Source organism: Lissotriton helveticus, chromosome 12, assembly GCF_964261635.1.
Source record: "Lissotriton helveticus chromosome 12, aLisHel1.1, whole genome shotgun sequence".
NCBI classification, from domain to species: domain Eukaryota; kingdom Metazoa; phylum Chordata; class Amphibia; order Caudata; family Salamandridae; genus Lissotriton; species Lissotriton helveticus.
In genome coordinates this window covers 315,773,957-315,846,045 of record NC_136073.1, presented here as the reverse complement: position 1 = coordinate 315,846,045, position 72,089 = coordinate 315,773,957, and positions in this window count along the sequence as shown.

The following is a 72,089-nucleotide window of genomic DNA, read 5'->3' as shown; positions in this document are numbered from 1 at the left end:
CAGCCTCATCAACAAGTATGAGACAACACTCCTTTTGTAACTAGCTATGACTGACTGTTAAAGCAGGGACGGAGAAGTGCACAGGAAAGAAGATGGTTTGCCCTGAATTCCCATTCACTGGAATTCAGGGCAAACATGAGCTCTCCCCCTGAACTACTGTCTGCTGTACTGATTCTGGCTGTCACCATTCACAAAGTGCAAGTTGTCCCCATTAAACAACTTTCATTTTGCAAATGTATATTCACCCTTTTTAGGTGCTGAGAGCACATCAATGGTTTGCTCCTGCAAATGTGGTGGCAATTCAATGATACACTGCATACAGGAGAGGAGATGCCATTTACATTATACCCTTCCTTTGCAAATTGTTATGGACCTCAATGTGTACTTTGTTAATTGCAAAGACATTTTCAACTTGCTAAGTACACTATCTATATCATGGGTACTCACAAACTTTCTCTCGGGGGCCAAATTTACAGTGTGGTTTGTGTCCGAGGGCCGCACCGGTGGGGGCGGGGTCAGTGGGGGAGGGGGCGTGCTAGATCAACAAAAGAACTATGACCATGAGGTTGATCACAGGTCCCTGCAGCAGATGCCTTTATCCACTGAGCCACCAGACGCGACATACACACATCTCTCTCCCTCTCTCCCTCCCACGCTCCCTCTCTCGCTCTCTCTCCCTCCCTCTGTCCCCCTCCCTCCCACTCTCCCCCTCCCTCCCTCCCTCTCTCCCTCCCTCTCTCGCCCCCTCTCTCCCTCCCTCTCTCCCTCCCTCTCTCGCTCCCTCGCTCCCTGTCTCGCTCCCTCTCTCTCCCCCTCTCTCTCCCTCGCACCCACCCTCCCTTGCTCCCTCCCTCCCGCTCCCACCCTCCCTCGCTCCCTCCCTCTCTCTCTCTCACTCCCTCTCTCACTCCCTCTCTCTCTCTCGCTCCCTCTCTCTCTCCCTCCCTCTCTCCCTCCCTCACCCTCCCTCCCTCCCTTGTTCCTCTCTCCCTCCATCTCTCCCTCTCTCACTCCCTCTCACTCTCTCTCTCCCTCCCTCTCTCTCCTTCCCTCTCCCTCTCTCTCACTCCCTCCCTTGTTCTCTCCCTCCCTCTCTCACTCCCTTGTTCTCTCCTCCCTCTCTCCCTCCCTCGCTCTCTCCTTCACTCCCTCGCTCCTTCCCTCTCCCTCCCTCTGTCTGTCTCTCTCACTCCCTCTCTCTTTCACTCCTCTCTCTCTCTCACTCCCTCTCTCTCTCTCTCCCTTGCTCCCTCTCTCCCTCTCTCACTCCCTCTCCCTCTCTCTCTCACTCCCTTTCTTGCTTCCTCTCTTGCTCCCTCTCCTGTTCCCTCTCCCGCTCCCCTCTCGCTCTCTCTCCCTCTCTCGCTCCCTCTCCCTCTCTCCCTCCCTCTCGCTCCTGCTCCCTCCCTCTCTCGCTCCCTCTCCCTCCCTCTCTCGCTCCCTCTCCATCTCTCGCTCCCTCTCCCTCGCTCCCTCTCTCCATCCCTCCCTCTCTCCATCCCTCCCTCTGTCTGTCTCTCGCTGTCTCCTTCCATCTGTCTGTCTCTCTCTCACTCCCTCACTCCCTCCCTCCCTCACTCACTCCCTCCTCTCTCGCTCCCTCCCTCTCTTGCCCCCTCCCTCTCTTGCTCCCTCTCCCGCTCCCTCTTCCTCTCTCCCTCCCTCTCCATCCCTCCCTCTCTGTCTGTCTCCCTCTGTCTCCTTCCCTCTGTCTGTCTCTCTCTCACCCCCTCCCTCTCTCACTCCCCCCTCCCTTTCTCACTCCCCCTCCCTCTCTCACTCCCCGTCTCCTTCTCTTCCTCGCTCTCCCCTCCCTCACTCCCTCGCTCTCCCCCTCCCTCACTCCCTCTCTCCCTCCCTCCCTCTCTCTACCTCCCTCTGTCATCTCACCCTTCCTGCGTGTCAGCTGGGGCTGAGACGGCTTCCAGGTGCACACACACACCCACACACACAGCCCCACCCAAGCACTTCACAGGTCGTTAAAGGCCATTTGCATGCTAATGAGGCTTTGTTGTATTTCACCTCATCTTAGGCCCCTGCAGCTCCACTCTGGCTATGTGAGAATCGCCCGACCCCCACAGAGCAGCAGAGACTCTCAGAGTCGCGCTGCAGCAGACACTCTTTAAAAAAAAATAATAATAATGCATGGGTAAGATGTTTGCAAGGTCCGCGGGCCGCCGAGGAAGACTTACCGGGCTGCCCTGGCCCGCGGGCCATACTATGAGTACCCATGATCTATATTGTAACACAATTTTATGCACAATTTTATTTAGTCGCTATACCTGTTATTTTGCGAATTGCATATTTTGCAATTGCAAAATAACTGTGTGCATCTTGCCCTTTATTGCGTAACACAGATTTAAGCTCTCGTAATAGCTGGTTGTTGCTGAGACCATAGGTAGGACGATGTTTTGAGAGGTTAAAGGGGTTGCCCTGGTAATTATTGCATTTTTGGAGTGGTGCCTAGATTTCAAGTTGTATTCATGGGAGCTTCCATTTGTCTGTCAAAATAGTATGTAGTGTTAATGTAGAAGGAACGATGGCATGTAATGGTACACAGGCAAATTGGTATAGGAAGTGTATTATTAGGTACACTTACATTGCCTTAAAATAGGAGGTCTCCAACCTTTTCTGTAATAAGAGCTACTTATGTTCAATAAATATCATCCTGTGATACTGGTATTACTATTGTGTTAGGGAGCATATCAGATAAGATTGCATTAGTGAATTCACTATGCAAGATTACCAGCAGTGATCACCCAAGTGCCACAGACAGGGTTGCCACCAGTAATGTAAAAAAAGTATCAGCTTGAATGCCTAGACATGGTTGATACATACCAGCCAAAGCTGTAAAAGGCATGGTACCAAGGTAATAAATATGAGTCATAGGTCGCCCCCCATGCTGCATGATTTATCACTCATTAATTGTCTTTAAATATATGTTTCAATGTCTATCATTTTTCTCAAAACATCTGCTTATGAGCTGTGAAAATATACACTTTTTTTAATATTTACTAATCTCGAAAACACACGTTTCTATTTTTGTATGCACAGATATAATCAATTCAACCCGTCAGCAAAGTGTTCAGAAAAGCTGTGCGCTCTTGCTGCTGGCGCAGATGTAGGGGATTTACCACTCTCCCCAAAACGGATGTGCATACGAAAGAATGACACTGAACTCCTGGGGGCTTCAATTACCAAAATATTGAATGACAAGCACCGTCCTCATCCAAACCATCATCGACGTGTTTAGGCTAAATAAGTCTTGTTCACGGTGGAAAAGTTCTCTCTGTTCTTTGGCCGATTTATACTTTCATCCTTAGGACGCATTAAGGGAGTTGGAGTCCAATGTACATTTAAACATACAGGCACCAACTCGGCACATATAATACTTGGCGGACGATGTAACATGACCAATTATTAGTTGAATATTAGTGCGGGTGTGGTTGCAATTCAAACTCAAAGGATTGTATAAGTAGTAATAATAATGTTTCCCTCATATTAACGTTGAACATCCACTCAGTGCTATTATTTCGAATAGTTAAATTTTACTGAACTTCTGCAATCGACGTTTGGTCTTTCTCATTGCACTCTCTGAGCCATCAATTAATATCCCATTAATTACTGTCCCGCACCAAATATTGCATTTAATAGTAGTTAGACTGCCAACAATTGCTCACTGGTCTCTACAGTTTGAAAGTCTGTAAAATCCCAATGTTTACTGACTTGTTTCTTCAGTGCGACTTCCTTTCATTTCTTTCAATAAAATGGCGCGGCTCCCCGGCCCTCAGTGTTAGGGCAGCATCGACCCAAATGGTGCGTTTACAAGGACATATGCTCACCGTTTAAATAGACTGTCCTCGATATCTCACAGTCAGAGATTACCAAATGGCGCAACGGAAGTTCACATGCATCCAGATTATATGTGGCCTTCAAGTGTTAAGTACACACATCAATTCAACCTAATTTATTATGCTGGGCTGCACAGGAGAATTACCAGTAGCTCTCCAGCTTAGATGCACAGATCGAAACAAATATAAAATCTGACCAACAAACTGGTCATCTCTGGTGGTATGATGTGATGATTAATGAGGTTTGGACTAGAGTAGCGACATAAAAGAGGAACATTTAGTACCAAATATCAATTATAACATGATCTGATAAAGAGAGTACAAACAGAAGTCATAAATTACATGCCATGCTTTCAAATACTGTCATTAGGAAAAGTTCCCTAAATAGTTTTGAGGATGATAAAGGTTTCAGGCCTAAGAGTGAACGGTATATAGTACTTACCAAGAGGGATCTTAAGTGGAAATCATGGGGGGAAATGGACTATTTCATCCAGGGAAGGGGAAGTGCACTTTTTTGGTAGATATTAAAGATAGGCTTATTTAGACACTCTGCAGTCCAAGATTTGGGGAAGAAAGGTGTCTGTTTTTTTAGGTGTGGGGGGGTTGTATGAATTGTGAAGTGATAGTTTCGTTATCAATATGCAGATATTCACTTTGCATTCCATAGGAACGCATTCATCCACCTAGTAGTGTCAAAGTCCTTCAACTAATATTCAACATGTATAGAACACTATACACGCATCATGTGGGTAAATAACCCACATTTATATAGGGATGTCCTTGGTTTTAGAGTGAAAGATCAGTAAACTGTCATCCACTAAGCATGCAGGTATGGAGATGATATTTGCCCCTGTTCCCATAATCATCTCCCACCAGTCTCCTTATACAGGGATGCCACATTGGTGACCCATTGGCAGACAATGCACGAGGTCTTGATGGTTATTGTCCACTAAAATTATTGATTGTACAAATGAGCACACAGGGCTGTGATACCATCTGTAACTCAAACGGTATGTTAATGCAAGGTCAATATTTTAATGCTCAGCACCTGGTTTGTTGTTTGAAATGTTTGTAACACTGTTTGTAAATGTCAATAATAAAAAAACAACAACAAAAACGTTCTCCCTATAGCCTAGGATAAGGGGGAAGAATCCATCCTTGTCTATGGGTGCAAGTACACTTTCAATGGCTCATCTGACGAATACTGCTGTATATTCTGCAAAGGACAATCATCAAAATGGGGGAGCACCTCCAACGGACTCACAGTGAATATATCAATCGGTCAAAAAACATTTCAGAAAAAGTAAAAGCAGTAGAGAGCACATATTTCCCAGCCATTACCACCCTATAGCATATCTATCAGTGGACGTTCCTTGCCCCTCATCTTCACGTATACTAATCAACCCTTCTGATGATTCCTCCATTTTGTAGGGTGTTCAGAATGCTTTGGCCTTGTTTGCACAGTCTGTACTCTATTCAAGCATTCTCAAAAATATTGTTCTATTTCTAGTAGATAAGAAGAGCACTCTTGCTACTTGATCTGCCACTCCCATCCTTCCCATCTCTGTGCTTGCTGCAGTGGATCATCCAACTCAGGCAGCCGTTGTCATTGCTCCATGGTAGGGAGGTAATGTGGAAGAACATGCAGCGGCATTATCCAGAAGTTTCCTGTAAGAAATCAGGCAATTGGTTAAGGGGGTGGAAGCCTCACCAAGACACCAACCACATTTCTTGTCAGGGTGAACCACAAAGTCACTAACTTTACCTGTTCTTAACCCTCTGGTAGTTTGGCACAAAAGCAGGCACGTGTACTTTAGAGACACTGTGTTATTGAAAATAACACACAAGAAAGATCCCAAACTAATTTAGAAACATAGAGTACATTTTATTGACTACAGTGAAATCAAAATAATAAAAATCCTATCAGTAGAATAAGAGATATGCAATGTGAAAAGTTTAGATAGGTATAACGCCTAAAAGCATAAAGTGCCAGTCACAGTCAACTGGTTATACTAAGCCGGGGCAAAGTAACAAGTGCAGTCCGACTCTAGTGGAGCATGGGCCAGATACAGGAACCAGGTTAGTTCCACAGAAAAAGTTACCTTCTCACAGTCTGGCACAAAGAATCCAGAACTTCAGGATTTCTCCTTTTCTTGTAGAGGAGTGCACTCTGGAGCTTACAGTGTCCTTTTAGCTCAGAACAGGAAGTCAGTCAACTGTCCCTTGGAGTCACCCAGATTAACCTGGGATGAAGGGAGCAGATCCAGGCTTACTTCTCAAAGAGTACGGCAGGCCTCAAGCAGCAGGGCCACCCTCTGAAAAACAAGGCAGCCCTCAAGCAGCAGGGCAGTCCTATTGAGGACAAGGCAGTCATTCTATTTAGGCCTGGGCGGAGTGCACTGAATTCTGCTACAAGTGACAAAAAAACGTTGCGCCATTCGCGTGGATTTTTAGCACCGGGTGTTTGTCCCGCATTGTAAAATCAGCGCACACAGCACCACGCTCAGCGCAAGAGGGACCTTCTCCCTCCTACCACTCAAGTAGAAGTTGTACTTGAGCAGCAGCGTCCTCATCGTGAACAGAAGGTTCCACAACATGAGCCGTAGTGACCATCCACGACCTCCTGCATTGAGAAATCTCGCTGAGAGGTGGTGTAGCTTTGGATTTTCCTTTCTCACCAACTCAACGTTTGCGGGTGAGAAAAAAATTACTCCGTGTGCTCTGCGGAGTGTGGAACACTCCTCAAACTTCGCGAATGGAGCGGAGATTACCACCCAGGTCAAATGCTATTGTAATGTCCAAAGGGCCAAGAGTGTCCTGAAGAGTTGGTCTACGGGTCTAAATTGTATACCTTGAGCCAGCCTTGGAAGTGGGGGACATTTCTAGGCTATCCCCTACCTGTGTCTGGAAATTTCCTTCCTTACCCTGCCCAGATTTCAAGTGATCTAGGGTGACGACAGACTAGTGTTAAGCTCCTTTGTGAGTGAGGTATGGAATAGTTCTGCCCCTCCCCTCCTGGCAGGTTGGCCCTCTCCTAGCTACACCAAGGTCCTGTTTTTCGCTGGCTGGGATCAACAGGCAGTCCTGAAGGGAGATCAAGTAACAGGCCCAGGTAGCTGAGAACCTTAAAAGACCTAAGAAACATTAAGGCAGTAAAATGCTGACTTTCCAAATGTGGCATTTTCAATATTGAAATCGAAAATCTGACTTTGCCATTCAAGAGATTTTAAATTACAATTCATATGAGTCATAATATGACATTTGTACCTGTTCCGAATCAAAAGTTAGCACTAATTAAATGTAATAATGTAACCCAAAGTGACCCTATGGGAGAAGTAGGACTCACAGTATTGAAAAATGAATTTTGAAGTTTTTCATCACAAGGATGTGTAAAACACACCCTGCCATACGGGCTGTTTAGACCTGACCATGGAGATGACTTATATTTATTAAAAAGGAAGGTTTAGGCCTGGCAAAAAGTTCACTGTACCGGGTTGAATTGTCAGTTTAAGCCCACATGCTGTATGTTTTAAAAGGCGGCTTAATTGGTTAGAACATTAAGTGCTGCAGCCCCACTACTAGCATTCAAGTTATGGGTCCTGGATACATGTAGTCCATTTAGTAGGGATTTATAAGTAAAAAGTAAATTACATGTGCCAAGTGGGCGCAGGCCACTTTCACCATGTTTTAATGAAAGAGCATAATCACTTTATTACTTGTTAGAAATGATAAAGAGCGCATGGTAGACTAAGTAATACCTTGATGAGCTTCCCTGCTTAGGTGATATAACGTTGACAGTGTGCCTCTTTTTTAGTGACACTATTCAGTTATTTCCCCTTCCGATCCTAGTTGAATATTTCTCCCAACACTCTTCTGAGCTACTGTGTTAACCCCTGGGAACTCGTCTCTTCCCTTGTAGACCCCATCTGTGCAGCACATAACCTTAACTTGCTCACAGATGCATCCCAGTAGACAGAAAGTACCACCATGGACAACAAAGTGATGTGGCCCATCCTGCCCCTCGAATCAAGTGTCTGCCCATAAGGACAGCAATCCACAGAAGCCACTAGCAGAATGTCAGTGCCAAGAGCCATGCTCTGGGTCATCCACTGCCAGGTGGAGGCTCCAAGCAGAGGCCTTTGGTAGGCCTCACTTCCAGCCTTGGGGCTGACAAGGAGTTCCCTACTTTCTCGTGAGTTTCCCGGGCCTCTGCAGTTTATCAAAGAGGGGGGCAACAGCCCTTGGTTTTAAGCACCCTACTTCTACTCTTCCTTCCATCAGTTGAGGGGTTGCAGCCTGAGACTGGTTTTCCAGTTCAGAGGAACAGTGAGACTGAACATGGATAAGGGATGAGCCTTTCCTCACCCTGCCACTCCATCTAGGCTTTTGTACCCACGGTTTGGAAGTGGTATCCCCATAAACATGAGCTGTCAGGGTGCTCTTGGCGGCTGCCTCATCCAGCTCATCTAACAGCACTGGTAACTAATTTCCCAGAATGTAGTCAGTGGGCATCTGGGTACTAACTATGCCCCTCCTCAGGTCCAGTTCTCTACCAATTCAAGAAGTACTAGAGTGAAAGGGCAGGCAAAGTCCTGCACTAGAGTCTGGCTTCCCCTGCACACCTGTCTGGTGTACTGATCTGGAGAGGCCAATATTTCCATAACCATAGTCTGGCTGACACTGGTATACCTTAGAGAATTGACAGGGATCCCATTCACTGTGATCTGATGGTAGTGATGACTCTCACCCTTGGGAATTACAACGACCGCAACACCATCAGCCTGCTCGACAACCTCGACAACCTCGGACTCAAGCAACTGGTGACCACCCCCACCCACCTCGCCGGACACACACTCGACGCCGTCTTCTCATCCAGCAAAGACGTCACCTTCAGCCACGCCACAGGACTCCACTGGACGGACCACAGCTGCGTCCACTTCACCTTCAGAAGAACGACGATCCACCACCACCAGCAACAGGTTGCTCGAAGAAGCTGGAACAAGATCACAGCCGACCAGCTCACCGCTTCCCTGAGCCAGCACCCTCCCGCCAACTCAGCGAACCCCAGCCAGGCCGCCGACAACCTCACGAAATGGATCAACGACTGCGCGGACGAACTCGCCCCTCTGAGAACCCCACCCAGCAGATCCTGCAGCAGAAAAACGCCATGGTTCACCGACGAACTCAAGAGCTCCAAGAAGAACTGTCGAGCCCTCGAGAAAGCCTGGAGAAGGGAACCAACGACGGACAACATGAACACCCTCAAGCTCGCCACCCGGAAACACCACCAACTGATCCGCGCCACCAAGAAAAATGCATACAAGGACCGGCTGGACAACAACGCACACAACTGCAAGGAACTCTTCAACATCGTGAAAGAGCTATCCAACCCCAACGCCGGAAACAACGACATCACCCCGTCGCAAGAACTCTGCAACTCCCTCGCGTCCTACTTCCACAACAAGATCACGGACATACACAACAGCTTCAACAACCAACCAACGCAAGCCACAACCGCAACGACGCCACCCACCGCCACCCTCCGCACCTGGACCCCGATCAGCACCGAAGACACCATCCGCACCATGAACTCCATCCATTCCGGATCTCCGACTGACCCCTGCCCTCACCACGTCTTCAACAAAGCCGACGCTGTCCTCGCACCCCACCTGCGGGACATCATCAACACCTCCTTCGACTCCGCCACCTTCCCTGAGAGCTGGAAGCACGCCGAACTCAGCGCTCTCCTCAAGAAACCCACAGCAGACCCCACCGACCTCAAGAACTACCGTCCCATCTCGCTCCTCCCGTTCCCGGCCAAAGTCATCGAGAAGACCGTCAACAAACAGCTGGCCGCCTTCCTCGAGACGAATGGATCCCTCGACCCCTCACAGTCCGGCTTCCGAGCAAACCACAGCACCGAGACCGCCCTCATCGCCGCCACCGACGACCTTCGAACTCTGATGGACAACGGAGAAACAGCGGCCCTCATCCTCCTGGACCTCTCCGCGGCTTTCGACACTGTCTGCCACCGCACCCTAATACAGCGCCTCAGCAACATCGGAATCCAGGAGAAGGCACTGGAATGGATCACCTCCTTCCTCGACGGAAGAACACAAAGAGTCCGCCTACCACCGTACAAGTCAGAGGCCACCGAAGTCATCTGCGGCGTCCCTCAAGGATCCTCACTGAGCCCCACCCTCTTCAACGTCTACATGAGCCCCCTCGCGGCCATCGCACGCCAACACAACCTCAACATAATCTCCTACGCCGACGACACCCAGCTGATCCTCTCCCTGACCAACGACCCCGCCACCGCCAGAGCCAACCTGCACGAAGGGATGAGAGACGTGGCCGAATGGATGACGACCAGCCGCCTGAAACTGAACTCAGACAAGACGGAGGTCCTCATCCTGGGCTCCACGCCCTCCGCCTGGGACGACTCCTGGTGGCCCCCCGCCCTGGGCACCGCACCCAAACCGACAGACCATGCACGCAACCTGGGCTTCATCCTGGACTCCTCCCTCTCCATGACCAGACAAGTCAACGCCGTCTCCTCGTCATGCTTCAACATCCTGCGCATGCTACGTAAGATCTTCCAGTGGATCCCCACCGAGACGAGGAAGACGGTCACCCAAGCCCTCGTCACCAGCCGACTGGACTACGGCAACGCCCTCTACGCCGGAACCACTGCAAAACTCCAGAAGAGACTCCAGCGGATCCAGAACGCCTCGGCGAGACTCATCCTCGACATCCCCCGACGCAGCCACATCTCCGGACACCTGAGAGACCTGCACTGGCTCCCGGTCAACAAGAGAATCACCTTCCGACTCCTCACCCACGCACACAAAGCCCTACACGACCAAGGCCCGAGCTACCTCAACAACCGGATCAACTTCTACACTCCCAAGCGCCTCCTCAGATCAACCAACCACGCCCTCGCCGCCGTCCCCCGCATCCGAAGAGCGACAGCAGGAGGAAGATCCTTCTCCCACCTGGCCGCCAAGACCTGGAACTCACTTCCGACCAACCTGCGCCTGACCCAAGACCACCTCTCCTTCAGGAAGAAGCTCAAGACCTGGCTGTTCGAGCAGTAGCGGCACCCCCCCCCCCCTCCCAGCGCCTTGAGACCCTACGGGTGAGTAGTGCGCTCTACAAATGACCTGATTGATTGATTGATTGATTGATTGACAAGTCTAGCCTCTGAGTTTATCTCCCATCTAAGGGAGATCAGAACATGTTTTATCCTTTGCGACTACTTACCCCTTGGACCATACTGCCCACCCCTATAGAGTTTCCAGAAATGGTTGGTTTTTTGGAACAGAGTCCCCCTGCTTGTGTCCAAACTGGGAACACTCAAAGCGGGGTTGGAAATGGGGCGCCCTGGTTCACCGCCCATCAGAACCTTCTCCCTGTATCTCAGAAGGGGCATGTGAACCCTTTCCACCCTACTTTATTCTATCTGTCTCCCATAGACCTCCCACTCACTCTGCTGGGGGGAACCTGAACCACTCCCATGTACCATCTTGTGGACCCTGGTGCTAAGCCAGTGGCATGCCCCCCTTGCAAGTTCTCTGGTCAATGTGCTTACTAGGTGTTGGCCCAGCTCTATAAAACAATTGCTGAGCATGTGGGCTCTGGAAATCAGATTGTACAGCCCCTTTTACTCATTCACATTCCTGCCTTTCACCCAACCATCCAGTGTCTATCAGTAGTCCACAAAAATCCACCCAGGGTTATTCGCGCATTTCATGGCTGTCCCCAAACATCTGCTCATACCATTCAGGATTGAGAGCATACTTCCTAACAAGGGTGTCCTTTCTGAGGGAATACCTCATCATGTTTCGCTTCCCTAGGGCAAATAGTGCATCTCTCCCTTTATTGGGCATGTGCCACCAGAGAGGACCACCCCAATCCTCCCCCAGGGCCCTGTGCATCTCTAGGGTAACCTCATAAGCCTCAAACTGCTTGTTTGACATCAACCCCTTCAACAACCTTAGGCACCAGTTCCTTGGGAATGAGGACCCTCTGATCTCCATTGGGCACTGGAGTATCCCTACCACCATTGTTGCTGGACTCTGAGATCCACTTGGCTTTTAGGTCCAATTTTGTTTACTCATTTCATGAGGCAGCTGAATTTTCTTCTCCTCCAGGACCTGTTTCTTTCCCCCAGGGCCCTGTCAGCCTCAGCCTTCTCCTTTGCCAAGGCCCTTCTTGCCTCAGCCTTTCTCTCCTCTTCAGTGATTTGGGCGGCTGACTCCTTCATTTTCAGTTTTGCTATCTTCAGCTTGAAATGCCTTTCTGCTTTCCTGTCCTTTAGCTCCTCTGGAAACCGGATGCGGTAGGTGATAATGGTACCTGCTCTAGATCTGACAGGGGACCTTACTCCTGTGGGCCCTCTTCTCTCCTATGGTGTCACACTTAGGGGGATGTCATCCTCCCCTTCCATGTCCTCCTCCTGTCCTCCTTATCCACCTGTGCTGTAAAGTGTAACTGGCGAAGATCCTCCCAGGCCCTGAGGGCCTTCTGGAGCTCCTGCTTCTTGGAGTTCTTGTTTGCTGGAAGCTCCCTCTCCCTGCAGAATCCTTTTAACTGTGTTGAGCTCACATTCCATGCTTACAGCAGGCAGAGTCACAGATGCAAAAAGTCAGGTAGAATGGAAGTACATTTGGAAAAAGCAAAAGAGGCCAATCAAGGAAAATGTATAAAAGAGGTCAAATCTGGTATCAAGTTAATTCCATTGTATTTTAGTGTCATACAACATCACTGAGTGATACTGCACACACTCAACACCAATGTAATATATTGTGCTATTGTTTGAGGGGGTGGAAGCCTCACTCAGGCAACAACCACAATTGTTGTCAGGGTGTCCACAAAAGCCACTAAATTAGCCTATGCTTAACCTTCTCGTAGATTGGCACAAAAGCAGACAGACTTAACTTAGAGGTACTGTGTTGAGTATTCATGGAGTTATCAATAGTAATATAGTGGAAACAAATCACAAGAAAAATCCCAAATTAATTTAGCCAAATAGAGTAAATGCTAATGAATAAAATGGGACCGAACTGACAAAAATTCAATCAATCAATCTGGGGATATCCAATGTTAACATGTTAGGTAGGTTTAGCTCCTAAAAGCACAAAGCAGTCATCTGGTAGTGCTAGACCAGGGAAAAGTTATAAGCTCAGGCCGACTGCGTTGGAACGTGGGCTGGATACAGGAACTCAATTATTCCCACAGAAAACAAAAGCAGCAGGGTAGTCCTTTGAAGAACAAGGCCGGCCTCAAGCAGCAGGGCAGTCCTCTGTTAGCAGCAGGGCAGTCCTCTGAAGAAGAAGGCAGGCATCAAACAGCTGGACAGTTCTGGTGGATAAGTCCACCCTTCTTCTGTAATGTCCACAAGGCCTGGAGTGCATTAAAGAATTGGTCTGAGGGTCCACTATTTATACCTGGTGCCAGCCTTTAAAGTGGGCATACCATCTAGGCTGTCCCCCCACTTGGTTCTGGAAATGTCCTTCCTTACCCTGCCCAGGCTCCAAGTGGTCTTGGGAGACAACAGGCTGGTGTCAAGGTCCTTTCTGAGTGTGCTGAAGGCAGCTCTTTGAAATGTAAGTGGGGCAGGGAACAGCTCCGCCCTTCATATTCTGGCAGGATAGCCCTCTCCCAGCTACACCAAGGTACTATTGCTAATTTTCTGGGCCCAATGCACATTCCTGATTAAACAGCGATTAACAAGCCCAGGCAGCTGGAAACTCCTAGAAGGCCTCAGACAGTTTAGGGGAGAAAAATGGCTACATTCTAAAAGTGTCATTTTCAAAATTGTAATCGAAATCCAACTCTACCATTAAACATGATTTTAAATTACAATTAATTTTAGTCAAACCGTGCTTTATAAGGTTAGCACTTAATAAATGTAATACTGTAGCCCAATCTTATCTATGAGACAGGTAGGCCTCACAGTAGTGAACAATGAACAAAAAAGGGCACTTAAAAAAAAAATCAATTTTTTTAATACAATGCACCCTGTCATATGGGCTGTTTAGAGCCTGCCATGGAGGTGATGTATATGTATTAAAAGGAAGGCTTAGGCCTGGCAAAAGGTTTATTTTTCCAGATCGAATTTGCAGTTTTAAACTGCACACAGGCAGCACTGGCAGGCATGCAACATGTTTTAAAAGGCTACTTCTGTGGGTGGCACAATCAGTGCGTGCTGCAAGCCAACTAGTAGCATTTAATTTACTGTCCCTGAATGCATATAGTACCATTATATTAGGGAAGTATAAGTACATTAAATGCGACAATTGTGACACAAAGTCCCAAAGGTCTGACACCATTTTATGTAGACCCGACTCAATCTTATTCCATGAAGGGCACATCTTCCTTAACTTATACAAAGGAAGTCACCATATTCCCTGATTTATGCAGAATTATTGTCATGTGTGACTTTAGATGGAGATGTCGCCAGAACTTATCTTGATAAAAACTGTGCTAGTGTCAAGTTATTTGATTAATGACATAGATACATTATTTAATGCGACATTTGTCTGGGTCAAATGTCTACTGCTTGCCATGGTTAAATAACAATGTATACAGACATTTAACCAAAATAATGTAGTCTGGATGGACATCCCTTTGCCTTATATGTTCATAAGGAAACGTCAGGCACTCATACCTTGATGCACATAATCTTTGTCAAATTGTCTTAAACTTATGTCAGAAATTCCCATTTCTGGTCAAATTTAATTTAAAAGAACTGCCACTTGACCACTTGTCAGGAGAGGTCCTTTGCCCAGATTATTGCCCGACATTCTGCCAGAGACAGTCTCACCTTCTACTAGCAGGCTTCACAGATTGTACATCTCGCCAAAAGCTGATAAAGCCAAGTCCCTGTCAGGTGCCCCACAAGACTCACCTGGGCTTGTGAAGCGATCCTGCAGAGACGACAGGGACCACCGCCCCTGTGCCCAAACAACCCTCGCGGGGAATAACACCCGTCACGGATTGGATGGATCCAGGGAAGGGGGCCAAATAAATAACGGGAGTGGCCTTGGTGGACGGGTCGCAGAGCAGGGTCTTGGCACAGCTGGGGAAACAAGAGGAGATCAGATGAGGACCAGGTACTATTTCTGCAACAGAACACTCCACAACACGCATGCAGGATGGAGCCCTTGGCTCCCTTACTCACCAAGACACGCTCGTGCCGAACCCAGGAAGAGGTCACAAAGTAGCGTCCAGGTGCCTTGGTGCCTTGTAGTATAAACGAAAGGAAGCGCTCCTGCGCCAGAACCACCAATGACAAAGAAACAACAGAAGGCGCTCCTGCTCGTAAGTAACCAATAACAAAACTCCAGGGTAAGCGCTATAGCGCGGCCCAATGCATGTTGAAGCAATGCTCCTGAGGCACATGCAAAAGAACAGCAGTGTTCCTGAGTAAGTAAAGTACAAAATAACCAAAGCCTGTCACAGCGCTCCTGCGCTTGCTAACAGAACATGCAGCAGCGCTCCTGCGTAAGCAAAGAACAAAACAAACAAAGCCTGTCACAGCGCTCCTGCGCTTGCTAACAGAACATGCAGCAGCGCTCCTGCGTAAGCAAAGAACAAAACAAACAAAGCCTGTCACAGCGCTCCTGCGCTTGTTAACAGAACATGCAGCAGCGCTCCTGCGCCCGGATAGGGTTAATCCAACACCGGAACACTGCGCTCCAGCGCACAGTAACCGGATCAAGCGGAGATAGATATTCCGCAAGTTAGTCTGAGCCCCGAGGGCGGAAGAAGTACTAGTCAGCGTAGCACACGCTGGAACTCGGAATGCGGCCAGAAGGAAGTCACGCAACGCCAGGAGGCTAGGGGAAGACGTCACCGTGACTCGTCGTGCCGAGGAACTCCCGGGATCAGGTCACGGCAGAACCAGTCCGTTGCCGTCAGCTTGAGCTCCGAGCACGGGCCAGAAAGCGGAATAAGAAGCGCCGACCCGGAGGTGCTTCCTGCCTTTAACCCTAGTCCCCCGGAAGCGCTGTCATTGGCCGGAGGACTAGACCGGGATACTCCTTCAAGCCGGAAGTGAGTATTCCCGCATGCATGTTGTGGTGTTTGAACGGCGGAAAACCGCCACCTGACAGTCCCAGAGGAAGACCGACTAACTGCAATCACAGTGTGCGTTTGCCGTTTGATTGGAACACTGTCTTTGCACCTACGCTGATAAAGACAGCCTTTGATGTCAACAAGGTATGCAGTGCGTCTCTTCTCCCTAAGAAACGCTAGACTGCGAGTGGCTCCGTTCCATCTTTTATGCTCTCATAGTATAGCACATAGAAGGGGCTAATAGTCATTCCGCTGGCTGGAGAACTTACCCGCTGGGCCGGTTGCTAGCTCCTGGGTTCCACACGCTGTAGTCTCGCCGCTGCAGCACCGCCATCCCGCGGCTGGAGACTACAGCTCCCAGAGAGCCTTGCGGGTACGTCCTGCTTCCTCCCTTCAGCGCGCCCGGAGGCGCTACTTAACAGAGACGCTCCCTCGGTGGAGCGGGTGGCTAATAGTCATTCCGCTGGCTGGAGAACTTACCCGCTGGGCCGGTTGCTAGCTCCTGGGTTCCACACGCTGTAGTCTCGCCGCTGCAGCACCGCCATCCCGCGGCTGGAGACTACAGCTCCCAGAGAGCCTTGTGGGTACTTCCTGCTTCCTCCCTTCAGCGCGCCTCGAGGCGCTACTTAACAGAGACGCTCCCTTGGTGGAGCGGGGGGCTAATAGTCATTCCGCTGGCTGGAGAACTTACCCGCTGGGCCGGTTGCTAACTCCTGGGTTCCACACGCTGTAGTCTCGCCGCTGCAGCACCGCCATCCTGCGGCTGGAGACTACAGCTCCCAGAGAGCCTTGCGGGTACTTCCTGCTTCCTCCCTTCAGCGCGCTCAGAGGCGCTACTTAACAGAGACGCTCCCTCGGTGGAGCGGGGGCTAATAGTCATTCCGCTGGCTGGAGAACTTACCCGCTGGGCCGGTTGCTAGCTCCTGGGTTCCACACGCTGTAGTCTCGCCGCTGCAGCACCGCCATCCCGCGGCTGGAGACTACAGCTCCCAGAGAGCCTTGCGGGTACTTCCTGCTTCCTCCCTTCAGCGCGCCCGGAGGCGCTACTTAACAGAGACACTCCCTCAGTGGAGCAGGGGGCTAATAGTCATTCCGCTGGCTGGAGAACTTACCCGCTGGGCCGGTTGCTAGCTCCTGGGTTCCACACGCTGTAGTCTCGCCGCTGCAGCACCGCCATCCCGCGGCTGGAGACTACAGCTCCCAGAGAGCCTTGCAGGTACTTCCTGCTTCCTCCCTTCAGCGCGCCCGGAGGCGCTACTTAACAGAGACGCTACCTCCGCGGCGAGGGACGCGCGCGGGCGACCGCCGGGCTAAGCCCAGGCAAAGGGCGGGCCCTCTGTGGCCCTCAGAGGCCTGAGGAGACTGGGCTGGGCCACAGACATTGACTCTGTAGATAAGGACTACAATCATTGAAGTGAGACTTTATTTTTATCTGTGATACTTGGGTGTTCGTGTAAAGTGACTTGTATTCTTGTCGACTGTTCCACTCTTTTTCATTGGTCCTCTTATTGAGAGTTCTACTTAGCTGGGGTGATGTCTAAATGCCAAGCAGATAAATCGATTTCTGGGATGGGTACTATGGATAATTATTTAGTCAAAAAAGTTAACCAAATTAATAATGACAGAAGGGCTTCTTTGGGTCGGGGAAATGCTTCACTGTTATTGGATGAGGTGCCTCTCCCAATAGTGGAGATACCCGCGCCTGATAACTTTAATAACATCAATAGGAATGTAACAATAACTGTAGCGCAGGTACATGTAGAAATACAGGAAGACATGCCAGATACCACTATTGAGGAGGCTGAAACAGAACAGGTACAGTTGGCACCAAGACCGGTGAGAAACTGTAGAAAATCTCAGCCTAAACGGGGGGCAAGCATAATAGAAAAAGAGTAGAAATAGTTGCACCAGTTGATAATGGCCAGATTATAGGCTCCTGTCCTACTGAGGGACATAACGAGGGTGGTACTACATTACTAACTGATCAACTTACCCTCCTGATTGGTACCCTAGAAGGGAAAATTGAGAGAAAAATGGAGGAGCTATTTAGACCACTGTCAAGTAAATTGGACACCCTGGCTCTAGAGGTAGATAGACTAGGTGGACTATTAGCAGTACATAAGTTAGCAGCCTCGCCTGTCAGACCTAAGGTTAAGGGAACAAGACAGGGACCTATGAAGGAGGTTGCATTGCAGACTAATAGGCAAGTTGCCGTAGTCGATAATTCTCCATCTGGACCCCCCCAAAAATTGATCTGACTGCGCAGACTTCAGCAGTTCAAGATGCTAGATTGGATCCTAGACAAACAAGAAGAAGTCGGTATATTAATCTTCCACCTGACTGCGCACCCTATGTGGCTGTCTTGACCAATGTACCAATTATAGAAGACCATCTTGCCCAGTCACATGGGGAATCTCATGATTCATTAAAAAATAAAACAATAGCATGGTTGAATACTAACTGTGGATTCCCAATTGCATATTTGGAGGAAATACTTTCAGTTAGAAGGGTTAACTGGATCGGCCCATCTAGAAAGGAAAATATTGGGGATTGTATTGTTGTCAATTTCAAACATCCTCAACATGTGGCAACGGTTTTACTAAGAGCCTCATCTTTATTGTGTAATGCGAATAGCATATGTGTCCGTCCATTAGGATATTTTTATACCCATTTGATTAAAACCCCGCCTAAACACAGGACCTATAGGCCATTGTTTCAATCACAGACTCCTGTTTTGTCAGCACCATACTTGTATAATGTTGACAATCAAACTAGGAATGGGTTTATGGTGGAAACACAGAATAGATTTGATTCGCTTTCTGGGCTTGAGGCATGTGATTGACGTGAGGAGACACTGGATCAAGGAAAGGGAAAATCTGGTGAAATGGGTCTCAAGGAGATTTCAAATGTGAAATTGACCAGTAATAATGTAATCTCATGGAAATTTGCGGGACTGGGCACAAAGATGACAGATTGCAACTGGGTCAGATACATTAAGCAGTTTTTGATTATTTGTCTGCAGGAGACCTGGTTAGTGGATTGTGACTTTTTTCTGGAGGGGTACAAGGCCTTCTATGTTCCTGCAACAGCATCTTGCAGAGGTAGACCAAGGGGGGGCCTGGTCACTTTTATTTCTGTAGCACTCTCCTGTAAAATACGTAGAGTTTTAACAGGCAATGATGGAATTATTGGTTTTGAACTAAATGGAGAAAACTGTCTTTTAGGTCTGGTAAATTTTTATAATGCAGTGAATCATAATTTAGCTTCGAGTTCTATATTAGCATTAAATGCATTTATTAATACATCAATGAAGGCATGCCTCCACAATCTTATGATTGTGGGCGATTTTAATGTTCATCCGTGTGGTGACCCCATGCTTAAAAGTCTCTCAGATTTGCATTGTGACTGTCTTGAGGGCTTGCACCTGGAACATACAGCGGAAGGGGACCTTTTTAATGATTTATTGAATAACCTGGATTTATCACTGGCAATGGCACTGAGAGATCCCTCGAAGTGCTTTGAAACTCCAACTTTTAAGGGTCATGGGAAGGGCACCTTTATTGATTACGTCTTACTCTCTGTGTCATTGCAGACCTTTGTGGACTCTTTCACTATTGAGCACAATGAATTTAGTGATCATAATCCACTGACTGTATATTTGAAAGGCCCATAGGTAGGCAAGGAAGAACGGAATCGTACTACTGGTAGGCTGAGTATTATGGACGGTAGACGGCGGCTTAAATGGTCTATGATCACACCTGATTTATTGTATAAAGATATTAAGACTAATTGTATTGAGGAAATCGCAAAATGTACACGAGAAGGGACGGAACCTAGTCAGGTTCTAAGTGCTTTTCAAAATATTTCAGATAAGGTGTCTCAGCTGATGTCGGCACCAGTAAAGTATAAAGAGATAGGGGGTCTCAGGTGGTTCGATTATGACTGCTCTAGGGCTTCACGTAATCTAAGGTTGGCCCTTGCAGCAAATCCCAGAATAAAAGAGAATATTCAACAGTGTGGGAAAGAATATAAATCCGTCATTAATAGACGCAAGGAATTTTTAAGAGAAGAGGCCTGGAGTGAGATTCTCGACCCCTCTACTTTAAAGTGTAGCACTAGATTCTGGGCGGTAGTAAAAAAAATCTTTTTGGTCCAGGATCCAGGGGACGGCTTGGAATGCTGCATATTAAAGGAGAAATGGGAAGCACACTTCAGGCAACTGTATAGTTGTACGATGAGTGATAATTTTAGCCTCGCTCCTTGCAATAGCGGTGACCCTATTAGGTTTGAAAGAGGTGAGGTTATTGAGGGAATAGTGGGGCTTACTGCTGGGAAAGCACCAGGACCGGATGGGATTCCGCCAGATCTATATAAGTCAGAGCCCGGTTTCTGGGCTCCCATTTTGGAATCGGTCTTTAATGCTGCCACCAAAATTGGCTGCCTGCAGTCATGGGGGGTCTCGACGATTGGCCGAGTTTTTAAGAAAGGGGACAAGGGTAGCCCCCTTTGTTATAGACCTATTTCTTTAATTGATTCCATGGTCAAAATAGTGGGCAAAATCCTACTGCAGAGACTTTCTGATTGGGCGCTGGAAAATGGTATTTTGTCCATCTCTCAGTATGGCTTCTGCAGTGGCCGCTCTACCATTACACAGTGCCTCAACCTCTTTTTAATACTAAATAAGTACACTGTTGCTAAAAAGGGTACTGTCCACCTTGCCTTCATGGATCTGTCATCAGCTTTTGACTGTGTTAACAGGGGAAAGCTGTGGCAGTCCATGAGGGACAAGGTGTGGACAGTGGGATTGTCAACTTTCTTGCTGATTTGCATAGTAATACCAGTGCTAATGTCAGATATTCTCAGGATTTGTCTGTAACTGGAAATTTTAATATTAGGAAGGGTGTGCGTCAAGGATGCATTCTCGCCCCCTTTCTTTTACATTTTTATATTAATGAGCTCGATAGCGTATTGCAGAATGTAATGGCCGACTGTCCCAGAGTAGGCCAGCGGGGTATTCCGGTTCTTTTATACGCAGATGATGCGGTTTTAATATCTAGAACAGAGAGAGGTCTTCAAGCTTTATTAAATGCTTTTAAGACATTTATGACGGGCCAAGACCTCCTGGTCAACAATTCAAAATCTTTCATTATGCAAGTTGGCCAACAACCAAGTAGAAACTTCATATTTAAAATGGATGAGGTAGCTGTCCCCATTTCAAAATCATTCTCATATCTTGGGGTCCTTTTTGACTCCAAACTTAGTTGGGGTCCACACCTTCACAAAAAGAAAAGAGAACTGGCAAGGGTGAATGCTACTATTTTTAACTTTGCAACAAAACTGGGGAAAAAACCTAACTATGCCATGTTAAAACTGTATAATGCTAAATCTGTGGCAACTGCCGTTTATGGCAGTGTAATAAGGGGCTATGTGGCCGGCGAGCAACTACAGATTGCTGAAAACTCCTTTATGAAACGTCTTTTATGTGTTCCTGCAGGCACATCTAATTTTGTAGTACATGAGGAGTTAGGGGCACAATATCTATGTGATATTTTTTCACTACGCCCGTTGACTTGCTGGCTAAAATTGTGGTTGAATGAGGATATACCACTGACTCACCTGATTGTGAGAGATTACCTGTCTCAAGATAAGGCAATGGGCACACCCTGGTTAAAATATTTGAAATTAAATTTTTCACGGCTTGGCCGTCCGGAACTTTTTGAGGATCCAAGCAGGATTGTTAAGGGTGATGTGGAGACAGTTAAGCGCTCATTCCTTATGGACAGCAAGCTCCAAAGAGAAGGTGTGGAGCTCCTGAAACCCAGTGTAAGAAAATTTGCTATGTTAAAAACATGTGATACAATGGAGCCTTATTTATTGGGATCTCAGTCTTTGCATGAGAAGTTTCTCCTAACAAGGTTCAGATTAAATCTTTTTCATCGTCTGTTGTTTAGGCCCAAAAAAGATGTTTTTATTAAACCTACTGCACCCTGTGGCTGCGACGGTAAGTCTCCACAGGACTTGCAGCACTTTATATTTTTATGTACATTTTATGAATATCCACGTAAACGCTTTCTGTTAGATCTTTTAAAGAAACTTCATTTTAATCAGATCAGACCGGCATTACTGTATTTGCACCTTTTGCACAGTGATAGTATTCGTCAAGTAACTGAATTTTTAAAATTGTCTGTTAAGCTGAGAAACTGCTTGGATCAAAGATGGTACATTTATTGACTTGATTATCCTTCTTATATGAATTTTCAATGTATGGAATTTGTTGTATTCCGCACTTTTGCACTTTATCACTCATGTTCTGTAATTATTGCACGCTTATAGTGTTTTAAATTGTCTATAATATTCATGTACTTTTACGGTTTGAACTAAAACCGAATAAAGTCTCTTTACTTACTTACTTAAAGTAGACAGGTTTTAAAATGTGTTGCGCCAATAGGGAGAGTGGGAAAAGAGGTGGAGGGGTGGCCATTATTTTTAAGGACTCCTGGTTCCTAGCATCATCAGCTCACCTTAATTTGGCAGGGATAGAGGGTCTTAACTTTTGTTTTCAAATAGACCCTTCAACCTCCTTTTCAGGCATTCTCATCTATAGACCTCCAGATTGTGCACCTAACATAATACACAAGCTCTGCAATTACATTGCCGAAAAATCGTTAATATGCTCTAATTTCACTGTGTTGGGCAATTTTAACTTACATGTAAATGACCCGACCTCCACGCTGGCAGCTCAGCTAGTGCTATCTCTCGGGGGTGCCAATCTAACACAACATGTTACTTCCCCCACACATAAGGCAGGGCACACTCTGGACCTTGTGTTCCCCAACTTGGTTTCCCTGCGCACAATGGTCCCCATCAAATTGGTCTGGCCAGACCCCTTTCTGATTCCTTTCTTCTTTAGGGTGGATAAGCCCTGTCAGAGGAGGGGTAACCATGCCTATATTAAGAGAAGTTAGAACCCTTTCTGATTCCTTTCTTCTTTATCAATCAATCAATCAGTAAAATTTATATAGCGCGCTACTCACCTGTAAGGGTCTGAAGGTGCTGTTTTGGGAGGGGGCTCGCTACTGCTCGAACAGCCAGGTCTTGAGTTGTTTCCTGAGGGCGAGATGGTCCCAGGTCAGCCGTATGTGAGTGGGGAGGGAGTTCCATGTCTTCGCTGCCAGGTAGGAGAAGTATCTTCCTCCGACGGTTGATTTCTGAATGCGTGGGACGGCGGCGAGGGCGAGGCTGGCGGATCTGAGCTGGCGGGTGAGTGTGTAGAATGTGAGACGGCTGTTGAGGTACTTCGGGCCCGCGTCGTGGAGAGCCTTGTGTGCGTGGGTGAGGAGTCTGAACCTGATCCTCTTGCTGACTTAGGGTGGATAAGCCCTGTCAGAGGAGAGGTAATCATGCCTATAGTAAGAGAAGTTAGTAAAACCTGACAGCAGCGTCCCTGGATCCCATCCTCCGGGCCAGTCAACCCACACACTCAGCCGATCCTAAAGTGGACTCCCTGGCTTTAAATCAGTGGATCTCATCAGCGGTCAAATCCGCAGCTCCAGCCAGGTCCGCCAGATCTGTGAGCCGCTCACCCTCTGCCCCTTGGATTTCGGAATCACTCAGGTCTGCCAAGAGCAACTGTAAACGTCTTGAACGGCAGTGGAGGGCTAGCTATTGTGAGGTGGCCATGAGCACTTATAGAAATGCACTGAAAGAATTATCCAACCAGATTAAGGTAGCTATGAGCGACTACCTAGCTAGCTGCACGAGGTGGCTAACTCTACCAAGGAGGTATTCAAGGTAGCCAACTCCTTTCTTAAGCCTATAGCTATAGAGATGGATGTGCAACCCTCCCTCTCTCTGGGCGAAAGTATTTCCGTCTTTTTTGACAATAAAATTCAGAATGTGTATAAGTCATTCTCACCAACTCTGGAGACATAGAAATCGGAGAGTAGAGAAGGCTGCACCTATGAGCAGTCATTCACTGATTTTACTCCTATTTCCCAGCAGGATTCGCTGGCAAAAATCTTGCGATGTAAGTCAGGGGCACCGGATGACTCCTGCCTCCCCAAACTGTGGAAGGTGTTGGCACACTCCCTAAAGCACGTACTGAGGCACATATGGAACTCATCCCTTGCATCTGGCACCTTACCAGAAATTTGGAAACATGCCACGCGCCTTCCCCTGAGGAATTACCAAATGGGGATCCAGGGGTCTTGAACAACTACAGGCCTATCTCTCTGCTACCAGCACCAGCCAAGATACTGGAAAGACTGGTGCAATGTCAACTGTCAAGTTTTATTGAGAGTAAGGGCATCCTACACGATACCCAACCGGGCTTTTGATCTGGCTTTAGTACCAAGATGGCCCTTTTGGAGGTGGCGGAGTCGGTGCAACTTGCGGTGGATTCGGGGGCATCCGCGATGCTGGTGCTCCAGGATCTATCTGCGCAATTTGACACTGTCAACCACTCCTCGCTGTCAAGAAGGCTTCAGGAGATGGGCTTTGGGGTTATGGCACCGGCCTGGCTTAACTCCTAACTGAACAATTGCTCACAGAAGGCCGAGTTGCCACCTTTTGTGTCTAAACCCGAACAGTTTTGGTGTGGAGTCCCTCGGGGGTCAGTGCTGAGTCCACTCCTGTTTAATTTGTACCTGGCTCTACTGTTTTTGTTGATAGGCAACTGGGGGGGGGGGGGTCAAAGCGATTTTGGACGCCGAGGACACCCAGCTGGTCTTCACTTTTAAAGAGCAGACTGAGGATGCCTTTAAGAGTTTCAAGGGCTGCCTGAGAGATATAGCGTTGTGGGTGAACAACAATAAACTTAAGCTCAACACAGGAAAGATGGAGGTGATGTTCTTCTGGAAAGAGCCAGCTCCAGCACCAGCTCTATGGTGGCTACTGGAAATGGGACCTCCCCCCTCCCCTGCAGACTGCATAAAAAATATGGTGGTGAAGTGGGAGGCCGATCTCTCATTTTTGGCACAGATACGGCAGGTAACAGCTACCTGTTTCTGTAAACTGAGAAACGTGAAGAAAGTCTTGCATTTGCTGCTAGAAGAATGCCAAAAAAACATAGTCCACGCCGTAGTAACATCTAGATTGGACTATGCAAATTGTCTTTATCTTGGCCTACCAAGATAAATTGGACATCTTCAGATGGTACAAAATGCGGCTGCGAGACTGATTAGGCGGGTTCCTTTCCGCGAACATGTCTCTCCGCATCCAAAGAGCTTCACTGGTTACCAGGGGCCAAAAGAATCAAGTTTAAGGCCTTGACCTTTGCATTCCGAGCAATACATCGTAAATGCCCAAGCTACCTAAAACAAAGACTGCGCGGTTACAAACAGTCTAGATCCTTAAGATCTCATTTGCAAAAGCTTCTCTGCACACCTCGCTTCAAGAAGGCTCGTATGGGGGAAAGATCGGGCGGCAAAACTATGGAACTCCTTGCCAAGTGATTTCCGCAACATTGATACAGAACCCCTTTTTAGGAAACTGGTTAAGACCCGGCTCTTTAGGGCAGAATAATTGGGCTGGGGGTTGATGGAGCGAGATTTGGAAATATATTTATTTCAACTCGCAAAGTTAAACTTCCATAATAAAATAATAGTACTAATGTGATTGAAGTGAATATTACTAACCAACCTAGAGTAAAATTGCAAATCATTACACGCGGGAAAATAATATATGTGCTTTATGTTGCAAATGCATGTTTGTGTAAAATAATAAACTAATTTTGTCTATCGATCTTGTCAGAATTAAATGCGGCTGCTTTATAATGGCATGTGCTTATTTCAGTGTGCTCATGTTTTGTTTTTCTGTCTTAAATGTGCACAATTCTGTGTGTTGCTTTATCTGCTTCTGCTAGGTAACATAGATTAAAGGGTTAATAATTAGCAAAGGTGGGTGGGTAACAGAACAAACTTTATTTCTCACATTAATCGGTGTTTTGTGTTTGTTTATGCATTAGTTTTGTGAGTGGGCCTAAAGAAGATGGCTGCCAGCACTGCAGCTTTCGAGAATTGACCAGAGTGAACTTTCACGTTTCCGCAGAACATTTTGCTGAGCTGACAATGTTTATGCACACGAAATCCTGGTCGAATCGAATGTGTTCTTGGTGACATTTTTCCAAGGACAGGACGGACGGATGCTGTTAAGCCTGCCAAGATTAGGAAGTAAATGTTTCCCCCGTCAAAAGTATCGTTTTGAGGAAGCAAAGAGGATGGTGAGACTAAGAACAATAAGGGCTATGGTGAAGCTTCGGACTTGGTCATGAGCGTGTGACCTCAGAGTGGACTGTCGTGGCTTAACCAATGAAACGTTTGGATTGACAGAAAAAATATACGATAAAGTTACTTTAGTTAGTTAGAAAGGTATAAAAACTGTCTCCCTGGGAGGGAGGGCGCTCTGGCTGTTCATCTTCTCCTGACACCGGTTGGGCGTGACGTGCTGACGGACTTTCTTGGAGCACGTAAGAATTAATAGGGCTAAAAGACTTTACTTTATTCTTTAGGTGAAGTGGGTTTAGACAGGGATGTTAGGGCTTAGGTGATGAGAAACTCTTTATTCCTTTTAAAACATGCTATTTGATTTTGCTTAAAACTGTTGATTCTATTTGCTAATCCTCAAACAAAGATGCTCGAATAAAAGATTCTAATAAATAAAGCACTTTCTTCGAATAAATAGTTAATAAATAAGATTTTCTGAAAGACAAGCTGGCCTTGTTATTTCATAAGTCGTTACCATTAGCAGATCCATTTGCCTATGTGGCTTAATTAAAAATAAAGCTTTATAGATACCATGGTGAAATCATTTAACTGCAGTTCTATATAAATGTGTATATAATTTGTGAATAGGGTTTATTAATTAGGTCACATGATTCAGTTGCTCAAAATATGTCATGTTAGTTTGTGGGCCTTGTGAATGATTTATGATTAATGGTGAGTATTGTGGAGTTGGGTAACATTGCTTATGGCATATTTTCTATAGGGGCGCTGGATCAATTCTCTGGTAGCAGAGTTATGGTTGCTATGGTAACTGACATGCTACATGGTAATTACATAGGATCGATGTTTAACATATGTTGAGTTTGTTCACTTGCTACATGTAGTCAAAAGGTTTTTCCTGTAGTGTGAAAAATCCTAGTTGTGCCGGCATATGAGTGGTGTGACGAAGTGAAGTTGCACAGTGCATTTGTTCTGTTTCAAAAATAGTGGTATTCTTATCACTAGTGTTGCGGTCGTACAACACGAATTTAGGGACCTTAGGTTTGTTAGGTAGAATGTATAGTGAGGATTGTCTATGAAATTATAGCTTTTGAGTATAGGGACTGAAAGCCTGTTTTAAAACTCACTGCGAAAAGAGTAGTAGAAATGTATCCGAGCTTGTGTGAAGGGTAAGGAAGCGTCGTCTATTCTTACTGGCAAAAGTAGATTTCTATGGTTGGTTAAAGTCCTACCAAGATTTCATGTATGTATGGTTAGGGAAACTTTCCGTTTGAAAGTGCCTAAATGATTTTGTAAATTCGTCCGAGTCAAACTTTGAATTGCTACTTTATGTGCATTCAGAGAGAAACGAGTTCGATATTACATGTTAGAAGGATAGAGTAAAGGTTTACTTTATCAACGATTGTATATTCTGTGAGAATAGCGTCATCTATTCCACGCAAAGAATACTTGAATGGTTGTATAAACTGTCACTTTATTCTAGCGAAACAGACAAATGGTTTGTTTATTTGTAGTTATTAATTGAAATCCATTGAAAAAGTTTTCTTAAAATGGCGCTGTGAAAATATTTTGTGAAGGAGGGGTGAGCGCTGGGAGTGAGAGACGAGAAGCTGCAGCGCCTGTGTACGTCACAGGGTCTGCGCTGTGATTGGCTAGCATACGTCACAGCTAGCGCACTGATTGGCTTACGTGACTCTGATGAATTGTTAGCTGATTGGCTCTTCAAGAAAGCAGCAATTCTATTGGTTGAGCAAGGACGTAGCTTAACCTGATTGGTTTGTTGGTGTGTTTCGCGCACAGATTGGCTAGTTTTGCGAAACAACTAGGAAACATTTACGATCAATTTTAAATTTAACGGATTTGATTAAAACATGAGTTATTACTACAAAAAAGAGGAAAAAAAGCTTACATGGCTTCAGAAATAAAACAATTTCCTTTTACCTGATAAGAAAAATGAGACGCGAGGTGGAAAGTTACTTCATAAGTACAAAACGCCTGCAGCCTATATGGAAGGTGAATATGGTTATCATACTTGCCTCTGGTTTGATAATTGGATGATTTATACTAAAGATGATGGTGTTTTAGCTTGGCCAGAGGATGGCTCATTTAATATGAGAATTTTGAAAAACTTGAGAGAAAAAATGACGGCTCTTGTACCGAAGCCCAGACCAACACAATTTGAGACTTTAGTTAAATGGGAGGATGAGATGTTTCAACTTAAACGGGTAGCAAGTGGCATGATAAGACCTCACAAATCAAATTTTAATAGAGAAACTCATGAGGATAGAATGCGTAGATGGAGACAGGCGGATATGTGTGATGGTCTCTACCCAGTGAGAGTAATGTTAACTGAAATACCAGGTCAAAAGAATAACCAAAAGAAAAATAATATTGGAGAAAGTGATTTAGAAGATCCAATTTTAGAAGAAATATTCCTTACAGAAAAAAGAAAAACTCCTTTGAAACCAGCTTGTTCATGGTCTACCCCGATGGTTTCTACGGGAACCACACCAAGTACACCTCCACTTAATGAAGAGTCACCCAGAGTGTACCCGAATAATATAGAAACTCCTGAAAGATTAGAAACAAGAACTAATTCTAGTGTGTTTGGTGAAAGTAGAAATTTTCCTGAAACTTCAGTTTCAAGAAATGAGACTCCCTCCAGAGGCCTATTGGGTACTGGAAGAGATGAGGAAACTCCAGGTACTTCAGAATATTTACGATCAAAAAAAGAATTAATTTGGCAATTAACTAAAGGTATGGAAGCAGTAACAGTTCCAGTAACAATTGGTCCTGTTCAACCTGTATTCGGTCAGGAAGAAATTAGACATCCAGGTTTGACTATTCCATTAAATGCAGAAATTCAGAACGTGGCTGAAAAACTTTACTCAGAATTAACTGAAATACATCGAGAGAAAACGATGATGCCTGATTTAACTTTTAATCCAGGTTCTTTATGCAGAACACCAATGGGTGCAGAATCAGATACTGAGTCTCCAGAAAAGAGTGTTGAGAAAACAGATTCAAGCTCAAAGCTTGATGTCGCAAAACTTAAAGCAGATTTAGAGGAATTAATCATTGGCACAATTGGTCCTGACAGTTTAAAACATTATCAAGATTGTGAATTGTTATTCATTTGCAAAAGTATACAATGGAAAACGAAAAATAAATATGAACAATTGGAAGAATTAGCTATAGAATTAGAAATTGATTTGAGTAAACAGAAAAATTTGACAAAACATTACAGATTAGATTTTACTGAAAAGGATATTGGGAATTTTAATACAATGGGAAGAATTATGCATATTAAAGATTTGACTGTGTACATCAAAAAATTAGGTGATCTGAGTAAATGGAGAGTGAAGTGGATGAAAAAGAGAGAAGAAGAAAGCAGAGAAAGGAGCTTGTTGACTAATCAGTACCCAATGAGAGATATAGCAGGAGGTGGTTATGTGCATGTTCCATGGACTAGACAGGACATTCTGTTGTTTACAAATGATTTTCCACGATTGAGAGAAAAGCCAGTGGAATGGTATCGGCAAGTAGACAGGTTTATAAAAGTCTCAAAAGTTCTGTGGATTGATCTAGATGGATTCTTTGACATTGTTGTCCCGTCAGATCTTTGGACAGAATAAAACGTTTCTGTAAGTTGGCCAAAGGTAGAACCTGCTCGAGATGCAGTAACAGGTGCTCCATCATCAGAAGTCATGGGCCTGTGTGATAAGGTGATTTACTGGTTAAAGAACAAGATTCCCCCAAAAGAAGTAGATTGGGTTAAAATTGACAGAACAAATCAGGAGCCAAACGAGTAAGTGCATTCTTTCTATGAAAGACTACTGTTAGTTTTTAAACAGTACAGTGGCTATGAAAAATTAAGTGAAAAGGACATGAGCCATTTTATATATAGATTTGTTTATGGCCTGAGACCTGAAATTGGAGAGATGATTAGAAATGGTATTGTTGGCTGGCAATCACTTTCAGTTGACGACATACTGAGGAAAGCAAAATATTGTAGTGATGAGATAGATGCCAAGAAAAAGAAATTTAAGGAAAAGGCAATGTGGGCTTAGGTAAAAGTAGCTGAACAGCAGATTGCAAATCTAGAGAATAAAAATGTAAACTTTAACCAGAATCAGGGTCAGGGAAAATTTAAGGGCAGTTATAATAAACCAAAATGTAATGTTAACATTGAAGAGCTGAAACAAAAGTTGCCTTGTTTTAATTGCGGCGAAATTGGACACTGGAAGCGCGAGTGTAAAAATCCGCCCAGAAATTTTAAAAATCAATCATTAAATCCACAGATGCAGAATGATGCAAATATGCAGCAACAGCTACAGCGACAAATTAATGAGCTGAATCTTCAGCAACAGCTACAGCGACAGTTAGCGAATCAGCAGAGTCAAATTCCACAGCCTCCTCTACCGAGTTGTATGAGTGGTCAGAGGTATAATTCGGAAACAGGATTCAGCGAAGGTGATCAGGTAATAAGAAAACAAAGAGTGAATGTGCCAAATGTTTCTCGACAATTTTTGATGACAGAAAGTGGTGGAAGCGATTCTGAGTATTACTTATGACGGTGCCTGAGAGAGGGGGAAGAGTGTGTGCTTGGAGCCACTCTTGAGGTTGACCAGTCAGGTCCATTTGTAAATGGTAAAGTGAATGATGTAGAAATCACTTTTCTTGTGGACACTGGTGCTACCCGTTCTACTGTTAGATCAGTGGAAATAGAAAACCTCCCTCTCTCTGGTGAAAGCATCCAAGTAGTTGGTGTAGCAAATCAGCAGATTAAAACAAATCTAACAGAGCCTGTTAAAATTGAGATTGGCAAATTCAAAGATAAACACAGATGTGTAGTTTGTAACAGCAGTCCTGTAAACTTGCTAAGGAGGGACATCCTTTGCAAAATGAATTGCAAAATATATTGCTCACCGGAGGGTATTGAGCTTCAAACACTAGAGGAAGACGGGCTTTACAGATTAACAATGTTAATGGTTGAAGCGGAGGAAAGTCAATTATTTCCTGCATTTGACAGAGATAATCTTCCTGAAGAACTAAAAAAGACAGTCAAGGTTGAAATTTGGGATTTAACAGGAAGCGAGATGGGCTTGATGAAAAATGCAGACCCAGTTAAAGTGACAGTAAAACAGGGAATAGATTTTCCAAATATTCCACAGTACAAGATGAACGCAGAGACAATTGAAGGTGTCATTCCTGTAATTGACAAATTCATAAAACAAGGTGTCTTGAAAGAAATTAAAAGTAGTCCTTGTAACTCACCGATTATGGGGATCAAAAAGCCAAATGGAATGTACAGGATAGTTCAAGACCTGAGAAAAGTTAACCAGATAGTTGTTCCTTGTTGCCCAGTTGTTCCAAACCCAGCAGTGATCCTTTACCAGGTTCCCCATGATGCAGAATGGTATACTGTCATTGATCTTTGCAATGCGTTCTTCACTGTTCCATTGCATCCAGACAGCCAGCAATTTTTTGCGTTCAGATTCCAAGGTCGTACACTAGCATGGTGTCGTATTCCTCAAGGGTATACAGAAAGTCCATCTATCTTTAATCAGTTGCTAAAGAAATCATTGGAGAATCTAAATTTACCTGGAAGGTCGACATTAGTCCAGTACATTGATGACTTGCTGGTTGCAGCAAAAACACGAGATAACTGTGTCACAGATACAATTACTCTTTTGAATCATCTGGCAGATGAGGGACATAAAGTATCACCTGCAAAATTACAGTTTTGCAAACAAGAGGTAATATACCTTGGTCACAGGATTGCAAAGGGAATTAGACAAGTGACAATTGAGAGAATCAAAATGATTCAGGGAATGCAACCTCCAAAAACACAGAGACAGGTCAGAATGTTCCTAGGAATGGTTGGTTATTGTCGCCAATGGATTAGTGGATTTTCAGTAATTGCAAAACCATTACAGAGATTAACAAAATCAGATATAAAAGATCCAATTGTTCTGACAGAGACTGAGATGGAAGCTTTTGAAAAACTGAAAAGAAGCTTATGTGAAGCACCTGCTTTAGGTATGCCAGACTATGAAAAGAATTTTGAGCTGTACTGCAGCGAAAGGGAAGGATGTGCATTGTCTGTTCTAATTCAAAGGCATGGAAATCTGAGAAAGCCAATTGCGTATTTCTCAGCAGTGCTTGGTCCTGTTGCAAATGTGTTACCAGGCTGCTTAAAAGCAGTAGCTGCAACTAGTGTGAGCCTTGAGCAAAGTGAAGGAATTATAATGGGATTTCCTGTCAAAGTCTATGTACCCCATTCAGTTGAAATTCTTCTTACCAGAAGTAAAACGCAACATCTAACAAGTAACAGACTTACTAAGTACGAGAAAATTATTTTGGGATCGGATAATGTCTCGATAGCAAGATGTGTGAATGTAAATCCTTCCACATTATTGCCTGATGGTGTTGTAACAGAAATAAGAAATGAAAATGATATTGATCATGAGTGCTTAGATGTTTTGGAATATTGCACCAAGCCAAGACAGGACATTAAAGATGTTCCTTTGCCTGAGTCGGATTATGTTTACTTTGTTGATGGCTCTTGTCTAAGAACAGAGGAGGGTTTTCTGGGGGCAGCATATTCAGTCTGCACAGTTGCTGATGTAGTAGAAGCATCATGTCTTGAAGGAATTCGTTCAGCTCAGGTAGCGGAACTAATTGCTTTGATTCGTGCATGTGAAAGAGCAGTAAATGTAAAAATTACCATAATAACAGACAGCCAGTACGGATACGGAGTTGTGCATTATTATGGACAGCTCTGGTCTCAGAGAGGTTATTTAACCTCTGCTGGTTCTCCCATCAGAAATGCAAAATTGATTAAAAGATTGATTGATGGCATTCAATTACCAGAAAAGATTGCTGTCGTAAAATGTGCAGCACACAAAAAGGGAGATGATTTTATCACAAAAGGAAATGCCTATGCAGATGAGATTGCTAGGTATTGTGCAAAAAATAATTGTTCATTGAACCGGGAGAAAAATAATGAACATGTTCTGAGTTCACTTATGCTAACATCAGTAGTTGAAACATGGCAGGGAATAAAGGATTTACAAGATGATGCAAGTGATGAGGAGAAAAACACATGGTTGAAAGCAGAATGTAGATAGCGAGATGAAGATGGAATTTGGACTTACAAAGATGGCAGAATAGTTTTACCAAATATCATGATTGCTGACATGGCTAGGATGTATCATGGTCAGGCACACATTGGAAGAGATTCTATGATCAGGCTTTTTAGACAGACTTGGTTCAATACAAAGTTTAGGACTATTGCAGAGTCCCTTTGCCAAAGGTGTCTGACTTGCCAACAAATGAACCCTATCAGGAAAACGGTTGTGGGCACGGGATCCATAGGACGAAAGGGTGGTCCATTCACTAGGTTGCAAATGGATTTTATTGAAATGCCACTACATAACAATTTTCGTTATGTTCTCATAATAGTCTGTTTGTTTTCAAGATGGGTTGAGGCGTTTCCTACACGCCATAATGACGCAATAACTGTTGCAAAATTACTGTTAAGAGAAATATTACCAAGATACGGCTTTCCGGTGACTCTGGAAAGTGATCGAGGAACACATTTTGAAAACAGGTTGTTAAAATTGATTTGTGAAGCTTTACACAGAGAGCAGAAATCACATTGCACATACAGACCAGAAGCATCAGGTGTTGTTGAGCAAGTAAATGGAACAATTAAGAATAGACTAGCAAAAATTTGTCTAGCTACAGGTATAAAGTGGACTGATGCACTACCACTTGTTTTGATGTCTTTAAGAAGTACTCCTGATAAAAAGACAGGTTTAACTCCACATGATATTCTTATGGGCAGGGTCATGAGACAGATATTTATACCAGTAGGAAAATTGATGACTATTAATGATAGCGTCGATTTGGAGTACTGCAGGAATTTGTCTGACGTCGTGACTTCTGTATCTAATCAGGTGGGAACTGAAGTGCAAACAAGAGAAAACGAACAAGCACATGATCTATTACCAGGTGATTGGGTAAGGACAAAAATTCATCGAAGAAGAAATTGTCTGGTGCCAAGGTGGCAGAAAGCAAGACAAGTCATTTTGGTCACAACAAACGCAGTAAAGTGCAAGGGTCTGAAGAGGTGGATCCATGCAAGCCATACGATTCGTGTGCCTACTCCCGAAAATTCTGATGAAGAAAGTGACACCACAGCTGATTCAGATTTTGAGGAAGAACCTGAGAGAAATCCAGATCCTGAAGATCGACAAGCAGGTCGATATCTGGAAAATTCAACTGTAAATGAAGAATTGAATGAAAAAGATTTGGGAATTGTGATTGTAGACTCTGAAAATGATGAAGATCTGCTAGGAAAAGAAGCAGAAGAAGAGTCTGATCAAGTTGTGATTCAAGACCAGGAGAGTATTGAAAAGCAGAAGAAAAACTCTGAAAGCAGGAACGGAAATCTTGAAACTGGGAAGTTGAAGGTAATTGAAGAAGAAGAAGAAGACGAATTACCAAGTACCAGCTATAAAGATAGAGTTTCTAACGGAGTGAAATTGCTGAGTAAAGAAGTACCTGAGTCAAGAATTCAAATTTCTGACAGTGAAACTAAAGAGAGTGATGGAGATTCTCAGATAAGAAACTTCAGAAAAAGGGCTTGGAGAACAGAGTGTAATGTGACCGAGCCAAAGAAGAAAATAACGAGAAAAGGTGATAATTGGCCAAGTGATACTGAAGGTTTGAAATTCAAATTAATAAAGAAATCAAAAGAGCAGATAGACGAAATTTCAATTCAAAAGGATCCTGAAAAGAAAAGTGAAGCAGGGAAGAAAATAGAAGTTATTAGTGGTAGGGTAAAAAGAATTGTAAAGCCAAACCAGAAATATAAGTCCCCTGAGTGGACTTATATCATTATTCCACCTGTAGTGGAGGTCAACAGCAGTAGTCAGGAAGAGATAGAAGACAATAGGGACAACGATTGAAATATTTTCTGTTAAAATTTAGGGTTTTCGTTTAAAGCGTAAGGCTTAAGAAATTGTGTTAGGTGACACAAGGTCGAAGAAATCTTGTTAGTTGGAAAACAATTTGTGACGAAAGGTCGAAGAAAAGCTGTTAGAAAGTAGGGTTTTGTTTAAAAAAATATATATATATATTTAAAATAGGGGGTGTTAGAAATTTAGAAAATGTAGACATTTTTAATTTTTGTTTTGTTTTCTTTTAAGGCTTTGTTTAAAGGAGTGAAAATGCCTTATGTTTTTGTTAATAATAGTTCAAGGTGTTCCATTTTCAAAAGATGCTGTAAGATGTCTTTAATTTGTGCGATTCTGATAATTTTGCTTTGGTTAGTTTTATCTGTCATTTTCCCTTTTGGAATTGACAAGGAAACGTGTAAGATCAATATGACAAGCAAAGCTTTTGTTAAACAGGACGAACATAGTGCATCAAGTAAAACTAACAGAGTAATTGATCATAAACCAGAGATTCATCAAGATAGATCTGTTGGTGATTTTTCTAGCAATACTTTTTCAAGACTCTTGGCTGAATATGTAAAGGTCATGGAAGTCAAAGACTGTTATATATGTGTGAAATTGCCTGCTTCTGTTTCATAGGGAGTGACATATAATATGCTTCCTCTTACTTATGGCATAACCTGTAGTGTAATAGCTAGCTTATTTTATCAAACTGGCCGTTTGGAGTATTATTACTCTAATTATGATGACATTTTTGAAAACCTGAAAATTGAGCAAAGCTTAAACAAGCACAAACAAGCTAAACAGATGAGGGAATTCTTCATTGTGACAAATGAACTCACCTATGAGTATGCTTTTAGAAATAATTTGACATGTAAATTGAGAGCTGAGGAAAAGTCTTTCTGAATTTAGTTGAGGAGAGAAGAGCAATTTATAAAAGAAATGAGATGATCAAACAGACCAAATCCAATTTCTGGCAGTTAGAGGATGAAAAGTTTAATGGTAAATCATTTGAGAATGTTGCTATACACATAGACAAACCAAGTAGTGGTAAATTTTGTATTAGGAGAGATAATACTTTATTTGACAATTATTTTGTGGGAGCAAGCCATTGTGAGGACACTTATCAATCATGGGGGGTTGGGGATTCAAGGGTGGCAAAGACCCAATTTTTCCTGGAATTTATTTTGTTTGTGGAGACAAAGCCTATTATAACCTCCCAGTTCACTGGTATGGGACGTGTTTTGTTGGACTTGTTTTTCCAAAAATATTTCATGTTGACAGAAATGCAGAAGGTTCATTTGAAATTGGTAATCATGTAAATAGGTTTAAAAGAGAAAGTTTCACAAAAATTCTGGGAGACATTTCTGAAGCAGTAATACCTTTAGTAGGTATAACCCTAAATGCAGGTAGAATTAGAAAATTGTCTACAATTGTTGATAGATTATCAACTGACACAGCTAGTGTTTTCCAATTAGTGGATACTGAGGTCATTGCTATTCGGTCCATGGTAATGCAGAATCGTCTTGCTTTAGACATTCTGCTAGCAAAAGAGGGAGGAGTTTATGGCATCTTGCATGTCCAACACTGCTGTACTTACATCCCAGATGAAAGTAGGAACATTGAAATGTATATCAAAAATATCACTGAGTTGCAAACTGAAATTGTACCCTTGGAAGAAGATGATTTTTCAGAACGTTTTTACAAAAGATTTGCAGCGATCAGATCTTGGTTTCAAGAGATTGGTGGTTCAATTCTTGGCAAAATACTGACACCTTTATTAGTTATAGTTTTTGTGATACTGTTGTTAAAGATTAGTTGCATGCTACACAAGAGAAAGAAATGTCTGAGGGAAAAGAAGAGAATATACAAGATCAGAAAGGAACAGGAGAGAGAAATAGAACTGGAAGAGTTCCGTAGAACTCAATATGAGAGTTGCAGACAGACAGCTGAGACAAGTCTTTAGAAATACTAACACAGTGAAATTGAAATATGTTCAGTTATATGATAACATTTTTGCTAAATTTTTGGGTGTGGTTTGGTGATTTTGAAATCACCAGATGAGGGAGTTGATGGAGCGAGATTTGGAAATATATTTATTTCAACTCGCAAAGTTAAACTTCCATAATAAAATAATAGTACTAATGTGATTGAAGTGAATATTACTAACCAACCTAGAGTAAAATTGCAAATCATTACACGCGGGAAACTAATATGTGTGCTCATATATGTGCTTTATGTTGCAAATGCATGTTTGTGTAAAATAATAAACTAATTTTGTCTATCGATCTTGTCAGAATTAAATGCGGCTGCTTTATAATGGCATGTGCTTATTTCTGTGTGCTCATGTTTTGTTTTTCTGTCTTAAATGTGCACAATTCTGTTTGTTGCTTCATCTGCTTCTGCTAGGTAACATAGATTAAAGGGTTAATAATTAGCAAAGGTGGGTGGGTAACAGAACGAACTTTATTTCTCACATTAATCTGTGTTTTGTGTTTGTTTATGCATTAGTTTTGTGAGTGGGCCTAAAGAAGATGGCTGCCAGCACTGCAGCTTTCGAGACTTGACCAGAGTGAACTTTGACGTTTGTGCAGAACATTTTGCTGAGCTGACAATGTTTATGCAGAAGAAATCCTGGTCGAATTGAATGTGTTCTTGGTGACATTTTTCCAAGGACAGGACGGACGGATGCTGTTAGGCCTGCCAAGATTAGGAAGTAAATGTTTCCCCCGTCAAAAGTATCGTTTTGAGGAAGCAAAGAGGATGGTGAGACTAAGAACAATAAGGGCTATGGTGAAGCTCCGGACTTGGTCATGAGCGTGTGACCTCAGAGTGGACTGTCGTGGCTTAACCAATGAAACGTTTGGATTGACAGAAAAAATATACGATAAAGTTACTTTAGTTAGTTAGAAAGGTATAAAAACTGTCTCCCTGGGAGGGAGGGCGCTCTGGCTGTTCATCTTCTCCTGACACCGGTTGGGCGTGACGTGCTGACGGACTTTCTTGGAGCACGTAAGAATTAATAGGGCTAAAAGACTTTACTTTATTCTTTAGGTGAAGTGGGTTTAGACAGGGATGTTAGGGCTTAGGTGATGGGAAACTCTTTATTCCTTTTAAAACATGCTATTTGATTTTGCTTAAAACTGTTGATTCTATTTGTTAATCCTCAAACAAAGATGCTTGAATAAAAGATTCTAATAAATAATGCACTTTCTTCGAATAAATAGTTAATAAATAAGATTTTCTGAAAGACAAGCTGGCCTTGTTATTTCATAAGTCGTTACCATTAGCAGATCCATTTGCCTATGTGGCTTAATTAAAAATAATGCAAAAAAGGGGTTGTGCAGGTGCACACCTAAGGTCAAAGTATGTATGTTCTGAATTTTCCTGTGATATTTAGCGTGTTTTTTGTGGTATGTGAGGAAGTTGCGTGCTATTCCCTGTGTGAATGGAAAAGGACCCTACTTTCCCATCTATAACAGCAAAACAGACTGTAGGATAACCCACAGTTAAGGGAGTGCACAGCTAAAGGACTTGTGTCTCAAATAAAGCTTTATAGATACCATGGTGACATCATTTAACTGCAGTTGTATATAAATGTGTATATAATTTGTGAATAGGGTTTATTAATTAGGTCACATGATTCAGTTGCTCAAAATATGTCATGTTAGTTTGTGGGCCTTGTGAATGATTTATGATTAATGGTGAGTATTGTGGAGTTGGGTAACATTGCTTATGGCATATTTTCTATAGGGGCACTGGATCAGGGTCTAGCCATCCGGTTTGCCATCCATGCACTACTGATCGCTTTAGCGCCGGAACACCTCTGTTTGAGGTAGCTGTCACGCTCTATAAGTGTCTATATTATTAATATTATTATTAGACGTTAGGGTATTAGGTTCTAGGTGACATTTTAACAATGCTGGAAATGCTCATTTTATTCTTGTGATTTATAACGTGCCTGGTTGCTGTTGTTATATTATTCTGTGTCGTTGTTTTAGATGTACTGATAAACAGATAGTTCCTGTAGTAATAAATACTTTTAACTTAAAAGGGTTTATTCTTCTTAGTATAATGTGTGTGATACTGTGAAAAACAAAATAAGGTGCGTTGCTGTTTCCATGGTTACCCTGATCCTTTTTGGGATAGTTAGTAACCCAAATGCAATATTTGTATGTAAATAACACATTGAATTGTGTCTTGTGGGGCTACAATCATTTGTCTTTCACATTCATCTCTGATGCATTGAACCATGTTCACCTGTGTCACCAGTGGGTGGGAAAGCACAGCTTATGGAGTTACACCAAATTCATACCTTATGCAACAATTGGATGTAGGCCAATTTTACCATATTTTAAGGAGAGAGCACAAGCACTTTTGCACTGGTGAGTCCTAATGCCAACAAAATGAAATTAGGAGAACGTGAGTGGCGAAGGCAAAACATTTGGTGGTTACCCTGCAGTAAGGGTCAAGTTCCCATTACTCCCTGAACTCTCATAAGAGTACTCAGCTGCCTGTGATTCTCTTTCTTGTGCATATATCAGAGTGTCATTCCATACTTGGCAGCTGGTCCAGAAAACTAATCTTTCAATGCATTGATAGTTACAGTGGTAGCCTCATCAATGATTGTTTGTGGTAATCTGGTTTTAGGGACTGTAGTCCGTTCATGGTTTTATTGTTTAGGAATGGACCTTCAGCATGTCCTTTCATTTTAGTTGCTTGACATGGCTCTTGCATATTCCCTGAAGTTGGCACATGAATCTCTGATCACCCCATTGATCTACAGAACAGTAATTGCATATAAACATGTGCTCTGTTGCAGTGCCAAAAATACTTGATTTCTAAGTTGCAAAAAGGTGTCAGCAGGGATATCCTCCTCAGTGGTTATCCAATTATCACCAGTGAAGTGCAGTAGACATCAGAAACAGTTTGAATATCAAGTACATGTGCAATGTCATGTATGTATATGTGGTCTACTCACTCAGTAACGTGAGGTTGTGGCATTTGTGTCATTGAGTTCTTGTGGAGACATTAATACCATTCAGAGTGGATTCATTGGATTAACTTTGCTACAAACCTGACAATTATGTAGCGAGACACAGTTTTTCATCTCATACTAACTGGATGATATGGTTGCAATCTTTGTGCATTCTTTGTGGTTGATGTAGATATATGGTCACCAGTGAAGCCTCATGATGGCTATCTATAGCCACCAAAGTCAACATTATACATCAGAGCAACTGAGAAGTCTGGCACATCCATGTGTTTGTCTGATTATGAAGCTTCAGTCTCTAACCCCCACCAGCCACTTCTGAAAGAACCAGGGGCACTCAGATTGAAGATCTAAGAAGAAACATAAGTGAGATTTAGATATTTAAAAATTAACATGTAGATTACACTGAATGTATTAAAAAATGTAACTTAAATATGCAAATACTGGGTTATCAATAAAATAAATTGAAGAGGTAGAACAACCTGTGTGATGTTGAAGATGAATGAAAGCAAACAAACAACAGATTAAAATGTAGGACATCTGTGTCTCATGTTGGAGATGTGGAAAATGTATTGCCAAAGAAGAGGAGTATCTAGCTGCATAAGTCAAAACATTAAAATGAACTTAAGAGAGTATGGAGATTGTTTCCCGGTGTCGGAATTGCTGCTTTTTTGCAGCCCTTGAATGGCAAGAGCAAGAAGACTCCATGGTTTTGCAAATATGGACGGGAGGTGGTCATAGTGGACACAGGTTGTTTGGGGGTAAGTTTTTAAAAAGTATATTCACCTGATTAATGTGACAGGTGGTCTGAGGTATCACCAACCTGTGCCTGGGTACAAAGGTATGACACTATATTGGAGATGGACAGTGAGTACCAGGGTGGAGCTCCAAGACTTGACACACTGAAAAAAGTGATTTTAGGTGCTGAATTAGATGAAAGAGAGAGAATGGGAGGTGGGCAGAGTGAAATGAATGCAGGAAATAGATGTTTGGAATGCCTACTGCTGGAGAACAGTGACCCCTACATAATTTAAGGAAAGGTAAGCATTAATATAGCAGCTTAAACAATACATGAAATATGGGTTCCATGAAGCTCTTCAACATGAATGGTAATTGCCTGATCAGGTTGAGAAACAGAAATACAATTGTAATCTACATGCCTCAAATATGAGCTATTTGAGGCAAACAAATAATCCAATAATATTCCTGCAGAGACATAGATACAGTGGTTACCACTGTGTAGTTATGTGTGAGTAAGTTTCCGTAGGAAACTTCATGGCAGGAGTTTGGCAGTCTGCAGAGGGCTGGGAGCAAGGCCAGTCCACAGGGAAGTGATGATCGAATATGTTTTGTAATACGATATTACTTTACTTTAAAAGAACACAGAAGTTCACTGTAAAGACAAAGTTTAAAGTGGAACTAACCCTAAGTAAGTTAGGAAGATGTTAACTTACATTAACAAAAGTTAGGCATTCACTGCAAAAAGCAAAGTTACATGCATATCTTTCAAAATTAAAAACTGCAAATCTAAAACCAACAAACACTACAATTTACCAGTTATATTTAACTGACCTAGGCTTAATTTCCTCCGCTATGATGCAGTGCTCGTGACATCAAATGTTGCACAGCGGCAGCGGTCATCTATGCCCCTAATTAACTTGGGAAGATTGGGGCTCCTAGGACAATGTTTCTCTATGTTGGACCCTGCAAGATGGGGTCCCCAGGGGCAAAAGAAGATCTGAGATAAAGGCCCTCGTTGCCACCTCCCATTAAAAAAAACAAAGGAGTTTGCGCCAACCCACCGTGGTTTAGCCCTTCCCAGGACATTTTAAAGTAACATGTAACAGAGCGTCATCCTCTGCCTTGTTCCCCCAGGGAATTGAGCTTCATTGGTGGATTCCCCCTACACCAAAGTGTCAATTTAACTCATTTTGGTTTTCTTTTGCTCATGCTGGCCAGTGCTAGCCACAAGGAGCATTCTCTTCAGGCCTCCTGGCCTCTAATTTTGAACTATACATATTTTTTTTTCCCTTCACCAAACCTGTTTTCCGCCTCTCCTGATGCTCTATCCTGCTTAGGAGTTTATTCCACAGCACCTCCTCAGCCATCAAGCAGACCAGCCTCCCTGCTGCACTCCATAGATACCAGAGCCTCCTGGCTAGGTGCAGGGCACCTTTGTGTAAACAGAGTCAAGGGCCCATTCACAGAAATCTGAGGGGAATCCTCCGGCATCCCCCATGGGATCATTTTCCCTTACTGTTCAGGGGAATCCTCCGGCATACCCCGTGGGGCAGCACCAATGGCCCTGAGAGACATTTTCTAGTCCTGGGTGCTAGCTGGAGTCAAAGTCCTTGAGTCTATCTTATCAGTGGAGACATGTGACTCTCCTTCCAGCTGGGCATTCTTGTGCCATCATCATTCCCAGGTCCAATGTCTTTTCAATTGTCTCTCTTTTGCGCAGGCACTTTTAAGGGGAGATGGGAAGTTCTAGAAAGACCTACACTGGGAGCCTTAGCTCCACCCAAACTGACGCAGCTCCCTGATCATCCCCACGAAAACTTCAAAGGGGAGCCCTTCCTGTGTTTGACTCCTCCCTTTTTTCTGTAGGATTGGGCTTGCTCAGGCCAGGTGCAGTATGAAGAGTTAATGAGCACATGAAGATTTCCTCCCCACCCCTTCCTTTCCTAGGAACCGGGCTAAGCACTGTTAATGGCTATATCATGTAGGGAGGCCTTTGCTCCTCCTGCTGCCACCAAATTAATTATCTTGGGCCAGTAGGGGCGGGGGGCAAAGGCCTAGAATCTGGTTATAGATGAGCCAGGGAAATAGGAAAATTCTCAAAGTGCCATAAGGAGTGTAGTTATGATGAAAATAACTGTGGATCTACACTCCGGATACATGATTACCCTAAGTTTAATACTGCATTAGACCCGAGAGGCCATAAGTAATTCAGTTAAGCATCACAGACTTTTAGTAGCAACTAAAAACATACACTATAAACCCCCACTCACATTGTAGGGCCTACCACAGGTCTGCACCATTTGTAGAAGGGTTCTTTCTGCAACTGGATACCTGTGCACAGATACCAAGCTGCGCAAGATGGTAGTTTCACATGTGCATGCCCACCTACTAAAGCACACGTGTGCTCACTTGATCATGTGTAACCAATCCAGTGCCTCTTACCCAGTCTGTGCAGCATCAAACCTTATCTTAAAAGGTGGACCCCGTCAATAAGGACTCTCAGTCCATTTCCACAGGCTTTGCCATGAGTGATATTTATGTAGTGAGATTTGTCTCATAGTAAAAGTCCGAAACCGGGTCAGAAAAAGAGAAATCCAGGGGATTAAATAGTAGCACCCAGTTTGCTACAGATGTCATGAAATAGTCTATTCAAATAATGTCCAATTATACTTTGACAAAGCACCCAACAGCTGGCAAACTGCTAGCATGCTCCTAGCATGTGACTGTGTATATATTCTTCCCTATTTAGAGTTTGGACAACATCAAATAGAGTGCCTGTGTTGCATTACTCTCTGTACCATAAGAGACCAGCTACAACATGGTTGGATGAAATCAGATGGTTTGCAATCACTGTGTGGTGCTTAATGGCAGTATTGGTATTAGTGGTAAAGAAAGAGTTGAAGTTACGGTAGGTCAGGCTGATATCAATCATATTGTCATAATAACTTGTCATTACTCTTCATTATTGCGTGTTTTGGTCTTCTTTCTCCCAGAAATTAAATAAAAGAGAATGAGCCTCATGTTCGAGACAATTAATCCTATGTAATACAATTGGGAAGACAGCTGCTCTAAAGTGAATACAGATCCAGAGGCATTCTTCCGTCTTCAATTTGAAAGCCTTTTTCTCCGCTGTAATATACTCCTATCCTCGGATACCTCCTTAGTATACTAAGCAACACATAGAGTAAACATGTAGGCCATGATTACAAGTTGGACAGTTAATTCTATCCCGTGGGTAAACCCCTGATTACTCACGGGATGGAATTACAAGTTTGGTTTTATTTATCGCATCCCAAAATAATTAGATGCGTTTAATTAAACCAAATCCACAATTCCATCACATGCATAAACAGAGGTTTCACGCACAGGACGGATTTGCGAGTTTGGTTTTATTTATTTATTTAATTATTTATTCATTTACTTTTGGTGCTTTACATGAGCACTAGTTGCGTTCCAGAAGGACATGTTCATTCTGTAAGGCAGAGGGAGATTAATTGATTTGTCCAGAATCACAGGATGTTGAGCACTCCAGCCGAGACTCAAACCCGGTTCCCCAGCTTTGAGGTGGACCCCTCTTGCCGCTGCATTAAATACCTATTACAAAGAAGGGTAAACCCAAAAGTACTTGGACCTGGGTATTCAATGTTACAGGGAAAGTGGTCCCAGTATGTACATATTAAAGAACACAAACAATACGTTATGCTTAATCTAAAGTACAGACAATTACACGATTGATACACGAGAGATGTTATTTAATCACATCCTCATCAAAGCATATGTATGACAATGAATCTTCACTGAATATATACAATGTGCCCAGAAGGAAGGGGGAAGTGGGGTGGGTAAGTGGTTTTTGTGAGGATTAGGGTTTAGTGGAAAGTTTCTAAAGATCCAGTGCGGTCACAAATTACATCGTTGAGATAAAACAAGCATATTAACTAAGGCATATAAGAGAACAATGGTACACCTAGGTCATATAATAAAACACAGTAATAATAATCTGTTGTTCATGCATAGGTTAAGATGTAAAAGTCGACGTTTCGACCCCAGATAAAAGTAGGTTGAGTTCCACCTTACTACGGGGTCTTCCTCGGGACTAGCATTGGTGATGTGAGTAAGAAGGGGCACCTAGGGTGAATGGAAAATAAATTAAGCTAACGAAAGTACACCTATTCAAGCAAAAGCGTAGGAACTGCAAATAATTACCACGTAGCCGCCTAACTTGAGGTGCTGAATCAACGAGAAAAGGTGGGCCAGATAGGCTCCTTGTGAAACGAGACCGAGATAACGCCTGAAAAATAAGGTGTGTACATGAGTGGCCTAACAAAGGAGCGCCACATCCGTGAGTATCAAAGCTAATGACAATTTAAACTAATAACTCCGTGTTGGACAAGGAGGAACAAAGGATTGGCTCTTCTGTGACCGATTAACGGTAGGGAAAATGGGCGGAAGTACGCGCACTGGGATATTAAAAATGCACAGCGAAAGGCAAATGAATACGTGACCCATTGATCATGTACATTATCCACATAATCTACAATCTACAAAGGGTCATAACAACATTCTTTCAAAAACTGTAACTCAACGCAAAAATGTGTTCGTGCGTAAAAGTCGGAAAGTCAGTGGAGACTAGCATCGCTTACCGCAGAGAACAGGACCTGCCGCTGGACTGAATCACACGCAATGGCAGCCGGGTACGGAAAACATTTAAAGAGGCGTGCACGTACCGCATCTGTGCCTGCAGCCGCTTGATGCTAACAGTTTACCGCATCACCGCGGCCTGGTAGTCTAGTGCCACTGAAAAAAGACTAAATACTATAGCAGCCAACAGAAAAAAGGCTGGTGCTATTCTCATATAGAATGTGGAAAAATGCGATTATAACTGCACAAATTATAAGTACAACATCGTAATCTAATTAAACATAACATGAATAAACAGTTCATAGATGAGGTTGGAGTATGGTTAGTGGGCCCAGAGAGTCCAAACTAATGTGTATCAGTGTAATGACTGTAGGGTATTTCCAATGCTGATAGTGTAGAATAGTCCAGTGAATGGGAAATCTAAGATGTGCAACAAGGCAGGTCAACAGTCCCATTAGGCATCACAGTGGTCATCAAATGAGAATGGGGAAGTAATGTCACCAATAAAAGGGTAACAAGCTCCCACATATATTATTGCATAACATCATGTCAGTTATAGTACATACAAATTGGCAATTATCAAAAAATGAAATGAAGTACATTCCTCACTGTGGGGGGAAAAACAAAAAAGGGGATGCCTCCACATACGGTAATACTACGTATAATTACAGTTTCAAAACAAACAGATTAGTAGTAGTCATCATACTTCGGTAGTTGATCACCTGTAAGGAAACGACAGTACATAGACACAGAAGTATGGTAATAAATGTAAATGCATCATTGCTTCTGTATTAGGCCCAAAGGTTCATTATCATTATAGACAGGCCAGCTGGGCATAGTTAGCATCATGTTCATTAAGCCCATTAGAGATTGAGTCCAAACGACTCATCCATTTGCTTTCCCTGAGATTTAGAATGGAATCCAAGTTACCTCCCCTTGGATCCAAAAACACTTTTTCAAGGACGACCCATTTTAAGTCGTCTGGTTTGTGATTGGCTGTTCTGAAGTGATCCACTAGTGGTGCTCCCTGGACCTCATATCTTATTCTACTGCAGTGTTGCAGGATACGCGCTTTGATCTTTTGTTGGGTTTGTCCTACATAAATGGCCTGTGATGCAGTAGATTAGATTGTTAGTATTGCAATTGGTGAATGATTTGAGCTCCACCTTGAGTTGTTTGTAAGTGAATTGTTTGGTTTGTACAGTTAGTTCACAAGCCTTACATCCTACACATCTAAAATGACCAATTGTCACTGGTAGATTCCACAAAGTTTGTAATGTGGGTTGTTCTGGGCTATTCAGAAAAGAGGTGACCACATGGTCCCTGATACTTTTGGCCTTTTTGAAGGAGTGCATGGGAAGAGACTGTTGTTTGATATCTTCCGCAATCAAAACCCAATGTTTGTTAACAATTTTGCAACATTCCATCCATCAATTGTTGTTTTTGCATTTGTCACCCCGAGTGGGACGGGTATGCTCAGACGTGAGTCCCGTGCTCTCCATGCCACTGAAATCAAGCTATCTTGGCTGATGAAGGCTGATAGCCAGAAACCGGTCCTAGGATGCTTGATTCCGGTCCAGGGAAGACATGGCTTGGCAGTTCGGGCTGGACTGTTTACATGATGCACAGGGTCAAGACTGATTTGCATATGGCCATGTCTGAACTGGGATGGTGAGCAAAATAACGATGGATTAAACCCAGATGTCTGACTGGGGGTGAATGTTTTGCCATTGTGCAACATTCCGTCCATCAATTGTTGTTTTTGCATTTGTCACCCCGAGTGGGGCGGTTATGCTCAGACGTGAGGCCCGTGCTCTCCATGCCACTGGAATCAAGCTATTCTGGCTGATGATCGCTGAAAGCCAGAAAGCGGTCCTAAGATGCTTGATTCCGGTCCAGGAAAGACATGGCTTGGCAGTTCGAGCTGGACTGTTCCCAAGAGGCACAGGGTCAAGCCTGATTTGCATATGGCCATGTTTGAACTGGAGTGGTGTGGTGAGCAAAATAATGATGGATTAAACCCAAATCTGTGACTGGGGGTCAATGTTTTGCCATTGTGCAACATTACGTCCATACTTGTTGTTTTTGCATTTGTCACACCGAGTGTTACGGGTATGCTCAGACGTGAGTCCCGTGCTCTCCATGCCACTGGAATCAAGCTATCCTGGCTGAAGAGGGCTGAAAGCCCGAAACCGGTCCTAGGATGCTTGTTTCCAGTCCAGGGAGGACCTGGCTTGGCAGTTCGGGCTAGACTGTCCCCATGGGGCACAGGGTCAAGACTGATTTGCATATGGCTAGATTCATACTGGAATGGCATGGTGAGCGAAAAAAACGATGGATTTAGGCCCAGATCTCTGTACTGGGGCGGATGTATGACATTGTTCTGCATTCTGACCATCAACTGTTATTTTTGTATTTGTCACCCTGAGTGGGAAGGGTATGCTCAGACGTGAGTCCCGTGCTCTCCATGCCTCTGGAATCAAGCTATCCTGGCTGAAGAGGGCTGAAAGCCCGAAACCGGTCCTAGGATGCTTGTTTCCAGTCCAGGGAGGACCAGACTTGGCAGTTCGGGCTGGCTGGTTCCCATGGGGCACAAGCTCAAGACTGATTTGCATGTGGCTAGATCCAAACTGGAATGGCACGGTGAGCAAAAAAACGATGGATTTAGGCCCAGATCTCTGTACTGGGGTGAATGTATGACATTATTCTACATTCTGTCCATCAACTGTTGTTTTTGTATTCTACACTATCAGCATTGGAAATACCCTACAGTCATTACACGGATATGCATTAGTTTGGACTCTCTGGGCCCACTAACCATACTCCAACCTCATCTATGAACTGTTTATTCATTTTATGTTTAATTAGGTTACGATGTTGTACTTATAATTTGGGCAGTTATAATTGCATTTTTCCACATTCTATATGAGAATAGCACAATCCTTTTTTCTGTTGGCCGCTATAGTCTTTAGTCTTTAGTCTTTGTTCAGTGGCACTAGACTACCGGGCCGAGGTGAAGCAGTAAACTGTTAGCATCCAGCAGCTGCGGGCAAGACGCAGTACGTGCATGCCTCTTTAAATGTTTTCCGTAGCCGGCTGCCATTGCGTGTGATTCAGTCCAGCAGCAGGTCCTGTTCTCCGCGGTAAGCGATGCTAGTCTCCACTGACTTTCCGACTTTCACACACAAACAATTTTTGACAGAATGTTGTTATGACCCTTGGTAGATTGAGGCTCGGGCAGACTTACTTTAAAGTTGATTTCCGAGGCCATCGAGGATCGGTGAGTTTTTAATTACTGTTATCCGGATATCAGTCAGAATATGCCCTTTTTGTAAGGGTTGGAGGACAAATTTCCCCTTGCTTTATTTACAATTTACTTTCCTAATATAAACAACGCGCAGACCTGCTGAGAGGTATCTATTTATTTTCGATGTATTATCTATTCATTGAGTTGTGTTTGGGGACATGGGATTTGGTGGAATCTAGTGTGCTCATGGGCGGCTTGGACCTTAAGTAGACTCTAGTGATCGGCTACTTTTGAATAAGCCACATGTTAGGATACCTTGTGTTCCTCATTGCTCAAACCACACGATCAGGTGGAAGGAACCAGCTATGAGTGCTAGTGATGGGCCTTTTGTTTTTATGTTTTTATGTGGATAATGTACATGATCAATGGGTCACGCATTCATTTGCCTTTTGCTGTGCATTTTTAATATCCCAGTGCGCGTACTTCTGCCCATTTTCCCTACCGTTAATCAGTCACAGAGGAGCAAATCCTCTGTTCCTCCTTGTCCAACACGGAGTTATTAGTTTAAATTGTCATTAGCTTTGATACTCACGGATGTGGCACTCCATTGTTAGGCCACTCATGTGCATACGCATTATTTTTCAGGTGTTATCTTGCTCTCGTTTTACTAGGAGCCTATCCGGCCCACCTTTTCTCGTTGATTTAGCGCCTCAAGTTAGGTGGCTTTGTGGTAATTATTTGCAGTTCCTACGCTTTTGCTTGAATAGGTGTACTTTCGTTAGCTTAATTTATTTTCCATTCACCCTAGGTGCCCCTTTTCACTCACATCACCAATCCTAGCCCTGAGCAAGGCCCCGTAGTAAGGTGGAACTCAACCTAAGTTTATCTGGGGTCGAAACGTCGATTTTTACATCTTCACCTATCCATGAAAAACAGATTATTATTACTGTGTTTTATTATATGGCCTAGGTGTACTATTGTTCTCTTATGTGGCTTAGTTAATATGCTTGTGTGATGTCAATGATGTAATTTGTGACCACACTGGATCGTTAGAAACTTTCCACTAAACCCTAATCCTCACAAAAACCACTTACCCACCCCACTTCCCCCTTCTTTCTGGGAACATTGTATATATTCAGTGAAGATTCATTGTCATACATATGCTTTGATGAGGATGTGATTAAATAACATCAATCGTGTAATTGTCTTTACTTTAGATTAAGCATAAAGTATTGTTTGCGTTCTTTATTATGTACATACTGGGACCACTTTCCCTGTAGCGTTAAATACCTAAACATGTGTTTAAAGCAGTCGAGGAAGACTAGGACTAGGAGAATTGAAAATTACTGGTAACTAATGAGGACACTACCACCTTATCCATCTTCCTCATCTCAGTGTGTTAAAAATGAGGGTGTACAATGCCTGGATTCGACCAAAGCAATACAAGAAAAACAAGACAAAAAAGGGAACATATTTTAGTGCTGAAAATGTAAACTAGAGCAGACCAGTGCTAACACCTCTTGAGGCCAATAAGTTTGCCTGAAACCAATGCTCATTCAGGCGGTTAAAAAAAGCATTAGTAGTAGCCTAAGTGGCAGCCCTGCACATTTCCTACAAGGGCGCTCCTCCAACACCTGCCTATGAGTCTGTCATACCAGTTCAAATTGGCCCTAAATCTTTTCCAGAACTGTCTTCACTGAAATAAGACATGCCTGCAAAATTGCAGAAAGCTCCCACTCTCATAAATTTGCAGTGATAGGTGTACTTCCCTGTCCAACAGAACCACAAGATGAGGGGCAGAAATAATCAAGGACCCCTATTCTCACAATTTGTCGCCCATGTTAGTACCACCAAAAATATTAACTGGAGGAGAGACAAAAACCACTGTATAGTAGGTATTCCTTTTCAGTGTCCTCAGGAGGAGATGAATGGGATGAAAGGTATGAAAAAAAAGCCCAGGATGTCCATTGAATGACAAGGAATCTATGCTCATGTTCATAAAAACCCAACAGCCATGCAAAATTGAGGAAGAAAGGCATTGATCAGAAGTGCAAAAGAGTTTAACCATGGTAAACTGATAGAAAGTGAAATATTTCCTGAGGCATTACACGTTACTGTTGAGGGAAAGTTCCTGCTTGTTAGAATTGGGGGTCTCTAGTTGGCAGAGGTAGGTACCACTGTCCAAATAGGGACCCTTGCTTCTAGTCAGGGTAAGGAGGAAACACTCTTTAGATAACCTCTTCTCACCCCCTTGGTAGCTTGGCACAAGCAGTCAGGCTTATCCAGAAGCAATGTGTAAAGTGTTTTGTACCAACACTCACAGTAACACATTGAAAACACCACAAACTGACTCCACAACAGTTTAGAAAAATAAAGGTATTTAATCTAAACTACACAAGACCAAAACGACAAAAATCCAGCATACACAGTTCAAGAATATGGTTGCAAAAGAGTTCTTAATGTTCTTAAGGTTAGCGATAAAATTATCCACAGTTGTGTCACCTTTTAGCCACAGTACCTTTGTTAGCGATAAAAAGTTCCAAGTACAGAAGCTCTAGCGGTGAGAAACAAGCGATGCGTTGCTCCTGAGACCCTGGGGAGGCGTTAGCGACAGCCCCGCTGCAGCAGCGGGCGTGTTGCGACGAATCCGGTCTGCATTAGAGGAAGGCCACTTGTATGGATTCCGGTGCGTAGGTTCTGTCGGAAGTTCTCTCCCGCAAAGGCACGATGCGATGATTCTCGGGTGTTGCGACGATCTCGGGGGCGATGATGCGGGGTCCAGCGGCGATCTTTCTCTCGCAGCTCCTCGATGCGATGGCTCTGCGACGATTCCCGCAGCGACGTGATGCGATGATTTCACCCAGCGATGACAGGCTCTGCGACGATGTTCGCATCGGCGGAAATCTTCAAGGTAGCAAAGGGTGCGACGTCTTCAGGCAGCGGCGACAGGCGTTGCGACGATTTTGGTCTTCGTAGCGGCAGGAATTTTCTCACTCGGCCGGGTTTGCAATATATTTTCTGTAGCAAAGTCTTTGAAAGTTAGAATTCCAGCTCCCCAACACATGTACAACTTCCAGAGGCACCACACATGGGCCATGCACTCCTGGAAGGACAGAGCTCTCTCTCAGCAGAGCTCAGGGAAGCTGGGGGTGAAGTCCTTTTGTTCCAGGGACTTCAAAACAGAGAACCAGCTCTTCTCAGGCCCTTGGAGATACCTTAAAGCAAGGGGACACAGCACAAAGCAAAGTCCTTCCCCTCTCCTTGGCAGCAAAGCAACAGCAGGGCAATCCAGCATCACACAGCAGGACAGGCTTCCTTCTTCAGTTTCAGCTTTCTCCTTGGCAGAGGTTCCTTCTTGATTCCAGGATGATCTAATTTTCTGTAGTCAGGGGTCCCGTACTTATACCCCTAAAAGTCTTTGTTTCCTTTGTGCAGGAGGGCTCTGAGCCCGGTCTGAACCAGTTCTGGGTGTTCTTTGAGCACTTTGTTTTCATGGCCTCTCCCTTCCTTTCAGAGAGAGGGGCAGGGTCATCAGCCGCCCAGCAGGAGGTGGAGCCAGCATTGTGGAGGGAAAGCACAGCCCTGGAGCACTTTGTTGACATGATTCCTTCTCTCCTTTCACAGTGCAGGGCAGAGACATCAGACACAGGGGGTGGAGCCAGCACTGTGGGGGGCGGGCACAGCCCTATTCAGGTCCCAGATGCAACTCCTCCCTCCCATCTAGATGCAAATCTCTCTATTAACCACTGGGCGGACTCATTTTGTCTCCTGGAATCCCCCAGACCTGTCACTCACAAACCAGACAGTCATTCACAAATCAGCCAAGGCACACAGAAAGGTCAGACAAGAGAACAGCTACTTTCTAAAACTGCTGTTCTCAAACACAGGATTTAAAAAACACCGTTCCTAAAAGATGTGTTATTAAATTCTGAGTTCAGGGATACCGGACTTTTATGTCCTATCTTGCTCCTATGGGAAGATATGCTGGTAGCCACCGTAGCCAGCATTCCCCATGATAGCCTATGGCAAGATAGCCTTACAATAGTGAAAAACGAAAATGGCTGTAATTCACTACCAGAGCATGTCACCTGCACTAGTACATGCTCTACCTTTCACATACACTGCACCCTGCCCAAGGGGGTACCTTGGGCCTTCTATAGGGGTGACCAATGTGCACAGAAAGGGAAGGGTTAGGCCTGGTCAGTTGGGACACTGACCAGGAGGACATGGCAGTTCACAGACTGCACACAGGCACTGCGGTGGCAGGCCTGAGACACCATTTTAGGGCTACTCATGTGGGTGGCACAACCAGTGCTGCAAGCCCACTAGTAGCATTTGTATCACCAGCCCTGGCACACTAAGTGCACTTTACTAGGGACTTCTGGGGGATACAAATATGCCAATCACGGATAACCAATTACCATAACAATTTACACAGAGAGCATATGCACTTTAGCACTGATCAGCAGTGGTAAAGCGCACAGAGTCCTATTGCCAACAGCCACAGGTCAGGAAAAATAAGGGAGGAAGAAGCAAAAAGTTTGGGGATAACCCTGCAAAAAGGGCCAGTTCCAACACTGCTGAGCTAGTCTGTCAAGGCATTCTTTCATCCTAGAACACCAGCATCTCTCAAACAGAACAAAGCAGTTTCTAGACATAGTAGCGAACCTGTGCATACCGATTGAACACAGGCCCTCTTGCTCTCCCTCAATGGTGATGTAGGTCTTAGTCATCTGATTATCCAAGCACACTAGGACTGCCTTGCCCTGCAATTGAGACTCAAAATCGTGAAGGCCCCAGAAGATGGCTGAAGGTTCCTTCCAACTAGAGGAATGAAGACTTTAATTCATCATATAATGATCCTGCTGTTGCAGACCGTCCAAGGAGACTCTACACCCATGGTGACTGGTGTTGAACCTAGCGCTCTCTGCAAGGTCACCCCTTTGCTGAACCAGCTGATCAGTTGGATGACCTCCTGTGTGGTCTGCAGAGACATGACAATCTTTCAGAGGCCACCCTGCAATCACCCAGCTGACCAGTACCAACTGGACCTGCTGAGACCTGCCTGTGTCCTGATCCCCAAGAGGGTCCCCCAGTTCTTAGGCACTTGGCTGTCCTCAGTGTGAACTCCGTCTGAAGAATAGATGAAGACACATATATATTGGGCTCCTCAGAATCACAAAGTGACCTCTTGTGCCAAAAATCAACCACCCTCAACGACTGCCAATGCGAAGTTCCAGCAGGACCTTCTCTTTGTGTGGACATAGAGCATCTGTAACGAATGGCAACCTGAGACACGTACTTTGTGCACAAAGCAACAGCCGCTTATGGTCGCCAATGCAGAGCTCCAATGACAACTGGCTCTTCACGCTACAGCCATGACCGTCCATGATGTTCAACCTGCTCCTCACTCCAAAAGCATCCTCCTCGCGTCCTGTGCCAATGTGAACAGCACCCTTCTCATAGGACTTGAAAAGGTAATTCAACAGCTGGACTAACCTATCCTTGTATCTGATCCGTGCTCCGCCCCGGCTTGCCTGAAATTGTGCCTTTTCCCTGGTCCAGGGTAACTACATAAGCACAAGTGGAGCTTTGTGCTTTTTGACACTATTTTCACTTCAATCTTTAAAAACTCATATCTCTGGTTCTACTGATTGGATTTTTGTTGTTTGGTGTAATTCTACTTATCAAATGTACTCTATTTGTGTAAATTGGTTTGGGATTCTTATTGTGTTGTGTGTTCACTTTATTACTGTTTGAATGCTGCATAAATAATTTACACAGTACCTCTAAGTTCAGGCTAACTACTTCGTGCTAAGCTACCAATGGGTTAAGCACAGTTTAATTTACTGACTTTTATGGTAAACCCTGACAAGGATTGTGTTTATTATTTTAGTGGGGCTTCCACCTCTCTCAACTACTAGGCCACTTTTATCAAAAATACTTCATTCCGTATTTCTAACCATAAAAGTATATAAACAGATACAATGTACATTTAATACAAAATATACACCACAAGAAGCTCGAGAAAGATCTGAATTTAGAACAGTAAGCCACACCGTTGAAAATCTCCTTGATTAATTAAAATACACTTTGGAATGGATAAAACAGGAACAATTTCAAGAGTCCTAACAGAGGCTTATGAATGCCTAAATCATAACTAATAACATAGAAGGGTTAATAAAAAATGGTAAAGATAACACATTGAATTGGACACAAGGGAGATAAAACATCATAGTGTAAAATAGTAGCGACCATATGCTTTGTAGTAGGGACGTTAAGAGTGGGCATAACACCATCAGTTTATAAAGCAAAAACAGTGCTAGAGGATCTCTCAGGCTCACTCTAGCTCCCTGCATCTAATACACCAACTCCAATGGAGATACTTGGACACTGCACTGACAACCTTTTGTAAGGGCTCTGTGCGAAGGAGCCACATGGCAGCCTGTAGTTGTCGGCATCCAAGCTGTTTACATAGAAGAATAGTCCATACTTTCCTGGGTCAGGCTTAGCCAGAGCAAAAGGATAATTAAGTGACCCAATGATTCCTCTGTTCGCCTGCAGACCGGCCATGTAATGCATGTGACAGTTGGGGAGACCACTTGACTAGGAGAGGTGAAGGGTAAGGTGCCATAGCGGAATTTGATATAAAGTTGCTTTGCAGCTGGTGGATTTATTATAGCCTAGCAATGGCTCAAATGCAGAATCAAGTTTAAAGTCCAAGAAGAAGGAAGCGAGCGACCCTTCAGGTACACTTCTCACTTCGCTAGCATGAGTATGGTCCCAACATGCATCCTTAAGGGAAGTCCTCAATAGGTGGTTCGTGGATGCAAAGAAGGACCAGTAGTCACCCAGGCCAATATTGACCAAAAGCTTTTTAACAAAGTATTTCAGCCTTCTCCAGTACAAAAAAATTCTCAATTAGTCCTTATGATTATTGAGTCGATGCCCATGTCCCGTCTAATGAGTATTAATGGGGTATTCTTTGGGAGACTAGATAGCAGTCTCATAAACGTATTCTCCTTTACCCCAAGCATGGCCAGGTTTGAGTTCCGCATACTTCGGCCCCAAACAAGGCACTACCCTCAGCCTTGGGTCTGTACAAGGGGAAATGAACCTAGTGCAGGATGTCATGTAGAATCTTAGGATAGCAGCAGAATGGTGGGTTTAGTTCAGGCTGTGCTTCTGAACCTGGGCTAGCCATGAAATAGTTTTGGATATCCTGATTCCAAGTAGTCAAAACCCCTAAAGGATTTATGAGGACTAATGCCATAAACTTAGTTTTGGAGTGGTTTATGGCAAGCTACCCATTCAGCACAAACGTTTTTAAACTAATTCACCAAGCTTTGGAGACCTCTGGGGGTCTTCGAAATCAGGAGGGTTTTAATAATAGAAGGAGGATTTTGCAGCCGCTCAGAGATGGAGCATCATTTAAGCGTCCTCCAAGTAGGCTATCACGCTATTTAGGTACAATGAGAAGAGTGTGAAAGCGAGGACACACCCTTGGCGCACTCCTTTCTGGATGTCTATCCATTCAGGCAACTTCCCCCTCCAACCCCATCTCACTTGGGAGTGGGGTCCTGGTGGAGGTGAACCAGAACACCCAGGAGTTCCAGCGGGACCCCATTGTTCCTAAGGGTAGTCCACAGGTTGTCTCAGGGGACTAAATAAAATGCAGACTTTAAGTCTGTAAAGACCACGCAAAGGTGCGCCTTCTAAATAACTACAATTTTCCAGTAAATTAATAGAAACCTAACAACTTGGTGAATCATGCTAATCCCTCTTCTAAATCCTGTCTGCAATGGATAAAGGGACTGGTGGTCGTTGATCCAGGATTCTAGTTCCCCAATGATTTTCCTTGCAAAGACCTTTTGTGGTACATCTATAAGGATAATCGGCCTGTAATTTAGGGGCAAATCCCACTGACCCTTTTTACAGATGTGAACAATCTGCCAACCTTCCTGCTGGCAGGGATACTCCCTCCCCTCCAGAATGTATTTCGATAGTTCGTTAAAATACAGGGCCCAAGCCTCAATATCAGTAAGAAAAATATCACCTGGGACACCATCAGGTCCAGCAGCTTTTCCAGCTGCATTAGCTTTGATTGAGTGTCATCAGCAGGGTTCCCTGCAGGAGCGTGTACAAATCAAAGAAATGGCAGTGCCACACCTCAGGAGTAATACAATCAGGCAGGAGCCTCTGGGCTTTTTGGCTACAGTTGGCAACCGTCTTACAAAATGTCCTTGTGTCTTTGTGCAAGGCTGCCTCATAAATGTTTTCCCATACTACCACCTCCCAATCCCTGAATGCTCCAGCTCGGGCCAGTTTAAACGTGTGTCCTTTGAGTCGTATCAAACAGGTGTCACCCATGGCTAGGGCCTGGCAGAGTTATTTGTTTTTATTGTTACCTATCTTATTATACCAGGTGCGGTCAGTTTTGGAATGGGCTCTAGTGGGCTTGCAAAATGACATAAACTACTCTCTAAGAGTACCAAATAAATCCTCACTTGTAATTTTATTATTCCAAGAATGATCCCAAATCTGAGATATATAGGGTATCTAACTCTGCAATTACCTGGAAGGGTTCTGAGCTATATATGATCCCACTTAACCCAATGCTTGTCATTGGATGGAACCAGATTGGAATTATGGGATATAGGAACATTGTCAAGATGGTGAAACAGGCCATTTAAAGAACAGTGGAGGGCATCATGGTTTCTATCATCCCATTTTAGTATCTAAAAAATCAATCAAGTTTTCCGAAAGCTGATAAGGGATTAACGCATAATCGATTCTGCTTGAGCGAGCAGGGTGATTAAAAGTGTGGGGTGCATAAGGGTCTGAAAGTGAGTGGTCATTGCATGCTCTCAAGCCACATGTTAGAGTAAAGGACAATTAGCTGATATGCAGCACTGGTCCAATGCTTCACTGGTGCAGTGTTGAGTGCAGAGATCCCCCATGCCTCATCTTCTTCGCTTGCAAGAGAGGGGCTTACCAATTCCCAAAGTTCATATGCTGTATTAAAATCACCCGCAATAATAGTAGAATCATGAGAATCGTAGTCAGTCATATACAGGCCAATGTCCTGAATCACCTGAGTCTATCCCCATCCCCTGACCATATTATTATAGACTTTATATAGCTAATAAGTACGGGCATCATCTCTAGTGACTGATATGCCCATGATGTCATGTGAGAAGAAGGGAAACAGGCATATTATGGCATTGATGGTTGTTTCATCCCAGATAAGGAGGCTGCACGAAGGCCGAACCTTCCCTGTACTACATGCTGGTATGAGATAGCGACATAACCTGATCTAAGCGGTCAATAAAGTGCCCCAGGACGGGTCACCTAGCTTGGCCTTAAATGCCGCTATATTTCATGGAAGGATATTAATGGTTGGGGGCGTACTAGGATAAGGTTCAGAGACAGCAGCCACAGTTAAAGGGCCACTATCTGGGTAAAAAGCCTTTAAAACAGATAGACTATCCCTACTACTAGTGGTGGAATTCAAAGGTACACCATCCAGTCTGTCCACCAAAGATGTACCCATAAGATCTTCCTGGTTGTAATGGGCTTCCTTCCTCAGAGGAAATGAACCATGGGGGCTACATTTTAACCTAATCGCTGTACCAGCAGGAGGATCTCTACTTAACTCCATGTGTCTTAAGCCCTACGCCAGGAATTTTGACTTCAACTCCAGACTGATCTAGTCGAAACAGCCCAAGGGTTCGGCGGAGTCATCGAGGAAGAAATGTAGGTGCTTTACAGCGTGGTGGGAGGCAGCTGGATGCAGGTCTCTTCTCTGGCCAGTGGAATAACGGCTTTGTAGTCCTTTGGGGCTGACCTGAATGCCCCCAGCAACACAGTGTTAATTGTATACACCGGCATCCTTTATTAGAACCAATAGTTCTCAAAGAGGTTGAGAATCCACTTGAAGGCATGCTGTGCTGATGTAAATAACCACGCTAGGACATTTGTTTCCTCTTGAGGCACTGGATTCAGTTGCCCGAAGTCTAAATAGGTCTCATTTTCAAATGAGGAGGCTGAGAAAGCATTATTAGTATTATTATTACAGCTTATAGAGCATGCAGCTACCTCCAACGGAAGTGTCCCGGCGCTAGTAGTGCATTCAGCTTATAGTGAGCGATCAAGGAGACAGAGGGCTCTAGGGTAGACCGAAAAGTCATGTTTTTAAAGCTTTCTTAAACATGGATTCTAAATTGGTCTTCCTCAAATGCTCAGGCATGGAGTTCTAGAGTGTAGCGGTTTTAACCGAAAAGGCCGGGCCACCAAACCTGGCCTTCGCAAACCACGGGATAACCAATAGATTTTGGTCATTCGATGTGAGTGCTCTATTCTTGCTATATTTCTGAAGTCTCTGTCTCAAATACTGCGGGCCAGTGTTATTCATTGCTCTATGGGCTAGGGTCAGTGCTTTATATTCTATTCTTCTTCACTGGTAGCCAGTGTAGACTACGCAAATACAGGGTGATGTGGTGTCGCAATGGTACATTCCTAATTAGCCTTACTGCCGTGTTTTGAACAATCTGTAGCCTTCTCAGCAGATACTCAGGAAGACCCAGATAGAGGCTATTTGTGTAGTCAAGCTGGGAGGTGACTAATGCATGCACCATGGTCTTCCTGCAGTCTATAGGCAGAAAGTGAAGGAATCTCCCTAGAGCCTTTAATTTCCAGAAACATTGTGCAGAGACATGGGACATTTGCGCTTTGCCAGCCATTTGCGTGTCAAACTTGAAACCTAGATTCCTGGCAGAGGCAATTGGAAGAAGAGGAGGATTTAACTCAGCTGGCCACCAAAGTTCTGAAGGAGAGGTGGTTGACTGATTAAAAAACAGGACCTCCATTTTATCCGTGTTCAGTATGAAACAGCTCTCCGTCATTCATAACGAGATATTAAGAAGACACTGCTTAAAACTGGCAAAGGCTGTCTCGCTGTGATCTCTAAAGGAGAACACCAGTTGCGTGTCGGCATACGAGACGACCTTCACTGCACATTGCTCACCAATGGCCGCAAGAGGAGTAAGATATACATTAAAGCGCATTGGACTTAAAGCAGAGCCCTGATGGACCCCACACACAAGGGGGCTAGAGGTGGAAACATGAGGATGGAGAGTCACCTGCTGTGTATGCCTCTCTAAAAATGAGCGGAACCAGGTCAGGACAGTTCTCGTCACCCCTAGATGTTCAAGTCTATTTAGAAGGATCCTGTGTGACACTGTATCAAAAGCTGCGTACAAGTCCAGCAGCACCAGCATCGCACAGCTTCCTTGATCTAAAGTTTCACAGATAGTCTCTGCGACTTCAAGTAGAGCAGTCTCCGTGCTATAACGGGGTCTAAATCCAGACTGGGGGTCGTGCAGATGATGGTTCGACTTCCAGAAGTTCACTAGTTGTTTCTGAACTACTTTTTCTAGAATTAAACCCAGAGCAGGAAGGAGGGAAATTGGACTAACATTTTGGAGCTCTGTTAGATCAGCGTCTTCTTTCTTAAGAATTGGCTGGACAAATGCATTTTTCCAACCGGTAGGATACCAGTCTGTAACAAAGAATTCCAGATTGCGTTCAATGTGGGATTTAGCCAGGAGGCTAGTAACTTAAAGAATCTTGCGGGGCAGGGGTCAGCTGAGGAGCCTGATTTTATTTTATTAAGTTCCCCCAGGGATGCTTTCATGCATAAAGGACGAAAGACAGACCACATACTTGTACAGCAATCACTAATGTGGACACACTGGTATATGCTTGCTGTTTTTTTTTTATTCACAGATACAAATATTAATATATTTATTGATTTTTATATACTGATTTTGAAAGTTCCGTATATAAATGCATTTTTTAGGACTACTTTTCTTTTTAAGATGTATTGTAAATGGTTTTAAGTAACTGTGCAATATAATAAATAAAATATTACTTACTTACTTACTTACTTGTACAGCATGGTGTATGAGGTAGTTGGTCTAGTGGTCCTGAAAGTGGAAAAGAGGAATAAATAACTTTGATTTTGTTCTGAAAGAAGGTAGCTAACTTTCCGCAAAGAGCCATTGATGGGAGAATAGTACTCTTCAGAGCTTGTGGTTTGATAAAACCCTGGACTATCTCAAAAACTTATTTTGCCAAATTGTCAGAGGTTTTGATCTGATTAGCAACATAGTCCCTTATGGTCTTACGCTTTAAACCATGACATTTTCCTTGCATTGCATTGCTTTGTATGCGCACTTGGCCTCTGGCTCATAATTCTTTCACCAGACACGCTCCAGCCTCTTACCTAGGCTTTTCTCCGTGCGGAGTACCATTGTAAACCAGGGGGCTGAGGGTTTACTCCTGGCCAAATCTTGGCTGGGGCAATTCTGTCAAGGGCTGAGGTAACCCAACAGTTAAACGTAAAGCGTCATGTTTGGTTCACCAGTAAGCACATCCCATCTATTCAGATGAGATCTTCCTCCAGTTTCTCCTATCCTCCAGGACTGGTCTAGTCTGATTATTACAGGACACCCACAATAGAATAAAAGGGATTAACCAGTGATCCAACTAAGTTATAGGTAATGGTCCTCTATCTGCAGAGTATGATCATTGGTGAAAAGTAAATCAATCATGTGGTCAGCCACATGGGTGGGTGATGATACCTTTTGGATCAGATTAAGCCCTTTAAGGGTATCGGCCAACTGGACAGCTAAGGGGCAGTTGTCGTTGTCCATATGGACATTAAAATCACTGAGGACTGTGAAATTAGAGTACCTAAGTGAAAGGTCAGCAATGGTGTCATAAAGTTTCAGCAATTGGAGAGCTGGAGCGTTTGGGGATCTATAGACCAGAAGTCCGGCCATTAGGGAGACTGTGGAGAATGTAATACAGAAGGACAAGGCCTCAATCAGCCCTATACTTTCAATTCTCTCATGCAAAATGTCACAACCCTCTCTCATAATCATGGCAAGGCCACCTTCTAGTTTATTACCAGCTTGGTTTGCCTTGGATATTCTATATCCTGCTGGAATATCCAGTGATATATCAGGGTTGGAGCTCTCTCTCAACCAAGTTTCCATTAAAAACATGATGTCCCAGGCATTTGTCTTTAAGGTGAGCCAGATATAATTTGCATGCTTTGGAAAAGATCTACAGTTAATGAGACATGCCTTGATAGTGGGCCTGGGGGGGATTTGGATACTATGATAGACCCAACCCCCGGAAAATCAGTGTGCTTACCATCTTTCACAAGTCCATTATCCAGCTTGAATGAGCAGGACCTGCAATAGGACTCATGGGGGCTCAACGTCTTTCCCTCCTCCAAACTGAGGTCCAGACATATAGGCCCAGGGCAGCCTGATGTAGAGATGGCTAGTAGCTGCTCTTTGGACCAAACAAATCTGGAAGATGAGACACCACGGGCAGCATGGCTAGTGCTGGCCGCAGTCCGGACGCGGACGGCGCAGATGGGCTTGCCTTTGGCGCGTGCGCCTCCTGCGCTTCCGCATCATCCGCTCTCTTATATCTTGGGCGTGCACTGTAGCAACCAAAAATACTGGACTGCTGACCTCCGTGCAGAAAAAACGTGCCCCTGGAGCATTGAACGCAGCTCCACAATATGCCACGCTATGCCTTATACAGAACAAGTGGGAAATTTAAAAATGGTAAAATAACGGCAAGAGCAAGTATTGATTAAAATGACCCCTCAAGCCCTGCCACTGCTTTCTGAAAGTCAAAATGCACTGCCCAATAAATCAGTATCAATGTTAAATGCTTCAGATAAATGAGAAACATCTAATAATCTAATTTCCTTGAAAAGTACTATCTGAATATTATGCCTTGGACTCAGTTCAAAAGACACAGAAAATGTCAGCATAGAAAAATTATGTAGATGGTGGTTAAAAGAAGTTGACATTTTCTAAGGCCTACTGAGCAAAAGTATAAGCTTTAGATCAGGGCTTTCCAACTTTTTTCAATAGTAAGATCTACTTATGTTCAATGAATGTAATAGTGACTATAAAAGACATAATACATTAGTTGCCACACCTTGTAAAATTATCAGCAGTGATCACCCCAGTGCCTCAGACAAGGTTGCTTGAAGTAATGTAAAAAAGAAAAAAGGCTTTATCAATTTGGACTGTCTCCACATGGCTAATACCTAATAAATATGGCTGCAATGCACCTGGCACCAAGCTAATTATGTGAGTAATAAGTCTCCCTGACATCGCGTGATTTATCACTCCTAGATCAATTTTATTTATATTTTTCAAATGAAACAATTTTTCTCCTAACTTTAACATCAACTTGTGAAAAAGTTATGAAAATACATACATTTTCATTGCAAAAGAATACTTCTCAATTTTTGTGTATATATATTTACATATATATATAAATATATATATATTTCTAAAAAAATTCTAAAAAATGACTATCCAATCACCCCACAGCTGTATCTTATCCCTAAAATCCACGAAAACCCAAGCTGCCCACCAGGAAGACCCATAATCTCTGCTATGGGGAGTCTGTTTGAGAACACGAGTAAATACATTGACTATTTCCTCCAACCGATAGTAAGAACTTTGCCAGCTTATCTTCAAGACACTGGGGACTTTTTTAATTGTATACATGATTATGTTTGGGAAGATGATTACAGCTTTGTTACCTTAGATGTACAGAGCTTATACACAAGCATCAGACACAGGGACGGCTTGAGAGCAATGCAACACCTTCTTGGCAATAGAAACATAACCCTTTTCCAACACACACTGATGCTGTTACACATGGCAGAATGGTGCCTGGAGAATAATACCTTTGCATACAACAAGCTCCTGTACAAACAAATCCAAGGGAGAGCCATGGGTACTTGCTTCGCCCCCGGCTATGCTAATTTGCATATGGGCTGGTGGGAGGAGCAAGTACTCATGTCCCAACACCATCACGTAATTACCAACAACGTGGTTCTGTACAGACGCTACATAGATGATATTTTCATCTTGTGGCGTGGCACGGAAGAAAGCGCCCTCCAATTCTCCAGGGACATAAATAACAACAACCTAAATCTGAAATTTACATGTACGGTGAGCAAAGAAAGCATCACTTTTTTAGACCTTGAGGTTTTTCATGAGGGAGGGAAAATACAGACTCGCACCCATAGAAAAGAAACTGCAGGAAACACCATTTTGCACTCATCTAGTTTTCACCCCACAAGCCTAAAAGAAAGTATTCTGTATGCTGAATGCATAAGGATGAAGAGAAATTGTAGCCTACAGAAAGACCTCACAGTAAGCACAGACAGTCTCTGTGCCAGACTAAAGGAGAGAGGTTACAGCGCTAATACCTTGAAGAAAGCGAGACAAAAGAGCGACCGCCTGGATAGGTCGGACTTGCTCCAAAAAAAGCCCAAAGCAGCAAATGACACCAAAACTACAAAAACAAACACAACGCCTAGATTAATCACAGGATACAACTTATATCACAAGAACATTAGGAAAATCCTGTACAGGCACTGGCCACAGATTAAAAATGACACAGTCATAGGCCAGAGTTGTGCCAAACTACACCAGCAACCTCAATGACCCAAGAATTGGTTAACTATGCACCTTCTGCTCCACCTAAAAAGATCTGGTTGCATTCCCAACCGGGGTTCTACAAATGCACGAAGTGCAAAGCATGCCAACATGGGGTCAACACTAAAACAGTCAAGTTCCCTTTCAGAAAATCCACCTTTAAAATCAGACAACACTACACGTGCAAAACAGACTTTGCGGTGTACATTCTCAAATGCTCCTGTGACTTAATCTATGTGGGGAGCACCATTCACCCAGTTCATATAAGAATCCTCCAACACCTCAGAGCCATCAACAATGACGACCCAGCATATCCTGTGGCTCGCCATATTAATGCTCACCATAGCAGGAAAGCAGAGGAACTCACCTACTTTGTATTAGACAGTGTAGCACCAAACCCCAGGGGAGGGAACAGACAACAAAAATTGAGGCGACTTGAATCAAAATATATCATACAGCTTAATAGCAAGATCCCATTTGGTCTCAATGCTGACGAGGCACTGAATGTACACCTGTAACATGGCACTCAGAAACGCATATGACATCATATTCCACGATTTCTTGAATAATACCCATTCCATTGAGAACATCTAGTTTCACCATCTGGGACTCGGTCCTATTTTAAATCACTCAGTGCACTTTCATTTAAGTACAAAAATTTTTTTTTTGTAACCACTCCTTTTTCACACACTTCACACCACTACCAATCAGAACAACCCTGAACTCGAACTAATGTTGCAAGCTACTCCACAATCATGGTTCCCCCTTTATTGAATAATAATAGCTGCTCTCCTTTATGACAGACGGCACCAGAAACAGTTACAGGGAAAATGATAAGAGAGGCAAGTAGGGATCGCTCCAACGAGACACACGTCCAATGCCCACATGGGCGGAATCCCGTGCCCCCGTATGGCTACCCCCTTTCACGCACTAGCGTTTAACCCTAGCCATCGGGTCTCACGATATCGACCGTATCACGCATAAATCACTTCCACTCACTTGAGTAACCACCGCCCATCGCAGGTGCAATAGCCAGATACAGCGGCCCCTTCAAATGTTTTCAAAACATTACCCGCGAAAACACAGCGCCTCCCGTCCTGGAGAAAATATTGCCCGTTTTGACTTTCCTTTCACACGGCGATGTCTCCGATTTTACCTTGACATGCCTGCCCATAGATCAGCCCACCCTGAACTTACTTGTAGAACACAGCGAGACAGGGATGGTTTGCACTCACGTCTGGTCACGAACAGGCTTCACGAGATTACAGATTGCAGAGCAGCTGGGGATTTATACACGTAGCAAAGGAACTCTTCCATGTCTAAAGCAGCATGTAACGGGCAGCAGCTAATGGTGCTACCTAAAGTCATATCTCACAAACCAAACAGCCAAAAATCGCAAATAACAGTAATTTGCACCCATTATCATTATTTACCAATTGTAAAGATATATTTACTTGGTTTTGAATTTAATTTTTGCTTTATGTGGAACAATGATTGCATGTTTTGCGCGCATCCAACTTTTCTATGTTTACAGTCACATGGTCACCTATGACACTGGGTTGTTCTATCACATGTCAAATATGCACTAGTATAAAAGATGCTCACTAACATGGTGCAGGCAGATGTAGTGAACAAGGCGGACTTGTCCGCCGAAAGGCGTCCGATCGTTTATATTGGTGAATAAATACCTTTGATTTTCATCCACAGAGTCGGTGCCTGTTCTTTTCAAAGCCAAGCCGGATTGAGAAAATATATATAATTTCTTGTACATATGTCAGCAATTGGAAAAGCAGACTGGCGATAGTGTGTCTTCACTGTTTATTACCACGTGATTATGGTGGACGCCACCAGGGGGTGGTGTCAACATCACTGCATTAAACTATAAAATAGCATAATGATTTGAAACATGTTGCAGCGTGACCAAGGGCTTTTTGGCCCGAAACGCGTCGCTGATTCTGTTGTTTTAAAATAAATTACCATCTTGCTGACTCTGCTGGTCCGGTCCTCATTCTTTGCTGGCGTGGAGGCGGTGTCTGCGAGCGCAGAGCGAGCTGAGGAGGAGCTTTGTCTTCATATGCTGACGGAAGTTGATTTGCTTCCGTAACGGACCCCTTCGTCGCAAGCCGATAGCTGCTTCAAATCAACTCTTTTGACTCTCGCATGGGAATTACAGCAGCTGTCCCCGAGTGCACTGAGACCCGGCCGCTCTGGTTTTGGCGGTTTGAGCAGCCCCTAGGATTCGCGTCAGAGGACGCGGGACGTGGAGCAGTTCCTGCCATTTACCAACGGTGAGAGTGTTTCAATTGCAATGCCATTCGGTGACGAAGTAATTGAGCAGCGGTAGTAAAACGAGACTTATGTGTGCTCGTCATCACTAATTATTGAAAACAACGGAATCGTTTGCAACATGAATGAAAATGAAATTGACAAACAGCGGGAAGAAGCTGCCTTGTCACTTTTTGTTACCACTAACACAACCTCCAATCGCAGCAAAGAACAGTCGCAAAGCGATCATGGCAACTCACAAACGAAAGATCTAAAACATTTGTTTAAAGAGCTAGTGAAACTACGCAAAGCTGAGTGCACTAAATGGTGGGAACATAAATCCCTCAGCAAATATGAGGAAGTGGGTCGGGTTCCCCGAGGCCTGAGAATCTTACTGGCCCCCAGTTTTGATAACCCGGACCCAGCCATGTTGCAAAAGTGGGGGGAAAGCAACTTGGCAGCATCGATGAATTTAGTATGTATATTAATAGAATTTGCTGTCAGTGATCGTGCTAAATTGTTGGAACGGATAAAAATACTAGAACTGGAAATTGATGCTTGCCAAAATGCGGTGGAAACAAAAAAACTCACGGATAATATGAATGAGCAACTTCACAAACATGAAGAAAAAATAAAGGCTCGCAAAGCATCAAAATTTACTCGTGATGCAGATGACTATCGCTTGGGCAGGATTTTTACATTCTCCAGGAAATATAACACAGCCAAAAGACAGGCATATACGAACAAGAAGAACGCATTTGCATCCAAATCCAACAATGAAATGACAGCTACTAACTCTGATCCAACGACATCTAGTGCCTCTTGTGCAGATGGAATGGCACATCAAACTGATTCATCGGTCACGAGTGCATCCAGCTTAGAATCTTTGTCATCAGGTTCAGCTAGTTCTGATTTAAACTCAATTGGACTGGAAACATTAAATCTCCAGCAGGAAATGGATTTTGTAGTGGAGGAGAGGCTTCAAACCCTGAGATCGTGGCAACACAATCCACAAACAAACAAAGGAGAAACAAACGTAGGAAGGAACAACGGCGCAGAAGGAAGCAACGCCGGTGCGCAAACACAGCAACAACAAAAGAAAAAGAAAAAAGCATGGGGGAAACGACGATAAGCGATAACACGATCATCAATCTTTCGAATGTTGTCCTTGATAAAGCGGAGGAGCAACTACTTACATTGGGACTGAATTATTCACCAATACAAAACTTCAATTACACCATGACTAGAGTTGATCTCTTCTGCTTTATTAGAAAGTTAAAATTGAAAAAACACTTTGCTTTACAATCAGCCAAAGATTTCGATGGGCTTAATGACGACACAAGAGCAAATGAATCTGGAGAGCCAGTACCGTTATTGGCATCTGACACACATGTCTTTCTTGATGCCAACGATTTACTTAGCTCCAATATTGATACAGAATTTGACTCTATAGACACGACCCAGAATCGATTAAGACAAGTTCCCATCCTTCCCAAAGGAGCAGGTTTGAGTCCTTTCCACAGCAAATCAAAATTCGTACCGTTAATGCCAAAAGACGCAATTGACATTTTTCACGACTGCGTCACAAATGACATCAAGAAACTGTATACCCAAACCAACAACAAACGATGCAAAAAAAGAGACTTACAGAAAAATTGCCTATGATAAGTTAATGAAGAAACTTGACAACAACCCAGATATAGTGATCAAGAAATCGGACAAGGGGGGTAACCTGGTGATTTGGCCTAAAAAAGATTACATCGCAGAAGCCATGCGCCAACTTGACGACCCCCTTTGTTATGCCAAAAGTACACAAAAGGAATACGAAAAAGCAACATCTCAGCTGTACAAGTCTTTAGGCCAATGGAAAAGGGAAGGACTTATATCATCTGAAGAATACAAATTTATGTATGTCAATTTTCCCATTTTGCCTTCCCTTTACCTCATTCCGAAGGTACACAAGGCCGTGCAACCACTTCCAGGCAGGCCAATTGTGTCTGCCATTGGCAGTGCAGGGGAGAAAGTTGGAGAGTTCATTGACTTTTTCCTCCAAGACTTTGTTAAACAACTCCCCAGTTTTATCCGCGATACCAGTGATTTCTTAACCAAAATAACTGGAATAGTATGGGAAAGTGACATGTGGCTTATATCGCTAGATGTTGAATCGCTGTACACCAGCATAGATCACGCTAATGGTTTGTCAGCTGTACAACACTACCTTTCTAGCAGACCCATCCAATACTATGAACATAATAAGGTGATTGTAGGCCTTATAAAATGGTGCCTTAACAATAATTTCTTTTCCTTCGGCAAGGAGATCTACAGGCAACTAAGGGGTGTAGCGATGGGGGCCTGCTTCTCTCCCAGCTATGCGTGCTTGCACGTTGGTTGGTGGGAGGAGCAGGTCCTCAAAGTACGCCACAAAGCATGGATGGAGAGTCATGTTAGGTGTTTTTTAAGGTACATTGATGATGTCTTCATCGTCTGGAAGGGTAGCAAAGAAGAAGCATTGTCGTTTATTCATGATATCAACGACAATGCGCTGAATCTTAACTTTACGGCCCACATCCAGAAAAATCGTATTCAATTTTTGGATGTTGAGGTATATGTCTCCAATGGAACTCTTAACACTACCCTCCACCGGAAACAAACTGCAGGCAATGCTACATTGCATGCAACCAGTATGCATCCCAGGCATACAATCTCTGGAATCCCCTATGGGGAAATCCTCAGGTTAAAGAGAATTTGCAGTTCCCCCTCTGACTTTGATGCCTGCTTAGCAGAACTTCTGGGCAGATTGAGAGCCAGAGGGTATTCTGAGCGGATATTAAATGCAGCGGTTACTAAATCCCTTTCGAGATCTAGGGAGAGTCTTTTTCCAGAGTTTACCTCTACAACTGAACCATCTGTGAACACAGCATCCCAAATAGAGTGCCCACGTCTCATTACTACTTTCAGTAGGGAAGATAGGAAGATCAGGTCTATACTGAACAAACATTGGCCGGTTGTTCTCAGTGACCATATTCTAAATACCAGATTACCCTCCTCACCCACTGTTACCTTTAGACGGGCCAAAACCACGGGCAATTACTTGGATAAAGCTGCGCCTGAACTTAAAACCAAAATCCCATGGCTACGCCCGAATATGGGATTCTTCAAATGTTCCAGTTGTAGGGCCTGCAAGTTCGGGGTTTCCACCACCCACTATTCTACCCCGTTTAGCACAGTTGCCAAGACCATTAATGGCAACTTTAATTGCAAATCTGATCATGCCGTGTATGTTCTGACGTGCACCTGTGGGCTTAGATATGTGGGCAGCACTAAGCTCCAGGTGCACGTCTGAATATTACAGCACTTGCGGGCTATCCTCCACAGTGATCCCTCTTACCCGGTCGCCCGACATTTTAAGCGGGTTCACAATAAGGATTTGAACTGCCTCAGCTACTTTGTGATTGGAGCAGTATCAAGATCTAGAAGAGGAGGTGACCGTGAGGCAGAACTTAGAAAATTGGAATCCAGATTCATATTGGAACTCGACAGCCGTTGGCCTAACGGGCTTAACAATATTGAGGAAATGCATCATTTTCTGTAATTGCATATTAATATCGGTTGCCTTAAAAACCATCACCCCCCCTCCTCCCTCTTTTCTTTCCCCTTAACAAATTTATATGTGCTTCTAGTTAGGTTCCCTATTAGAAGCACTGTACGTTGGGGGTATTCCTTGTCTCATGATCTGCCTTTACAACTAGGGATATTTTAATCAAATATTCCCTCATGGTGACGTATATGATGCACTTTATTATTATATAAAATGATCTATATCCAATTTTTAAATATACTCATACAATTCTATTCCAGGTCTTATTGAAAGAATTTTAGATAATCAGTTATATGACAATTTTTAGAGTGTATAGTGATTCAATTATGAAGATATAATTTGAGAGTTTGTATATATTGACATTGTGCTGAACATCTACATATTTGGAATAATTAAGGGGAGATACATAGAATTGATACATATGTTTTTGTATACATAGGGAAGATCTGAACTTGTATCCGCATGTGTGTGTGTATGTATGTTCGCACATATATCTCCATATGTGTGTGTGTGTATATATGTACATAGATGTAGATATTGGGGTTTAAATTGGGGGTGATTTTTTGTATGTGATCGTTATAACAGTGGGGTTTTCTTTAAGATAATCTTTTGTTGTTGTTGGTAGTTTGTGGGGGTGGGCATGTAAAGGTGGTGGGGTGTGTGTATATATATGAAATATGGTCTAATTTATACATATTGTCATTTTTAGCTTCTTGGACAATAATGTCATAACCTACCTGGAACACTTCAAGAGAATTTAGTATAAAACAGGATTGCTTGATGAATTTAATCTTGCATTTCATTGGTTATTGCACATTTGCACATTACTGGTCTAATGGTAGTGTAGTATGTTCCCGCAGCTCTTTTGCACTTAATTTTATCTTTATCACTTATGCACTTTCCAGACTATGCACTTTATAACTTTCGCTGCTACATATAAGAATTGGCATATTTGCACAGGATTGGTTTACATGTCATTTGAACTTCTAATTGATAACAGAAATTGCTATTTAATGCTTTTTAATATCTTTTACTTATAAATTGTATTATCTGTAAGAATTAGTATATATTCTGGATTCAACCAGCAATAATTTCTTGTACATATGTCAGCAATTGGAAAAGCAGACTGGCGATAGTGTGTCTTCACTGTTTATTACCACGTGATTATGGTGGACGCCACCAGGGGGTGGTGTCAACATCACTGCATTAAACTATAAAATAGCATAATGATTTGAAACATGTTGCAGCGTGACCAAGGGCTTTTTGGCCCGAAACGCGTCGCTGATTCTGTTGTTTTAAAATAAATTACCATCTTGCTGACTCTGCTGGTCCGGTCCTCATTCTTTGCTGGCGTGGAGGCGGTGTCTGCGAGCGCAGAGCGAGCTGAGGAGGAGCTTTGTCTTCATATATATATATATATATATATATATATATATATATATTCACTGAAAAAACCATAGGTTATAGACCATATATAGTTAGGAATTAGCATTTACAAAACCTTGAAAATTCACTGAAAAAACCATAGGTTATAGACCATATATAGTTAGGGATTAGCATTTAAAAAACCTTATTTTACTCACACAAAACCATTGAAATTCCATATATAGTTAGTTGCACTAACTATATATCGCGCACCCGCAATCCACTGCTGATGATGTCACATATTACATCATTCATGACATGGTCAGTGACATCACTGATGACATCACTGATGACATCTCAAATGACATCACTGATGACATCATCCAGTGACTGTGTGTTTCTGTAAAGTTTAAATATGTTTTACATATTGAAGAATGAGTAGATGTAGAAGTGTCTGGATGAAGGATTTAGTAGGTGCGTGACTGACTGTATGAGTGAGTGATTAAATGTGTCTCACTGAGTGCATGGGTTAGTGACTAAACTGTCTTAATTTGTGCATCATTATGTCTGTTG